The sequence below is a fragment of the Gossypium hirsutum genome, chromosome A05, assembly GCF_007990345.1.
Source record: "Gossypium hirsutum isolate 1008001.06 chromosome A05, Gossypium_hirsutum_v2.1, whole genome shotgun sequence".
Lineage (NCBI taxonomy): Eukaryota > Viridiplantae > Streptophyta > Magnoliopsida > Malvales > Malvaceae > Gossypium > Gossypium hirsutum.
Genome location: NC_053428.1, coordinates 87128172 through 87200260, shown reverse-complemented (window position 1 = coordinate 87200260; position 72089 = coordinate 87128172). Strand labels below are relative to the sequence as shown.

General features: G+C 34.6%; 1 protein-coding gene, 1 long non-coding RNA gene and 1 other non-coding gene across 8 annotated transcripts; all 3 read right to left on the bottom strand.

Annotated features, from left to right (window-relative positions):
- Positions 1–16551: 16551 nt before the first annotated feature.
- Positions 16552–19970, bottom strand: LOC107957146 (protein IQ-DOMAIN 1). 2 transcript variants are annotated; one of them, XM_041112573.1, is made up of 6 exons: positions 19661–19970; positions 19339–19420; positions 18955–19254; positions 18309–18536; positions 17684–17803; positions 16552–17543 (listed from the first exon to the last, which is right to left on the bottom strand). In XM_041112573.1, exons 2-6 carry the CDS (start codon positions 19405–19407, stop codon positions 16836–16838), a joined length of 1425 nt encoding a protein of 474 aa, XP_040968507.1. In that variant the 5' UTR covers positions 19408–19420; positions 19661–19970; the 3' UTR covers positions 16552–16835. The 2 variants fall into 2 exon arrangements, with proteins under 2 accessions (XP_040968507.1, XP_040968508.1); XM_041112574.1 differs by having other exon boundaries at positions 19339–19425; positions 19661–19917.
- Positions 19971–28968: 8998 nt separating this feature from the next.
- On the bottom strand, positions 28969–49336 carry LOC107957147 (uncharacterized). 5 transcript variants are annotated; one of them, XR_005926776.1, is made up of 7 exons: positions 49118–49321; positions 48674–48973; positions 47547–47773; positions 46608–46710; positions 46387–46467; positions 45635–45859; positions 28969–29559 (listed from the first exon to the last, which is right to left on the bottom strand). It is a non-coding gene; the product is annotated as an uncharacterized lncRNA (long non-coding RNA). The 5 variants fall into 5 exon arrangements; XR_001700377.2 differs by lacking the exon at positions 28969–29559 and having other exon boundaries at positions 45488–45859; positions 47537–47773; positions 49118–49336; XR_001700379.2 differs by lacking the exon at positions 28969–29559 and having other exon boundaries at positions 45488–45859; positions 47537–47773; positions 48674–48991.
- A 16490-nt stretch (positions 49337–65826) lies between these two features.
- Positions 65827–65933, bottom strand: LOC121229753 (small nucleolar RNA R71). The gene has a single exon (XR_005927708.1). It is a non-coding gene; the product is annotated as a small nucleolar RNA R71 (small nucleolar RNA).
- Between the last annotated feature and the right edge of the window lie 6156 nt (positions 65934–72089).

The window sequence follows — 72089 nt, the reverse complement described above, 5'->3', positions numbered from 1 at the left end:
TCATATTGAGATTGTGAATGAAAAAAATATTATATTTCATATGAATAAAAAAGGGGATTGGGTTACTAATTTATATTTATCTTTTAATCTTTGTGATATTCTTTCGTCATCATCCCTATTAAAAAGGTTGAAAGCAAAATATTTGATTGTGAAAAATTTACTTATAAGTAATAGAATATGATAATTCTATCTATCTAAAGCTTATTATGGTTGGATATACCTAAAGTTGTAAGTTTTTTAAAAAATTGTGAGTATAACTCTACAGTATTCAGAATAAATTCTTAATTAAAATTACGTGGTAAAATATTACTGATGAGAACTTGTAAGAGAGAAAACTTATGTATGAAAAGTCATTGGTTGTGTACCTGTTGTACACCTGAAGCGAATACTGTTATTAGGAAATTATATTTATTGACTTAGTGACATTATAAATTTCACATTGATTTAGACATTTCCAGTAGTAAATGTCATAATAGTACTTATATGTGGATACAAATTAAAATGAATGATAATAAAATTATCAATTTGTTACAATTTAGTACAATTGAAACACATTTTAAATTAAACTAGAAGTTTACTAATACAAATGCATTTACTACTTGGCGTGACCAGTTATACCATCATTGATCATATATGATACAAAAATTAATTGAGAATTCATAATGACATTCATTAAACAACCAGAAGATTCTTTAATTTAAAGAATTCTCATTTATTACTTATTCTCAATGAAAATTGATTTTTAGAAACTCACTAGCTAAAGTTGAGATTTAATGTCTTGCATTTCTGAAACAAATATGGGCCCATTCATCCACCATGTGGATGGTTTTGATATTATATGATTTTGATAGATGCATCTACAAAATAATCACATTTGTTATCAACTCGCAACTTGTCGTTTGCGAGATTGCTTGTTTAAATGATTAATTTCAGATTATACAATTAAAACAATTCATCTTGCTAATATTGGTGAGTTTACATCCCAAGTTTTTAATGATTATTGCATGTCAATTGGGATAAAAGTTGAACATCCTATAGCTCATATTAACACACAAAATGATTTAGCTGAATTTTTTATCAAATGCCTCCAACTAATAGCTAAATCATTACTTACAAGAACAAAACTTTCTATTTCAGCATGAAATTGTATTGATTTACATGTTGTACGTATCAAGCTGATGCGGTCGTTGAGAGCACCAAAAATATCTTATCCCTATAAAATAATAAAAATAATAGTATAAGAGAAGTAGGGTCAAATCCTCAGGGACCAAATTTGCACAATTGCTTGTTCCTTAGAATCTTGGTCAAAATTGTGCCCAAGAAAACCTGCGTACTTGGAAAAGAAATAAAAAAAATAGAATTAAAAGTTTTGATTTGGAAAAAAAATAAAAACAGAATTAAAAGTTTTGATTGGGATTTCAAAAATTAAAAATAATAGAAATAAATAAAGTTGAGGAAAAGGTGTTCTTATAGAGAGATTCCAGCCTCCGGTTGTCTCGATCCGCCTTGGGTTTTATCATCGGCTTTTAGGTGATCCTTCTCAAACAGAATAAGCTAGTTATTGTGGAAGAGGACGCCTACGACCACCAGCTCCAAGAATTTAGACTTACAATTTAGCGGAACCTGACTCTAGCCAACAATCACTTCTTTGGGATCATCTTATGCGAGATCATCACTTCTCAATGGCGAATCCCTCGCCATTTTGTCTCTTGGGCTCACCAACTTCTGACGCAGTAAGCTAACGAGCCGGCTGTGCAACCTTCCCAAAATATATAAAGCGGCCGCCTTTGCACATGTTGAAAAGATCACATTTTAAGGGATATGGACGGAAGTATCAGCCCCATAATGCGGAGAACCGATGGATATTCGTCGAGAAGGCTAAGTACGGATTCTAAGCCTCAAAAACCCTTTTTGGGGAATTTTGAAAACCTTCGACTAGATAAATTTAATGGCTCATGATTTTTGGGGAAAAACAAATAAATATAATGGGAATGAATTTTTTATTGAAAGAAAATATGGAAAGAACAAAAAGGCTAAACTTTATGAGGAGAGAGTGTTTACAGAAAAAAATAATCTGAAACTTATGTTACTTCATCCCCTATTTATAGTACTAGGAAAGATAGTTTAGTCTTACTTAAATTCCAAAAGATAAATACAAATAATTAAAGACAAATAAAGATAAATAAAAATAAATCCTAAAATTGAATCTAAATAATAATCCTTAATAATTATCCTAATATAATTGGAATTAAAATAGAGTCTTGTGATATAAAATCTCTTCTTTTGCACTTTAGCCCTTATGTCGTCCATGCTTGCATTTTTGGCATCACATTTTTCCCTATGTTGCATGTTGGCCCATTTTATCTTCAAATTTGCAATTTTTTCTCTTGAATTTCCTTTTGCCTCCAATATAGTCTCTGAAATATAAAAAACCATAAATAGCTCAAATTAGTAAGATCATACTCAAAATAAACATATAATTAATATATAAAAATATGTCATTTTAGAGTATTATCACAAGCCAATAAATTATAAATACTCCCAATTACAACTGATTTTTGGTCAAAAGCCAAATATTTCCCATCTTATAATTTTTGGATGTGCGGTATATGTTTCAACTGCTCCACCACAACACACAAAGATGGGTCATCATAAGAGATTAGGAATCTATATTTATATGAGTCTCCTTATAATATTTTTGAGCTATTAATTCGATATTTGGTTATGACATGAGTTGTCAATTTTCCCAACATTAGGGGGAGAGAATAAAAAGTTGGATTAATAAAGTACTTGAAATGAGCTATCAATGTCTAGGATCCTCATACAAAGCAATGTGAACCAGAAGTTCAACAAATTATTCATTTTACAAATCAACTTCCAAATTCATTAAATCTCATATACCAGTTGAAAATGCTCCAATACGAATTGATGTTCTAATAAGGCAAAATGTTAGTGCAAAAGAAAGTAATCCATGCTTGAAGCGTGGAAGACCGATTGGTTTCAAAGATAAAAATCCTTGTAAAAAAGGAGCAAATATTCAGGATAGTCATATAGTAGAGGCGGGGCTTCTTGAAGAGACCCATGACATAACTAATTGTAAAAATCAAGAAGAGATTCAAGTACCTAAAAGTGAAAATGGAAATGATGAAAATAAAGAGATCCTGATAAGTTATGTCAATACGAGAAAAAGATGGAACCAAAAAAAATATAGTTGTCAACAATAAATTTGTTTATAATTTTCCTATTGAAATAACAAAATAAAATGAGGATCTTGAGCGTAAATCTACTAAGAAAAGTAAAAATAGAAAAGATTGGCCAAAATAGAAAGATGCAATTCAAACAAAATTAAATTCACTTTCTAAACGTGAAGTTTTTGGACTTGTAGTCCAAACAACTAAAGGTGTAAAGCCGGTAGGATATAAATGGGTATTTGTACGAAAACGAAATGAAATTGATGAAGTCGTAAGATATAAAGCTTGCTTTGTAGCACAAGGATTTTCGCAAATGCCCGACATTGATTATGAAGAGACATATTCTCCTACGGTGGGTGCAATCACGTTTAGACATCTTATTAGTCTGGTAGTACGTGAAAAACTTGAAATGCATCTAATGAATGTTGTTACATCTTATTTATATAGTACACTTGATAGTGAAATTTATACGAAAATCCTTGAAGGATTTAAAATCCCAAAAAGATATATAATTTCTTGAGGAAATTACTCGATCAGATTAAAGAAAAGTTTATATGGAAGTGGTACAATCGTCTTAGTGAATATTTGTTAAAAGAAGGCTACAAAAACGATCCAATTTGTCCATGTGTCTTTATAAAAAGGTTTGGATAAGATTTTGTGATAATTTTTGTTTATGTTGATAATCTAAATATTATTGGAACTCCCGAAGAGCTTTAAAATACAATAAATTGTTTAAAGAAAGATATTGAGAACAAAGATCTTGGAAAAATAAAGTTTTATCTTGGCTTACAAATCGAACATTTAAAAGATGAAATTTATGTTCATTAATAAACTTATATGGACAAGATATTAAATTTTTTTATATGGATAAAGTACACCCATTAAGTACTGCTATGGTTGTACGATTGTTAGATGTGAATAAAGATCAATTTTGTCCTTGCGAGAATAATGAAGAGTTTCTTGGTCTTGAAGTACCATATCTAAGTGCCATAGGGGCATTGATGTATCTTGTAAACAACATAAGACCTGATATAGCTTTCACTGTAAACTTGTTAACAAGATTTAGTTCTTCTCCAACACGTAGACATTGGAATAGAATTAAATATGTATTTAGATATTTCAGAGGGACCATTGATATGGGGTTATTTTATTCAAATGATTCAAAATCCTTATTAGTTGGCTATGTTGATGCTGGATACTTATCAGATCCACATAAAGGTCAATCTCAAACAAGATATTTATTTACATGTGGGGAAACTGCCATATCATGGCGTTCAACAAAGCAAACATTAGCTACTGCTTCTTCATATCATGCAGAAATAATTGCAATGCATGAGTTAAGTTGAGAGTGTGTTTGGCTAAAATTATTGACCCAATATATCCAAAAGATATGTAATTTACCTTTATAGAAAAAGATGCCAACTATCTTATATGAAGATAATGCAGTATGTATAACTCAATTGAAGGGTGATTATATTAAAGGTGATAGAATGAAACATATTTCTCCAAAATTATTCTTCACCCATGATCTTGAGAAAAGAGGTGATATAAATGTTCAACAAATTCGTTCTAGTGAAAATTTAACAGATCTTTTTACTAAGGTATTACCAACTTCAACATTTGAAAGACTACTACATAAGATTGGAATGCTTTAACTAAAAGATATAATGTAATGTTGCCATTAGGGGGAGTCTAAAAACAAATTGTACTCTTTTCCTTTAACCAAGGTTTTGTCCCATTGGTTTTTCAGGGTAAAGGTTTTTAACAAGGCAGCTTGTAATAGAAGATTGTATACTCTTTTTCTGTAACACCCCGAACCCGAGACTGACACCGGAGTCGGACACGAGATGTTAACAGACTTTGAAAAAAAATTTTCCAGACACTGCCCAGTCTGAGTACTAGTCGCTTCAAAAATCATATCTTGAGTTTCACAACTCGAAAATCAGTTTTGTGATTTTTCCCTGAAACTAGACTCATGTCCCCACCTATGTATTTTTTTCTAGAATTTTTGGTCGGGCCAATTAGTACAGTTTATTAGTCAAAGTCTCCCATGTTACAGGAGTCGACTACACTGACCTTTTCCCATTACGACTTGGATATCTCTCTGCACAGAGCTTCAATACTGATGCCGTTTGTTTCTATGGAAACTAGACTCAGAGAGGAATCCATACATATATGGTATGACCCCTAATTATCTCTGGTCAATTTATAGTGAATTTCCAAAGTCGGAACAGGGAATCCAGAAACTGTTCTGGCCCTGTTCCACAAGAACCCGAATATCTCTTACTGTACTGTTCCTATGATTGTTTCGTTACTTCCATATGAAAGTAGATTCATCAAGGTTCGATTACATAATTTATTCACTATTTAATTCCACTCCTACGAATTCTTGTGATTTTTCCAATCCACACCACTGCTGCTATCAGCTTCTGTTTTCAAAGTAAACCTTACCTAATTTGGGGTTTCATGGACCAACTAGGGCCTTGTCATACATAAGCCCACATATGATCATACTTAGCCATTCCAGTGGCTGATCATTTGCTCAACACTTCCATTCCAACTATAGTTACATCATGAAACCATCTATACATTCATAAACACGAATGGTCTAATGCCATACCCCACTTCTACAAGCCATTTTCGCATGGCTGTACACTTATACATTTCATAAAGTACTCGAAAGACAACAATGGGTAGTCCTATACATGCCATATCAAAATCCAACCAAAATAGTACCCAAAAGAGCCTTTGATAGTGTGGGCGACTTCGACTTCAAGATCCCGAGTCCGATAGCTGGAGAACCAAAAATCTATAAAACAGAGGAGCAATGTAACGAGTAAGCAATTTATGCTTAGTAAGTTTGAGCAAGGAATTCCAGCATAAACAAAGAATATCACACATTTAGCTAAACGGAATATTTCATAATACGCAATTTATCGATATTAAACTTGCTTCACAACATTAACAACCCTTATGCACATACACAATAGACTAACTTAGCCGAAGGCCGATAGCTCGTTTATCAACTGAGCGAACATTTATTTGTAAGGGCTCGATTAAATTCAACACATACGTAACATATCCCCATATTGGGATGTTTTTCGAGTATTCGCTGGAATTTTACAGCAAGCTCATTCATTACCAAATCACGTACCTTCGGGATTTAACCGGATATAGCTCCTCGTTCAAATGCCTTCGGGACATAGCCCGGATTTAGTAACTCACACAATGCCTTCGGGACATAACCCGGATTTAACAATTTGCACGAATGCCTTCGGGACTTAACCCGGATTTAACAACTCGCACGAATGCCTTCGGGACTTAACCCGGATTTAACAACTCGCACGAATGCCTTCGGGACTTAACCCGGATTTAGTATCTCGCACAAAGGCCTTCGGATCTTAATCCGGATATATTCACTTAGCACAAAGCCTTCGGGACTTAGCCCGGACAGCATTCAATTAATCATGCACATTCACATTTCATTTTCATTTGCGAAACTCAAACACAAGACACATATCGTCCTTGCACATTCGGCTCAATAGCCACACATAGAGCATGATTTAATCACATTGTAATTTAAGCTCTCTTACTCAAGAACTTACCTCGGGTGTTGTCGAACGATTCCGCTAGCTATTCAACCACTTTTTCCTTCCCTTTATCGGTTTTATTTCCCCTTTGCTCTTGAGCTTAATCAAACAAATAAATTGATTTCATCATTTAGGCATCAAAAGATGAACACAAGGCACTTAGCCCATATTTATACATTAGACATTAAAGTCTCATACATGCAAAAATCATGCATCAACACAACATATTAGCTAATTTCTTTCCCCTTGGCCGAATATGCATGTCCATTTTTGGGGTCGATTTCAACACTTAATACACACATATACACACTAGTAAAGCATCCTCCCCTTTTCATCAATTTAACACATGCATTGCTCATTAACATGCAAAGTTACATTCGGCCTTAGCACACATCTTGCTAGCCGATTCTTCTCCATTTAGCAACCAATGCACATATGTGCTCACACAAAAATGCTAAAAAGGAGGTTCAAGAATCATCAAGCCATCATCACATGCATCATTAACAAGCTTCATATTTTGCATGCAATGGCATTAACACAACCTCCACCTAGGCCGAATCTTAACTCATCCTCATGCCTCATCACCACAACATCAAACATCAACCAAGAATGATGCATCCATGGTCAAGTGCCATTTCCATCACATAGCAAGATTTAGACCATGGGTTAGGTAGAACTCAAGCTAACAACTAAAACATGCATGCCTCTCATGGAACATCATCAAACATACCTTAGCCTAGCTACATGCATGGCCGAATCTCTTCACCTTTCTTCTTCTTTCCTCCTTAAAATTTTTGGCCAAGGATGAACCAAAGGATGAGAAAATTTTTTCTTTGTTTTTCTTTCTAGTTTTGGCAAGCATGAAGATGAGAAAAGGATGAACAAAATTCCCCCTTTCTCTTCTTTAGCTCACGGCAATGGGGGGACAAACACTACACACACATTTTTTTTTCTTTTGTTTTCCATTTCTTTATTACCCATACTCCTTATTTTATTCTTCCATTAACAAAACATGTTTCATGACATGTTTTGCCCATCATTCCTTGTCATGGCCGGCCACTACTCATTAGGGGGGGGAAATTTGACATGCAAGTCCCCCCTTTGTCCACATGCACTAATAGGTCCTCACACATTGACCTATCACATTTTTGAATTTTCTCACATAAGTCCTATTGACTAAATTCACATGCAATCAACCAAATCGAAGCTTGAAATTTTCACACATTCATAATTACATATTCTACACAATAAGTATCACATTCAAACATTTCGGTGACTCGGTTTAGCGGTCCCGAAACCACTTCCCGACTAGGGTCAACTTTGGGCTGTCACAACTCTCCCCCACTTAAGAAATTTTCGTCCCCGAAAATCTTACCGGTAAATAGGTTTGGGTATCGTTCTTTCATCGAGCTCTCGGTCTCCCAAGTAGCTTCCTCGATCCCGTGTTTGAGCCATAACACCTTTACTAGCGGAACTCTTTTGTTTCGCAACTCCTTCACTTCACGAGCTAGGATACGCATCGGTTCTTCTTCATAGCTCATGTCGACTTGAATTTCAACCTCCGATGAGCTAATTATGTGCGATGGATCAGATCGATAGCGTCGAAGCATCGAAACATGAAAGACGTCATGAATCTTTTCAAGCTCCGGGGGCAAAATCAATCTATACGCAACCGGACCAACTCGTTCGGAGATTTCGTACGGCCCAATGAATCTTGGGCTCAACTTGCCCTTACGGCCGAACCTGAGTATCTTTTTCCAAGGTGAAACCTTAAGGAACACTTTGTCTCCCACCTGATACTCGATGTCTTTTCGTTTCAAATCTGCGTACGATTTCTGACGATCCGTGGCTACCTTCAGACTTTCACGGATTACCTTTACTTTCTGTTCAGCATCTCTAATCAAATCAACTCCGAAAATTTTGCTTTCACCGAGCTCGGTCCAAAACAATGGTGTACGGCATTTACGACCGTACAAAGCCTCGTAAGGTGCCATCTTAATACTTGATTGAAAACTATTGTTGTAAGCGAATTCAACCAAAGGTAAATACCGTTCCCATGAACTACTGAACTCGAGGATGCAACATCTCAACATATCCTCAAGTATCTGAATTATCCTCTCGGATTGACCATCGGTTTGGGGGTGAAAAGCAGTGCTAAAATGCAGCTTGGTACCCAGAGCTTCTTGCAATTTCTTCCAAAATCGTGAGGTGAATCTCGGATCTCTATCCGACACGATAGAAACAGGTACCCCGTGTAATCTCACAATTTGATAAACGTACAATTCAGCTAGTTTATCCAATGAAAAATCCGTACGTACGGGGATGAAATGAGCCGACTTAGTCAGTCTATCAACAATAACCCATATCGCATCCTTCTTACTTGCTGACAAAGGCAGTCCGGACACAAAGTCCATTGTGACTCGATCCCATTTCCACTCGGGTATCATGATCGGCTGGAGTAATCCTGAAGGCACTTGATGTTCCGCTTTCACTTGTTGACATATTAAACATCTCGAAACAAAGTCAGAGATGTCCCGTTTCATACCATGCCACCAAAATTGATGTTTCAAATCGTTGTACATTTTCGTACTCCCCGGGTGAATTGACATTCGGCTACAATGGGCTTCGTTCAGAATCATCGAAATGAGTTCCGAATTCCTTGGAACACACAAACGATTTCTGAACCTCAAACAATCATCATCATCAATTTGAAACTCCGATTCCTCGTTCGGAAAACACTTAGCCCGTTTTGCAACCAATTCATCATCGACTTTCTGAGCTTCACGAATTTGGTGAGTCAATAATGGTTTAGCTTTTAATTCAGCTACTAACACACTGTCTGGTAGAACAGACAAATGCACGTTCATCGCTCGTAAGGCAAACAATGACTTCCGGCTTAAGGCGTCCGCAACCACGTTAGCCTTTCCCGGGTGGTAATCAATGACAAGCTCGTAATCTTTCAACAACTCAAGCCAACGTCTTTGTCGCAGATTCAAGTCTCGTTGAGTCATCAAATATTTGAGACTTTTGTGATCCGAAAATACATGGCACTTCTCACCAAACAGATAATGTCGCCATATTTTTAAAGCAAACACGATGGCAGCTAGTTCGAGATCATGGGTCGGATAATTCCTCTCGTGAGGCTTCAATTGTCTCGACGCATAGGCCACGACTCGACCTTCTTGCATCAATACGCAACCCAACCCAAGTAGGGATGCGTCACTATAAATGACAAACTCTTTACCTGATTCGGGTTGCACCAAAATTGGAGCTTCAGTCAAATGAGTTTTCAGTTGGTTGAAACTTTTCTGACATTTCTCCGTCCACTCGAACTTAACATCCTTTTGAAGTAGCTTCGTCATTGGTGTGGCTATCATCGAGAAACCTTTCACAAATCGTCGGTAATAACCGGCGAGCCCCAAAAAGCTCCGAACTTCAGTAATATTTCTCGGAGGTTTCCAGTCAAGTATGGCTGAAATTTTGTTTGGGTCAACTCGAATACCCGACGCGGATACCACATGACCCAAGAAGCTAACCTCTCTTAACCAGAACTCACACTTACTGAACTTAGCATATAACTGCTTATCCCGCAAAATTTGCAGCACTAGCCTCAGATGCTCAGCATGCTCGGTCTCATCTCTTGAATAGACCAAAATGTCATCAATGAACACAACTACGAACTGATCCAAATACGGTCTGAAGATCCGATTCATCAAATCCATAAATACCGCAGGGGCATTAGTGAGCCCAAACGGCATCACTAAGAATTCGTAGTGACCATATCTCGTTCTGAAGGCAGTTTTGGGAATATTTGGATCTCGAATTCGCAATTGATAATAGCCCGATCTCAAATCTATTTTTGAGAACACTGAGGCTCCCTTCAGTTGGTCGAACAAATCATCGATGCGCGGCAACGGATATTTGTTCTTTATCGTCACTTTATTCAGCTGACGATAGTCAATGCACAACCTCATGGTTCCGTCCTTCTTTTTCACGAACAATACTGGTGCACCCCAAGGTGAGAAACTTGGTCGAGCGAAACCTCTATCCGTCAGTTCTTGCAACTGAGCCTTCAACTCCTTTAACTCAGTTGGTGCCATACGATACGGAGCTATCGAAATCGGCGTAGTCCCAGGTACAAGCTCAATACCAAACTCTACCTCCCGAACAGGTGGTAAACCCGGTAATTCTTCCGGAAAAACATCCAGGTATTCACAAACCACCGACACAGATTCGGGTCTCTTTTCTAATTCTTTGTCACCAAGTACATACGCAAGGTATGCTTCGCACCCTTTTCTTACATATTTCTGTGCCAACATTGCTGATATTACAGCTGGCATCCCCTCCAAGTCCGCAGACTCAATTCGGACTACTTCGTTATTTGCGCATCTCAAATCAATAGTCTTGCTCTTGCAATTCACAATCGCATCATGCGCGGTCAACCAATCCAAACCAAGGATAACATCAAATTCATCAAACGGCAAAAGCATCAAGTTCGCCGGGAAACAGGAACCTCGAATTTCCAGGGGACATTTCTTGCACACTTTGTCGACAAGCACGTAACGACCCAAGGGATTTGACACCCGAATTACGAACTCAGTAGACTCAATAGGTAAAGTCTTACTGGAGGCTAAGGTTTCACATATGTAAGAATGAGTAGAACCGGGGTCAATCAAAGCAATTACATTAGTATCAAAGAGAGTGAATGTACCGGTAATAACATCAGGCGAAGAAGCATCCTCGCGGGCACGTATAGCATAAGCTCTAGCAGGCGCACGGGCTTCGGATCTGGTTATACCATCTCTAGATCCTCTCTGACCACCACCAGCATTGCCCATATTCCAGATGGTCTACCTCGAGCAGTGGTAGCACCCGGTCTCCCACTCTGATTTGCATTCTGTCCCGACAACCTCGGGCAATCTTTAATGAAGTGGTCCACTGATCCGCATTTATAACAGGAGCGGTCAGGAAATCTACAACTCCCCGAATGCCATTTACCGCAATATCGGCATTTCGTCCTGTCTCGACGTTCATTCCCAACACTGGCGACCGAAGTGCCTCGTGTACCCACAGGGGGTCGATCACGATCTCGTCCAAAAAGGCCCGAAGTGCCTCTAAACTGGCCCGCATCATCTCGAAATCTCTTCGATGTCTGTTGAAGAGACCTTCCCGAGGACCTTTTACGAAACTCTCCAGTTCCCTCATCAACTCTTTGCTTTTCTTTTCTAAGCTCTTCGGCTTTACAAGCTCGTTCAACAAGTACCACGAACTCTCGTATTTCAAGAACGCCAACGAACATTTTTATATCTTCATTCAGCCCATCCTCGAAGCGTTTACACATAATAGCTTCGGACGAAACACATTCCCGAGCGTATTTGCTAAGTCTAACAAATTTTCGCTCGTAATCAGTAACCGACATGGAGCCTTGCTTAAGCTCAAGAAATTCCTTCCGTTTTTGATCAACAAATCTCTGACTGATATACTTTTTCCGAAACTCAGTTTGGAAAAACTCCCAAGTTACTTGCTCTCGGGGCACAATAGAAGTCAGAGTACTCCACCAATAGTAGGCAGAATCACGTAGCAAGGAGATAGCACACTTTAGGCATTCATCGGGTGTACAAGATAGCTCATCGAGTACCCGGATAGTGTTGTCCAGCCAAAATTCAGCTTGCTCGGCATCATCGCTATCCATAGCCTTAAATTCAGTAGCCCCATGTTTTCGGATTCTGTCAACTGGGGGCTTATTTGACCTTATTTGGTCCGTTACCGGTGGTATTGTAGGTGCGGGGGTAGTATTTGTCGGGAATGGAGGTTGTGGAACAGCCATATTAGTTCGAATGTATTGGTTAAACCAATCATTCATCACGCTATAGAATGCTTGTCTAGCTTCATCATTCTGATTACTAGCATTAGGTTGAGAGTTTGCCGGCACTGTCCCTTGTGCGGGAGCAGGCGCTACACTCTCAAGATCATCAGCTACCTCTCGGTCACGATCGGGATCCATTACTATAAATAAACACATTTACGATGGTCAGAAATCACCACACTATCAAGTAATCACATAAAATGGCATGTATAGCAAGACCCAAAACATTACGGTAGTCCTAGAATCGACTAAACCGTAGCTCTGATACCAATAAATGTAACACCCCGAACCCGAGACTGACACCGGAGTCGGACACGAGATGTTAACAGACTTTGAAAAAAAATTTTCCAGACACTGCCCAGTCAGAGTACTAGTCGCTTCAAAAATCATATCTTGAGTTTCACAACTCGAAAATCAGTTTTGTGATTTTTCCCTGAAACTAGACTCATGTCCCCACCTATGTATTTTTTTCTAGAATTTTTGGTCGGGCCAATTAGTACAGTTTATTAGTTAAAGTCTCCCATGTTACAGGAGTCGACTACACTGACCTTTTCCCATTACGACTTGGATATCTCTCTGCACAGAGCTTCAATACTGATGCCGTTTGTTTCTATGGAAACTAGACTCAGAGAGGAATCCATAAATATATGGTATGACCCCTAATTATCTCTGGTCAATTTATAGTGAATTTCCAAAGTCGGAACAGGGAATCCAGAAACTGTTCTGGCCCTGTTCCACAAGAACCCGAATATCTCTTACTGTACTGTTCCTATGATTGTTTCGTTACTTCCATATGAAAGTAGATTCATCAAGGTTCGATTACATAATTTATTCACTATTTAATTTCACTCCTACGAATTCTTGTGATTTTTCCAATCCACACCACTGCTGCTATCAGCTTCTGTTTTCAAAGTAAACCCTACCTAATTTGGGGTTTCATGGACCAACTAGGGCCTTGTCATACATAAGCCCACATATGATCATACTTAGCCATTCCAGTGGCTGATCATTTGCTCAACACTTCCATTCCAACTATAGTTACATCATGAAACCATCTATACATTCATAAACACGAATGGTCTAATGCCATACCCCACTTCTACAAGCCATTTTCGCATGGCTGTACACTTATACATTTCATAAAGTACTCGAAAGACAACAATGGGTAGTCCTATACATGCCATATCAAAATCCAACCAAAATAGTACCCAAAAGAGCCTTTGATAGTGTGGGCGACTTCGACTTCAAGATCCCGAGTCCGATAGCTGGAGAACCAAAAATCTATAAAACAGAGGAGCAATGTAACGAGTAAGCAATTTATGCTTAGTAAGTTTGAGCAAGGAATTCCAGCATAAACAAAGAATATCACACATTTAGCTAAACGGAATATTTCATAATACGCAATTTATCGATATTAAACTTGCTTCACAACATTAACAACCCTTATGCACATACACAATAGACTAACTTAGCCGAAGGCCGATAGCTCGTTTATCAACTGAGCGAACATTTATTTGTAAGGGCTCGATTAAATTCAACACATACGTAACATATCCCCATATTGGGATGTTTTTCGAGTATTCGCTGGAATTTTACAGCAAGCTCATTCATTACCAAATCACGTACCTTCGGGATTTAACCGGATATAGCTCCTCGTTCAAATGCCTTCGGGACATAGCCCGGATTTAGTAACTCACACAATGCCTTCGGGACATAACCCGGATTTAACAATTTGCACGAATGCCTTCGGGACTTAACCCGGATTTAACAACTCGTACGAATGCCTTCGGGACTTAACCCGGATTTAACAACTCGCACGAATGCCTTCGGGACTTAACCCGGATTTAGTATCTCGCACAAAGGCCTTCGGATCTTAATCCGGATATATTCACTTAGCACAAAGCCTTCGGGACTTAGCCCGGACAGCATTCAATTAATCATGCACATTCACATTTCATTTTCATTTGCGAAACTCAAACACAAGACACATATCGTCCTTGCACATTCGGCTCAATAGCCACACATAGAGCATGATTTAATCACATTGTAATTTAAGCTCTCTTACTCAAGAACTTACCTCGGGTGTTGTCGAACGATTCCGCTAGCTATTCAACCACTTTTTCCTTCCCTTTATCGGTTTTATTTCCCCTTTGCTCTTGAGCTTAATCAAACAAATAAATTGATTTCATCATTTAGGCATCAAAAGATGAACACAAGGCACTTAGCCCATATTTATACATTAGACATTAAAGTCTCATACATGCAAAAATCATGCATCAACACAACATATTAGCTAATTTCTTTCCCCTTGGCCGAATATGCATGTCCATTTTTGGGGTCGATTTCAACACTTAATACACACATATACACACTAGTAAAGCATCCTCCCCCTTTTCATCAATTTAACACATGCATTGCTCATTAACATGCAAAGTTACATTCGGCCTTAGCACACATCTTGCTAGCCGATTCTTCTCCATTTAGCAACCAATGCACATATGTGCTCACACAAAAATGCTAAAAAGGAGGTTCAAGAATCATCAAGCCATCATCACATGCATCATTAACAAGCTTCATATTTTGCATGCAATGGCATTAACACAACCTCCACCTAGGCCGAATCTTAACTCATCCTCATGCCTCATCACCACAACATCAAACATCAACCAAGAATGATGCATCCATGGTCAAGTGCCATTTCCATCACATAGCAAGATTTAGACCATGGGTTAGGTAGAACTCAAGCTAACAACTAAAACATGCATGCCTCTCATGGAACATCATCAAACATACCTTAGCCTAGCTACATGCATGGCCGAATCTCTTCACCTTTCTTCTTCTTTCCTCCTTAAAATTTTTGGCCAAGGATGAACCAAAGGATGAGAAAATTTTTTCTTTGTTTTTCTTTCTAGTTTTGGCAAGCATGAAGATGAGAAAAGGATGAACAAAATTCCCCCTTTCTCTTCTTTAGCTCACGGCAATGGGGGGGACAAACACTACACACACATTTTTTTTTCTTTTGTTTTCCATTTCTTTATTACCCATACTCCTTATTTTATTCTTCCATTAACAAAACATGTTTCATGACATGTTTTGCCCATCATTCCTTGTCATGGCCGGCCACTACTCATTAGGGGGGGGAAATTTGACATGCAAGTCCCCCCCTTTGTCCACATGCACTAATAGGTCCTCACACATTGACCTATCACATTTTTGAATTTTCTCACATAAGTCCTATTGACTAAATTCACATGCAATCAACCAAATCGAAGCTTGAAATTTTCACACATTCATAATTACATATTCTACACAATAAGTATCACATTCAAACATTTCGGTGACTCGGTTTAGCGGTCCCGAAACCACTTCCCGACTAGGGTCAACTTTGGGCTGTCACATTTTCCTTTATTAAGTTTTTTATCCCACATGGTTTTTTCTAATAAGGTTTTGATGAGGCACATTATCTACCAGTGGACTTTCAAGGGGGAGTGTTATGAATATCTTATTAAGAGGATGTCCGTCATGACCAATATAAAGTTTTAATGCACTTTAAATTCTAATAGTTATTAGAATTAGATCTCTACTTCTTTTATATTTTTTATGCCTATAAATAGACTCTGATGAAGTTTTTATCAATAAAGTACATTCTCTATTGCTTTCATATTTTCTTTATTCTTTATTCTCTCCATCTCTCTTTATTTTATAACAATTTTTAATAGTTTTAGATAAAAAATAAATATGATAATTTAAATATCTCTTTTTAAAAAAAAATAATTTATTTTAATTTTTTAATAATATAAAAAACTTTTTTATTGCAAAGTTTATATAAAATAAATTATAAGATATCAAATTGGAGTCATTTTTTATTGTTTAAAGATAGGCAAAATATTAAATTCAAAGTAAATAAGTTAATTATAAGTATTGATTATGAGAGCAAAGTTGGACATAAATTCATTTGGGTCTACTCATAATAATTACAAATTTCATGAATTGAAACTAAACTTGAAGATTTTTAAGAATGTTTGTCAACCACAAACAATAAACTAAATCTCACCCAGAAAAAAGTAACCCTTTCATAATTAATAATCATAAAACCTAGGAAGAAAAAGATAATCACAACCACACTACAAGAACTTCAAGTTGAAATAACCCTTCCATGTTTATTCAATCTAACTTTTGTTGCACTCTTCACCAAGCCACTTGCCTTCCATTGCTTGGTGCATGCTGATTCTTTCTAGCCTCACTTATGTCCACTTTAGGAGGCTCTGAATGTCTCCTACTACTGGCTGGGGATGCTGGGAACAAAAGCCGTTTCTTTGCAGACCCTGCCACTCTCCTATCTGGTGTGCCACTTCCTAAGGGGCTTGGTATGTGGGACCTGGCCTTTGTGGACTGTGTTGGTGCCATATAACTTGGAACTGCAGGTGAGCTTGTAAGGCTCTCATCGTCTCTCATTGAGGACCCTGCAATGCTATGTCTCCTATAACGATCAGACCGGGTACTGAGTATGCTCCTTGAGTCTTCATACCCTCCCCATTGACTTCCTCTCGGACTTGGCAGTCTTGTTTTACCAGAAACCGATGAAATCGAAGGTGCCTTTGAAGGTGGAGTCGATGGAGACTGGCGGCTAGGAACTCGACTTGACTTCTGAGGTGTTGGAGATGGTTTGTTATCATTGTTAAGATCTCTTCGAGAATAAGCTCTGCTGATTTCACTTATAGATATCGAACAAGCACCCATACTCTTGACTGAGCCACGGTCATTGTTATCAGTTGTGCTTTGGACTTCCCATGGTCGGGCTGCCATCCATCGCTCTAACCAACTCCAACCCCAGTGTGAATTACTCGGATCCATAAATGTTTGATTCACTGATCTAGAACAGTTCTTCCACGATCGCTGTTAAAGGAAAAGAAAAAGAAGGGTCATTTAACTCTTATCAAATTTAGATTCATGATTCTACATTTGGATTGTAAATATGAAAAGCATTACACAGTTATTTACATTCTTGCAAACAAAAAGTCAATAGAACCTGATACCTGGTGACAGTATGCATAAGCCAATGCTCTTTCCCTTTTCATAGTAGCTCCTTGCTTATTTTGTTGTCTTGCTTCGATCTGCTCCTTCGACTGTGTACTATCGTTCCAGTCTTCTCTCATCTTCAAATTACATGTTTAAACAACAAATCCGTAGATTCAACAGCGTTCATATACATTCTGCTTAAATAGTAGAAACAGTAGGACTTATAAGTAAAATGCTTCTGAAATCAGCCTTAAAAGGTTTTCCACAAAGTCCAAATGTTGGGAAAGGTAGTCTTTCAGTATGAGACAGGTCTCATACGTAATACCAACTTCATTGTTTTCCGGAAGGTCGGATCTTTCACTAAAGGAGTTTTGAAGGTAGTGGAAAATACACCAAAACCGATCATCAAATGGAAGAAAATTACTTCAAAGAAAAACATGAGGGCTCAACTCTCTAGAAATTCAGTCTTTGTATGCAAAACTCTAGAGGACAGATTGTGTTATGAGTTTGGTAAAAGGTACAGTAAAGTCCAAATAGGGTCAAGATCCATAAAAAAATGGTCCAAGGAAAGCCGAAAAGTTGAAGAAGATTTAGGAAATCATGAGCTCAAAGCATAAAATGTGCTAAAATCGAGGCACTTACGGGAGCTCTCAACTTCTCGAGCTCTTTCTGGCATTTCTGTTGAAGCTGGCGCTGAAGAGCCTGGTTCTCTTCTGACATTCTAATCCTCCTTGCAGAAATCTCAGACTGCAGACGAGCTAGAGTCTGCATGCATCTTAACGTTGTAGTTGCTTGGCGTTTGACGGATTGCCCTCTGATCAACGATTTCAACCTTACCAACCCTCTCAAAGCTCGCAGTGCCCTCCTAGCCTGAGAACTCAAATGCCATAACTCATAGCATGAATATGATTAATCGCTCAGAAAACAAATGATTCAGGAGAAATTATGATTATGCTACACATCACCAACACTCAAGAACACCTTTCCTAATCATCATCAACATAATTAGCCACAAGTAATCATCAAGAAAGGCCGATACGAACAAAATGTCCAACGATCATTTCAAAATCAATAACAACTTTCAATTCAAGCAATAGCACCGACCGACATGGACGACAACAATGGAAAATCCAGTTAAAGTTCATACGTATATGTTTACATAAAGAACAGGCGAACACAATGTATTTTCGGATCCTTCAAAAATGTTTGAATTCATTAAGTAATAAATAAGAACATAAAACATCAAAATTAAGCAAAAAAGAAAAGAAAAGTAATGATATATATATACCAAATATCCACGAAATGCTGTTTGAATCCTGATAGCAGCTATTTCCTCCTTTGACTTCCCCAGATGGCGCGGCTGAGAAGTGAGACGGACAACTTCAGCAGCCGCCTGAGCAGCTGCCACCGCTGCCTCGGCCGCCACAGCGGTGGCAAGAGCCACAGAGTAGGCATGTTTGCTTTGTTCGTTTTCAGCTTCTTTTAGCTTTGCATCTTCAGTTATCACTTCAGTTTCTTCAGGCACAGACACAGGGCTCAAATCTTTGCTTTTTCCGAACCATTTTTTCTTTGGCTTTGGAGTTTGGTGCTGAAATTAATTAAAAACAACAAATCTAAGAAAACCCAAACCGAAAAAAGAAATCCATTAAATTATGAATTAAATCATTGAAACCTGAGATTTCTTGGATTCAGGGCTCAAAGCTTTCTTCACAATAGAAAGCCAGCCACCTTTTTTTCCCATCTGTAAATAATTCCTGTTCTTCAAGAACATGAAATTCAATGAGAATTAATATTTATAAAAGAAAAATGAATTCAATCTGAGAAATGAAGAACAACCCAGATTCCAGAAATAGAAGATCTTCACTAAAAGCAAAAAAAAAAAAATCATATCAAAGTTTCCAAATTTGAACATTTTTATTAAGACAAAAACTCAATAAATACGTTCAAAATGAAAACAAAAATGAACCCAGGAAACTACTGAAAATTTACAATACCTTGGTACATAGAAAAATTCTCACAGATCTCAGTTAAAAGATTGATAAGTCACATTCTATCTCTTAGTTGTTCTTATTGTGTATTAAAACAAAAATGCAGTAATTAAAAATCAAAGAGAGAGAAGTGGATCTAGGCAAAAAAAAAATGCTTGAAAGAGAGCAAAAATGGCGGAAAATAATAATAAAAGAACAGGTTGGCATTTGCAGAGGATAACTAAGAAAAGTTGGGACCCAGAAAGTCCCATAGACCACTTTAAAATAAATTAACCAAAACAAGCAACAAAACATAACTGCTGCGGCAACACCAAGCAAGTACACTACAAAAAGTTGTCTTACTATTATTATTGTTATTATTAGCGTTACTCGTCAAATTCCTTTTAACTTTTTTAGTCATTCCATTATTCCAAAATTCTTTAGTCATCCGTTTTTACCGACACAAATATAATTTCACAGTTTTTAAAATTTAACTGTTAATATTTATACATTAAATTAATTTAATCTTAATTTAAAAAAATATTCTTAATATTTACACATTTTATAATTATTTTTTTTGTAATTTTATTTTTATTTGAGACATTTATGGTTAATTTTAAAAGAACGAAAAGAAGATGAAAACTATTATATTGAATTTGGTGTTTTTATTTTTGATATATTTTCGATCAAAATTAGTTGATAGATTTTTTTTTTAGATTTTTAGGTGAAAGCGTCACAAACAAAAATCAAAATTGAAAAAAAAAATCACAATGTGTAGACGTTGAAGATTAATTTTTTTTAGAACCAAAATTAAATTGACTCAATGCATAAATGTCGATGGTTAAATTTGTTATTTATCAATTTTAAAAGTTGTCGAGTCATCTTCCCATTAGTCATTTAACCTTCGCTGACAAAATAAAAAATCAAATAGTTGAGTGACTAAAAAAAATATTTACCAATAGTTGAGTAACTACAAGTGTAGTTTACCCTTATTGTTGTTGTTATTCCTGTTATTATTATTTGATATTTTTTTTTGTAAATAATACTCAAATAAAAAAATAACAAGATAATATATTCTATGTAACACCCCTAACCTGTATCTGTTATCAGAATAGGGTTACAGAGCATTACCGGAGTTTAAATTTCAGAACTATAAAAAAATTTTAGTTTATGTAATTCATATCATCAATCACAGTAAAACCAATCAATAGCATACATATTGTCTCTTATAAGAGCCCTCGAGGCTCTAAAAATACATTAGAAACAAATCGAAACTAAATCAGGAACATATAGAAATTTTAGGGAAAAGATGAAAATTTACAAACTGAAGGGGTCACATGGCCAAAAGACACACCCATGTCTTAGGCTACGTAAGCATTCGAAATAGGGACACACGGTCGTGTCCCAGCCCCTGTCCGTGCCCGTGTAACTCACTGACTTGGGTCACACATACCCTTTGAAATAACCTCACACGCTTGTGTGTTAGGCCGTGTGTTAGGCCATGTAAAACCTAACTTGCAACCTTTTGAAAACTATAGGGGACACACGGTCGTGCTACCTGGCCGTGTGTCACACACGACTGAGACACATGCCCGTGTCTCTACCTGTGTGGACGAAAATAGGCTATTTTACAAGCCATTTTCTCACCCTTTTCAACATGTACCTATAATCCATTTTACACGTATAATTAAGCCCTCAAAAGGCACCAAAATCATGCATAATCGAGCCAAACACATATGGTATAATAACATCTAACCAATATGCCCAAAGGCATCTCAAATGACAACATTAAAACATGTATAACCATGTACTCAATTTGACCAAAATAACTGATTAACTTTTAACTAAGTTTGCATCATTACACAACATGTAAATCACTTACCAAAACATACCATTTGGTACCAACTATACCACATAATCATTAGTATCAAAATACATATATGCTTACTATGGCAAAACACCAATTCACAACAAGTTATATGTCATATCTAATATGCAAATTCAACTACTTTTCTATCTACCATCATTCAACCATAACAAGTCATATATCAACCATTACAAGGCTACTTATATACACCTTATAATATATATCATTTTACCAACACAAGGCCAAAATGCAAACTAACCAAATAGTCATTTCCACAACCAAAACAAATAGGCTAACATTAGTCAAAATACCTATACATGACATTCTAACCTTAACCAAGATATCAAAATCTACCGATATAATCGCTGGATAGTGTGATAAATCTCTGACGAGCTTCCAATAGTTTGAAAAGTAAAGAAAAATAACTACGTAAGCAATGAATACTTAGTAAGCTTGTATAAATTTTAATCAGATCAATCCATTTCCAATATGAAATTTATACATATCAAGAATAATCATATACCGATACCACACGATTCATGAAACCAAATTCAACAACTCACAAAATGAGTAAATCCACAGCATCACTTATACATATTATCCATAGCATAGTAGGATTTTAGACAACTTTAAACTCTTCCAAATTTCTTTATTTTCATTTTCATTTCATTACTGTCCACACCCATTCCATATGCATAACAGGCAAGTCATAAGCATATCATTCAGCCATAGCCATAAGCTAGTACATTTAAACATAGCCCTTTTAGAATTAATCGCATGATAAGTCATTTCATAATAAATTGCATAATTTGGACCTTACCACTTTTCCATGAGCACAAACATATTTTCATTTGAGCACTTACCATTTCAATGCAACTTATAAGTAAACAGAATACCATTCAACCAACAGCTTGACACTTGCCTAAGCATCAAACAACAACACATGTTAGCTTACTTGAACATATTTCATATAAATACAACATTGATAACCTTATTTTCTCAACATGTCATACTTGATTTTATTACTCGTTTCCACTTACATAATTTCCATGTATCAACATATCAAAGATATTCATATATGTACATGTCATGATACATATCATTCTCTTGCCGTTTCTTCATATATATAATCCATTTCAATATATCAATATATCATGTACCATCATTTCTGTGTATTTCATATATATATACACCTGTATTAGTTCGTATCGAACTCATATCGTCTCATAACAGAATATCTCTCGTTAAACCACTAGAATAATATCGAATACGCGGGAATCTCGCACACTACATCAATATGTGGTCGAAACAACTACTATCTCATATCTCATATCTCATATCAGTGCGCTCTTTCAAGCCATAAATGGGTCTGCTCACACAAGATGTCAGTCAAGACGTAGCTACATGGTGCTGCTTACACAAGCTGTCAAATAACCGCAACAAATGTTGGAAAATCAACCACGGGTAGGACGTACGAGACTAGCACCCAAAACACGGTAACCCCTAATGACATGTCATTTGTATCCTAAATATTCCTAAGGTTTAAACGGGACTCGATAATCGTCGTGCGTCGTTGAATTTTCCTCATCTCGTTATAGGCTAAATTGTATAATAACATATATATATCGATTCATTTTCAATAAAATTTCATATAATAACATTCAATTTAATAAAAAATATACATAGTGTAATTCATATGAACGTACCTGGCTAAATTACAAAATACCAAAGTTTAGGGGCATTTTGGTAATTTTTCATTTTCCTCGATTTTCCACCCGATCTTGATAAGCAAGGAATTTGTCTAGATGAAATTTTCAAGCTTCCATGGCTTGTTTTCTTTGCATTTTTAGTTGGAGAAGAGAAATTAAAGATGACAATTTGTTTTGTTTTATTTAATTTATCTTTTATTACTTATTTACAAAATTACCCTTACCTAACCTTAAAAATTACACTAATGCCAAGCCATGCACATTCACTATCACCTTTAATGGTCTATTTACTATAAAAGGACTTCCACTTTAAATTTCTATAGCTATTTAATACCTTTAGCTTATAGAACACAACTTTTGCACTTTACGCGATTTAGTCCTTTTTGCTTAATTAACTATCGAAACGATAAAATTTTCCAACAAAATTTTAATACCACCTTAATGACACTCCATAAATATTTATAAAAATATTTATAGCTTAGTTTACAGAAACGAGGACCTGATACCTCATTTTCTAAAACCACTTGAGCTTAATAAATCATTTATATAATAAAAATCACTATATCAAAAACCTTTTTAAAATTACAATTAACTCATAAATATTAAATATAATATTTATAAACTTACTTGTCAGATTTGGTGGCCTTGAAACCACTGTTTTCGACACCATTGAAAAACAGGTTGTTATATTCTATGAATTATTTATTGAAAGAGTATGAAATGAACAGTGTTATTTCGATTTATCATTGAATTGTCATAGATAAAAGTGATTTAATTTTATTAAACATTGGCGATTTAACCCCCAAGGTGCTAGAGAATTTTTTTCTCTACAAGTAGGGATAAAAAAATCTAAACCGTTCAATAGATTTCGAACCATTCTATTTTGATGAAGAGATTTTTTTTTTAAATGGATGCAAAACAAGTTGGATTTTCTTTTGACAATGGGTATGAAATGATTATGGTAATTAATTGGCTCATCCCGTCCCACTCCACTACACAAAATTGTTATTTTACCCTTGTATATATATAATTAGTAAAAGAGTAAAAATATAGAAATGTGATATAGAAAAATCATATGTTTTATGTTTAGACATTCTTTTTGAAGAATTATGTTTAAATATTTACTTGCCTTTTAAAAAGATTAAAAACAACTAGTAAAAATTAAATCGAATCAAGATGGTACAATGTGAGGATAGATGCATCCAGTGTCTATAGAGATGATGGTGATTTTTAATATTACACATCCATAGTACAGTGGGGCAAGTGGTGGGGCAAATGATGCCAACTATAGAATGGTAATAGATTTGACAACATCTACCCTTGTTCAACTTAATTGTCATCCCCATTAATGAGAGCCTAACCAGACCCCTTTAGATTGAGAAAAAGGGTTTCACACCCAGGGGCAAATCTAAAATTTTTTTAGGAGGCTAGAATTGAATAATAAATTTTATATTCTATTAATTTATGGTTTTATCAATTTTTTAAGGAATTAAACATCATTTTCTTCATTTTCGAGAGCCAAATTACAATTTTTCCATAAATTATCTTTTAATTTAATTATTTTATAGGGAGCTTAAATAACAATTTTTCATTTGAGGGGAAAGGGCCTTGGCACCCTTAGAGTCACATTTGTTCCCACCTGTAACGTCATATACCTAACCCAATTGTTGGGTCTGAGCTACGAGTTGTCACATCCGTTTTCAGAACAACTATAATAAATTAAATTCAAATTCCATTATTAAACACTTAGATACGAGTATTACATGCTTACAACATGATATATGATAATTTTTGGGCCATATACGTGCTTACTAAAGCTCAATACTATCCCGGGGTTGAAACAGGACTAAAATGCAATATTTTCAAAATTTCCCTAGCTTTTGTTACAACTTCACATCCTGAATGTTGCGACACTAGCCCTCCTCATTGCGACGTCCCTTGTTTGGTGGCGCGACGTTGTTCTGTTTTATTTTGAAAACTTTACAATTTGGTCATTAGGTTGGGAAGCTTATGTATTGCCTTCAATGTCGCGACCCCTGACCATGGAAGTCACGACACTAGCTAGAGAAGTTTTAAAAATGTTGCAGTTTAGTCCTAGTTTGAACTGGGATAGTATTGAGCTTTTGTAAGCTCGTATATGGCTAAAAAATGATCATATATCGTGTTTTAAACATGTAATACTTGTATCTAAGTGTTTAATAATGGAATTTGAATTTAGTTGCCAATAGTTGCTTCGAAAATGAATGTGACATCTCATAGCTCAGACCCGATGACTGGGTCGGGTATGGGGTGTTACATTTAGTGATCAAAGTTATAGGTTTAGTTGATTTTTACTAAATTGAGGCCGTAATTTAGTCTAAAAGTACATATCATATTCAAGTCGAGTTTCAGTTGGGATTTATACATTGATTATAATTTCTTCTTCTTTTTTTATAGTTGAAAATGTCTGATAAATTGATATATTGTTGGATCTAGTGCCCTAAGTGTAGTATTTTCGTCTAAGTACCCTTGTAATTTTTTGAACAGATTGGTTAATAAAACTATTCATGAATTACATTAATATATTGTATATTATCCTCACATGCCTTTTTGCACGCAAAGCAAAATGGAAGCAAACATTGCTCACTGGTTGTCTATTGTTTAACAAATATTTAGCGCTATTACGTGGCCGGATTGTAATACAAAAAGACAACTTGTATTAGTAGATGAACCTAAACATATCCTTAGTCTAATAAAAAATGAGCAAACCGATTGAAAGACTAATATGTCATCTATACAGTCCAATTGGGGAAATGCTTTGTCTTGGGCATCGGACCGGATGACTCTCAGAAGATAGAGGTATAGATGTGACTAACTGAACTGATAGTACATCGGACTAGACCCAAATAGAATAGATCTTGCATTCATTTATGGATCTATTCACTTGTGACATCCATAGTGTGGCATACCTAATTCCTTAGTGGATGGCTAACTATGTATGTGTGACTCCTACACTTTGATGTAAGTAAAAGCCTGAGTTTGAATAGATAAAGAACCGAAAGCTAGTGCATTGGGTGTACAACTTCTACAGTATGTAGTGTCATTCACAAAAGTGGAATTCATAACCCAAGACATGAGTAAATGATATCCTCTCATAAGCATTACATGGTCAATGAAAAGTAAACGTGGCAACAGGTCATTCGTCTTTGTGATGGATAACTTGATCATTATTTGATAGTGATTGACTTTTCATGAAGGAAGATGTAATAGTTATCATAAGATAAAATAGGATCATATTGGGAGAACAGATATTATCCCAAAGAGATCAATGATATAATATGAGGGTAACACACTTATGACAAGGTCATTGGACAAGCACTGAATAGTTACTTTCGTAAGGGTATGTCATTAGAGAGAGCTCAGTCATGATACTACAATGGAATGACTTTATGACTAAATGAGTTTATAATTAATAGGTGAAAATTTGAAACTAAACTATAAATCATTTGATCCTTAATTACATATGCCCAACCGGTCCCTCTACTAGCTCATTGAAACCAAAAAAGAATTGTGTCTTTGAATTGTGCCACTATGCACTTCGTGTGTCATAATGCGCTTATGCGCCAGTATGCAATTTGTGTGCCATTTTTCCTAACTTGTGTATTGGTTGAATGATCCATGTATCTGTCCTGAGCCCAATTCTAGGTAATAGAGAATATAAAATATGAACATGATAAATGTTATTTGAATTGAATCATGATATGAAATGGTGTTATTGTTTGAGTATGCCCAAAGACTAATCATGAGATGGTTGTAATTACATATCTATTTTATCTTGTTTATTAATATAAGGCAATGCCATTGTTATTTTAGTTTTTTTTATGTGTATATAAACAAACTAAAAAATAATAAAGTCTTAAGAATAATATGATTATAGTTAAAATGTTCTTAGTCAAGTATTATTGTGAGCTTGGACAATAATAATGCTTTAAGACTAATGTGTCGTTGAATGATGAAAAAGTGTTGCCATTGACATAAGGATGTCAAAATCAATACTTGAGTATGTGTCACTGACCTGCCATGAGTATGTTTCTTGGATTGTAATTGTCCCAACATCATGAGTTGTATATTTTGATATAGTCAAACATCTATCGTAACAAGTTGAGCTATAAAGACTAATGTTCGATGTACCATAATCCATTTAGTGGGAAATGATTGATCAAGATAAGATTTACCCCTCCGACATAATGGGAGTAATATCTTAGGCTACTTGATGAAGTAAGACTAGAAATGCATAACCATGCTCATATAAGTTAATATAAGATATCACACTTATTTTTTATTATAGTTTACTCAGAATATCAAGAAATATGAGATTAAACTATACAAATATGACTAAACCATGACTTGTGTCCAATCCAGATATAAAAGATAAAATGATATAATACATGAAATGTTTATCATGAAAACGTTATGTCAAATTATGACTTATTGTATCCTGGGTAGCAATGATGCATTGCTAGATGCCACTTATTTATCGTAACGTTAGAAATGTTCTAGTATTACTACCAACGTTACAAGAACCTACAGGGTCACACCTTATTGTTAAAGCGAATAGACTTCATGCGAATAGAATGAGCGTAAACCTTCTTACATACAACAATAGCGGATTTTTATAATTGGCGGATGAATACCATGAGGTGAATAGTTTCACTTGGTGGAAAATAACGCCCTACAGATAGTATAGCCCATGGAACAACATCTTCTAGCGAATAGTATCGCCTGGTGGACAGTGTTACCTAACGAGTATGATTCACAACTAGCGGATACGTTTCGCAACTTCTTTCCAGAGTTAATATTTATGAGAGTTAGTATTCTTTTGAAAAGAATATTATTTCAATATCTTCCATGATTTCTCTAAAAAGTAAAAAGGAATTATTTCATATTTAATAGACATGATATTATTAAAGGAATACAATCCCAGATTATGAAGGGGTAAGTAAGAAAATCAAACTAGTTCTAGCAGCCAAAAGTTTGGATACTCTCTGAAAAGTTCAGAAGAGTTTTTTGTTTGTACACTAGGTGGACTATGTTGTGGCTAGGATTGACATCGTGAAAAGGATATTGTCGCCTATAAAATAATGTGTGATTTGTGCAAGTAGACACGTCGTATTAAGTAATAAAGTGATGAGTGAGTATCATTCCCATGAGTATCGGGTTGAGGCACAAAAGTGGCCAAGTTATTATAATCTGGTTAATGATCTGGCAAGACTAATGAATAAGATGCTATGGCAAAAGTGAAGCAGAAATGTAATGGCAATAACAAGAGTGATTATCTAAATAGAATGTAAACAAAGAAATAAGCAACTAATATGTTGTGAAAAAGATACTACGACAAAGACTAATGATAGAGTAATGTTGCTTCGAAAGGTCAGGATTTCCCAGAATTGACCCTTACTATTAATAATGCCTTGGTAAATTGTATTTATTTTACTACACAAAAGAGTTCTAGAATGGTTTGCCTCTCACGAGGACAAAACATCAAGTTACCTTGCCCGTGTCTATTGGCTTTTTAGATATCTTGCATGGGTTCCTTATGTATGATCGTGACTCTATGTCTAGAGTTGACTACAAGTTTTTATCGAATACTTGCTTATTTCATTCAATTTTAATCCAACAAATCCAACACTTTAGGAATTAGAATCAGTTTATAACATGTGAACAACCTTCTATGTCTAGAGATCATTGCATTTTAATTAAGAAATAAGAACAATAAAATGAAACAGTAAAATAAATTAGATATATACTGCATCCATAAAAATAGCTAAGGTTTCATCGAAAGTAATCCCAACCCTATGAGATTTAGCTTATGGGCTGGGAAATAAAATTCCAAACCAAAATATTATCTGACATTGTGTTCAACTACTTCAATTCAGTCTTTCGAGGGAATACTAATAGAAATAACTGAAGAACTTCAGGAAACAGCTTTCATTTGCCTAGTCTACACTTTGACAGCACAATGTCCTATGATGGCTAAGAAGGATTGCCTTCGACTTCCTGTCCTTTGGGTAGCCGAACCCTTATTCACACTTAAGGATCTCTCCCACTTTTTTCCTCCCTATTGTGAAGTCCTCTTCATCAATTTTTATAGATAGATTAGGCTAGGGTTGGCTAACAGCTCGTGATTATATTCTCCTCTTTTAGGGGGATTTATCTGATACCAGTTTGAATATGAATTTGAACTGGGACTGTTGCGCAGAAAATATTGACTTGGTCTTCCCAGCATTGCCACGGCATCCGTGCTAGCAAACTGTCTGTACTTTTCTATGACAAAACTTCACACCTTTATTTCCTCATTCCAAAACATGTTCCTGCCACACAAAAAGCTCCACCTCAAGTGATTAAAAGCACTTAATTCCAACAAATTCCAAGTCTTAATGCAATATTAAAAATGCTAACTAAAATGCCCTAAAATTCAACAAAATGTAGTTAAGTACAAGCAATTGGCTAGGTCTAAAAGCATGAAATATAACTCTTTTCAGGAGTTCTCAGATATCAACCAACAACATTATTTCCAATTTTAATTTTTAAAAGGTATATCTTCAACCCTATTTTAATCCGATTCGTTCCTTGTACATGAATCTATTTTTATTTTTTTTGCTGGACTATGTTCCACGTGTGAATGCCTAAGGAATTACATTCATGTAGTAATTAGATGGAAATCCATGTTCTTACTAGTTGATTATGATTACTCTATGGTAGCTTGATTTAATGTGTATGGGAATTATCGTTGCAATGACTTAGAAATGTTTTTCAAGGTTAAATGTAAAATGCATGCATCATTTTAATGCGTATCGTAATGTTGCAAATGTTTTTATCAAATATTTTCTTATACAAAGATATTAAGAGATGAATATTTTATATTTAGTTCGAAAATGGCACCTACTTTCTTATTGAATATGCTCACTAAAAATAAATTGAATGGATATAACTATAAGGAATGGAAAAGGAACCTAATAATTGTCCTAAGTTGTGAGAAACTTAAAATAGTTCTTGATACTAAGTGCCCTCCGACCACTCAAGTTGAGGCTAGAAGATGCTGTGAAGATTCTAATGAGATAGCTCATTGCTATATACTGGCAAACGTGACCAACATTTTGCATAAGCAACTTGAGAGCTGTAAGATTGCTAAATAAATTCTAGATAAGCTAGAAGACATATTCGAAGGCCAAATTACCTTAGCTCGATAATCTGCAATAACTAGCTTGATAAATGCCCAGCAAAAGCCTAACACTCCGGTCAAAGACGATCACTCTTATGGGTTAATTTGTCGAGGTCGTGGACAATGAGAATAATTTGGACCAGAACACCCAAATAAAGATTGTGCTCAAAAGCTTGTCCAAGAATTTTACTGGTTTTTAGGCTACTTATAACCTTGGAAATAAGAATCTGACTCTTACACAACTCATGAAAGAACTACAATCCTATGAGTTGATGTTGAATAGTGGTTAGCCATTCCGAAAAGCAGAAGCAAATATAACTATTGCTTGTTCCTCAAAAGGGAAGATAAAAAGTGCTAAGCAAGACAAAGGTAAGGTCTCTAGGCTACCACAAGCGGAAAGGAAGAGAACCAATAAGCCTAAAGATTTATCTAAGTCCAAATGCTTCTTTTGTAGTAAGAAATGACACTGCAATGTGAACTGCAAAGAGTGGAAAGAATACCTAGCTACCAAAGGCAAAGTTGTGCAACTCTTTATGATAGAAGCTTGTTTAGTGGAGGATTCAATAGGCCACTGGGTCTTTGATTGGGGAGCCACTAATCATATTTGTGTTTCTCTCAAGGGTTAGAAGAGACAAAATATCTTAGAGATAAGAGCTTATCAGTGCGAACAGGGAACGAGACAAGCGTCTCTAATGAAGCAGTAGGATGTACATCTTTATTTTGATAATTTTAGGAAGATTATTTTAAGAGATGTTTTCTATGTACCAAGTTTCAAAAGAAACTTAATTTCTGTTGCATGTTTATATAAAGACGACTTGATCGTGAGTTTTAATAATGGAATCGAAATATTTAGAAATTGCAATCTTATCTATAATGGATGGATGTCAAATAATCTCTATTTTATTAAACCAAAGATGTACACACTAATTGAGACTAAAATATTGAATAAAAGACTTAAAACTTCTCACTCTAATGAGGCGTACCTTCGGTATTTGAAACTTGGTCATATTAGCCAAGAAAGAATCACTAGACTTGTGAAAGAAGAGATTTTAAGGTCACTTAAAGAAGTTGATCTTCCATAATAGGAATCTTGCTTGGAAGGTTAAATGACTAAGAAATATTTTAATACAAAAGGAACGAGGGCCAAAAAACCCATAGAACTTGTGCATATTGACGTATGTGGCCCCATGAGCGTTTGTGAAAGAGGTGGTTACAAGTATTATGGAACTTTCATTGATGACTATTCCATATATGAGTATATATACACTGCAAGAGTGAAACTTTTGATAAATTCAAACAGTTTTGTGCGGAAGTGGAGAAACAACTAAGTTTACCCATAAAGGCACTTCGGTCTGATCGAGATGAGGAATATTTATCTAATGAGTTCTTAGGGTACATCATAGAGAATGTGATGGCGTGGTAGAAAGAAGAAACTAAATATTGTTAGATATGGTACGTTTGATGTTAAGTAATTCAAAGCTTCTAACATCTTTTTGGGGATATGTTGTTCGAATAACTTGCTATATTCTGAATGGTGTGTCAACTGAGGCAGCATCGAAAACCCATATGAATTGTTGCATCACAGGTGTAAACTCGAAATTTTATAAATTTTTAATATATTTTTACCACCTTTTTACTTAATAAATATGTTAATCTTGAGTAATTGTTATTAAAATAAATGAATTTTAGTTAATCATTAATATTGGACATGAATTTATAATGTATGTGAAATTATTCTTAATTGCATGATTTTTGTACATATTTTATATTATTTCATGTTAATTTATTAATATGTGATTTTTTTCACTATGTAGGTGGACCATTGAAGATGTGATTAATATGAATGAAACACGGACATGCACAAATAATTTCATGTGGACGGCAATACCATGCAAATTGGGTCATGAGGTTGATAATTTGACCCAGTAAAAGATGGACACGTCTGGTTAATTATTAGACTAGGAAACCGTCCAACAAGGGGGAATTAAAGCCCAGTTTTGGCACAAGTAGATGGCTGTCTAAAAGTAAGCTTTGGGGTATCTAATTGAAGGTCCCTACAGTTGGAAAATAATAAAAGATCAACCCAGTGACTTTGCTGTTAAAACCATCTACCTTATGGCTATTAATAGCCTTGGTTTGAATTCAAAATGAGGAGACTAAGTCATCCTCTTTTCCATGAATTGTGGCCGGCCATATGTGAGAGAAAAGGAAGGAATTTAAATTCTTTTTTTAGCAAACTCTACCCCTTACCTTCACCTATAAATACCATACAAACCCCACTTCTCAAATCATCCCTCAACACTCATCTCTCACTCATTCTCTCATTCATCATTCTCTTTCATTTCCCTTTTCATTTCTTTTGCATAGCCACCATCTCCCTTTCCATCTTTTAGCCAACATAAGCTTTGTCAAAAGCATTCTTTGGTCAGCCACCTTGAAACCCTTAGCAAAGAAGCATCAATCAGAACAGAGGAGCTCATTAGTCAGAATAGATCCAAAAGCCTATTGAACTAAATAGATTTTACTCTTTCCTCTTGTTATTTATTTTAATTATGTGTGCTTTGAGTTTATTGTTTTTCACATCATATATGGTATTTTAAATCCTATTTGCTAGAATGATTATGTTAATTCAATAAGATTTATTTTATTCATGTTTAATATGTTTGGGCCTCAGTCGATCATATTTTCATTTAATATCATGATGCATTTCATTCATACGTCATTGGGTGCATTCAGATTAACTGAGCGATCCTAACCAGAAGAAGGCTAGTAGACACATAATTGAAAAGTTCAATGCTCTATTTAGATCATTAAACCCAACTAAGTTGAGGTTCATAATATCTTTAGTTAGCTTTATTATCTTGTATAGTTTTTAGGTTTATGTGATTAAACTGTTGCAAATGTAAATGTCCCTGCAACCTCGCATAAATGCTAAGAAACCCTTAGTCTAATATGATCAGTAAAATGCACATTTTACTAAGTAAAAGATCCGAGAGGATTTAATTTGGTTTCCAAACTCATGAAAGATCGAATTGCCATAGAAGTATTTGTGAACATTATTAAGCATGATAAAGTAAATTGAATTGATTAATATAATTATCCTAGCCCATTTAATGTTGATTGTTTTTGTTGCTAAAGGCATTCATTAATACATTTAGGTAAATTGCATCTAGATTAAAATTGCATTAGGGATCACTCTTTGCATCAAGTTAATTTCACTTAGTCTAAACATCATCATTCAAATTATTGTGTTTTTATACCAAATTTTGAGTTTATAATTTTACAAATAATTGATTAACATACATAGTCCCTGTGGAGACGATAACTCATTTTACTTACTACTTGAATGACTATGTACACTTGCACGTAAACCACATTACAAGAAGAAGTCAAATGTTAATCATTTTAAGATTTGGGAATTCCCGACCTACATATTGGAAAAAGATGTGAGGGCTTGGACTTACAGACAGAATTGTGCATGTTCGTATGATATCTAAAGGGAATAAATGGTAGCTTGTTTTATAAATCGAAAGAACAAGCTGCTACAGTGTCAACTCATGCTACTTTCCTTGAAGAAAGTTATATGAATGACCTTAAACCTTGGAGTAAAGAAATACACGAGGAAATTTTGGGAAAAATACAAAAACCTACTGAAATGGTTCCAGAACCAACTCCTAATAGTAGGACTGCAAACGACCAGCAACATATGGTGCTTTATTGCAATGGGAGGGTCTATTGTAGGCCTGAGTTCTTCCAATATGCCGGAAGTGTTTTTAACACTGAGTTTGCTGAATAGGAAGATGATGACCCCACTCATATATAATGAAGCAATGCAGAGTGATGATTCTAATGTTTGAGAAATGTCTATAAAAGCTGAGATGGACTCTATGTTTTCCAACTCAGTGTAGGAACTTGTAGACTTGCCAGAAGGATAAAACTCGTAAGGTGTAATTGTTGGAAAAAACCTAGTTTCAAAACGATTTTCTTGCACAATATAAAATTAAAATTTTTGAAAATTGACTTGGTTTGTGATATTTATATCAATAAACTTTCACCGAATTCGTACCTATATTTTGGATAAGCAGATCCTTGATGTTTTCTGACTTTCAACCAAACAATCTTATTTGTTATTCTCATACCATAAACTCCTTTGAGTATGGGCTCATACCAATTGAATCAAAATAAATAACTAGAAAAAGTATTCCTTTTGGGATGAAAACTGAAATTCTCTCATCTTTAATAGAAATAGATAAAATTGTTATTTTGAAAAATATGTTTAAAAGTTAAAAGTAAATTCTCTCTATTTTTCAGAAGAATAACAATCTCTCAAAATTTGTGTAAATAGCTCTATCGATGTCATTTATTTATAGGAAGGTAAGGTAAAACCCTTGTAGAGTTGTAGAAGTTTATTTTAAATAGAAAAACAACATCCTACTTAGACTAGGAGAGGGGTGAATGACTCACCCTTGTATTTCTACTAGGGTTGTCGCCTACTTCATGTTATATGAGGGGTTTTGAGTCTCTCTCATATTGGGTTCAATTACGAGTATTTCCTGAGCCATTTTGACCTAGTACTCTGTAATGTGATCCAATCCAATTAAGTTTTTCTATTTCCCAAAATAAACTTTAATAATTATATTTAAAATAATTTTCTCACCCTTACTGTACCCCTGTTAAAATTTTAGGAAAATTCATTCAATATTTCGCAACTCAATATGTTCACTATGACCGAAAGGTTTACTTTCATTTTTGAGCTTCAAAACAATCTAAAAACATAAATTCATTCTTCCATCATTTTTAAGTAACCTTATATAGGATTGCAAGTTTCCATTTCCATTTCCATTTTCATTTTTATTTCCATTTATATTTTTGGAAACCTACATTTATTTTCAAATGATTCCATTTCCCCATTTAAGAGAAAATCATAATCATTCCTGAATGTTTTCCATTTTCTCTTATTCTATTCATTCCATTCATTTCTATTCAAGCACGCAATTCATTCTTGGTTTCATTGAGTTAGCGGAGGGACCGGCTGGACATATTTGGTTAAGGCTCAAATGATTTATAATTAACTTCTGGCTTTTCACCTATTAATTATAAATTCATTTAGTCATGAAATCATTCCACAATAGTATCGTGACTGAGCTCTCCTCAACGACATACCATTACGAAAGCAACTACTCAATGTTCATCTAATGACTTCGTCATAAGTGTATTACCCTCATAGGATATCCTTGATCTTTTGGGGATAATATTCGTTCTCCCAATATGATCTTATTTTATCCCATGGTAACCATCACATTTTCCTTCATTAAAAGCCAATTACTACCAAATAGTGATCAAGTCATCCATCACAAAGACGGACAACCCGTGGCCACGTTTACTTTTCATCAACCATGTAATGCCAATGAGAGGATATTATTTACCCATGTTTTGAGCTATTAATTCCACTGTTATGAATGACTCTACATACTACAAATGTCATACACCTAACGCACCGGCTTTCGGTTCTTTATCTATTCGAACTTAGGCTTTTACTTACATCAAAATGTACGAGTCAACATGCATAGTTCACCATCCACATAGTATTTAGGTAAGTCACACTATAAGCATCACAAGTGAATAAATCCATAAAAAATTCAAGATCTATTATGCTTGGGTCTTGTCTGATGTATTGTCAGTTCAGTCAGTCACATTTATGTCTCTATCTTCTAGAAGTCATCTGCTCTGATGCCAAAAACAATGCATCTCACCAATTGGACTTGATAGACGACATATTAGTCTTTCAATCAGTTTGCTCATTTCTAATTATACTAAGGACATGTTTAGGTTTGTATACTAATACAAGTTGTCTTTCTGTACTACAACCCGGCCACATAATACTGCTTAGTATTAGTTAAACATTTAGACAACTAATTAGCAACATGCTTCTATTTTGCTTTGCGTGCAAAAACCATTTGAGGATAGTCATACAAAGTATGTTAATTTAATTCATGATTAATTTTATTAATCAATCTTTTCAAAAAATTTACAAATGTACTTAGATGAAAATACTACACTTAGGGCATTATTTTCCTAAATGTAGAAACTTTGCATTATTTTCCTCAAATGATTTTTGCACTCAAAGAAAAATGGAAGGTAATGTTATTCATTGGTTGTCTAATATTTAACTATTACTAAGCAGTATTAAGTAAGGGTGTTCAAATTTTGGTTAAAACCGAATTAACCAATCGAACCAAACTAGTTCGGTTATTCGATTAGTTAACTGAGCTAATTCGGCCAGAGATCGGTTAATGGTTTTTTAAAAGTTCAATTATCGGTCAATTTAATTCAAAATCGGGTAATTAACCGAATTAATTGAACATTAAAAAAACCAATATTATATATTACCAATTTGGTTAATTTTGGTTAATTTTAATTTGATTAATTCGGTTAAATGAACATTACCAATTTATTTTTTAATATGTTTTAAACTTGTTTTAACAAAAAAATAAAAACATAAAAATTTTGGTTAATTCAGTTAATTGACAGAATTAACCGAAATAATTCGGTTCGGTTAATTTGTTTTGAAAAAGTTTTGGGTCAATTAACGATTAAGGGTTCAAAAAATTTGGTTAATGCTAGTTCGATTCAGTTAACTGACTGAACACCCTTAGTATTACGTGGTCGAATCATAATACGAAAAGACAAATTGTATTAGTAAATGAACCTAAACATGTCTTTAGTCTAATCAAAAATGAGCAAATCGGTTAAAAGACTGATATGTCGTCCATCAAATCCAATTGGGGAGATACCTTGTCTTGGTCATTGGAGCGGATGACTTCCAGAAGATAGAGACGTAAATGTGACTGACTAGAATGATAATACATTGGGCATTACCCAAGTAGAATAGATCCTGAATCCTTTTATAGATTTATTCACTTGAAATGTTAATAGTTTGACATACCTAAATCCTGAGTGACTGATGAACTATGTATGTGTGACTCATGCATTTTGACGTAAGTAAAAGCCTGAGCTCGAATAGATAAAGAATCGAAAGCTGGTGCGTTCGGTGTAAAGCTTTTGCAGTATGTAGCGTCATTCAAAATAGTAGAATTTATGGCCTGAGACATGGGTAAATGATATCCTCTCATTTACATTACATGGTTGATGACAAGTAAACATGATAAAGGGTCATTTATCTTTGTGATGAATGACTTATTTACTATTCGATAGTAACTGACTTTTCATGAAAATGTAGTGACTACCATGAGATAAAATAGGATCATACTAGGAGAACAGATTTTATCCCAAAGAAACCAATGATATCCTAATCGGGTAACACACTTATGATAAGGTCAATGGACGAGCATTGAGTAGTTGCTTTCATAATGGTATGTTGTTGGAGGAGAGCTCAATCACGATACTATAATGGAATGGCTTTTGACTACCTATAAACGAGTTATTATTTATAAAAAAATATGACACCAAAAATATATAAATTAAAAATGGCAGTGTTTGCAAGTGCATGGGTCAAATTGTAATAATATTTAGTATAACGAAATATTTTGGCAGTATTCTGAGGATCGTACCAAAGGGAGGATGGAATAAGTTTTCACTTTGTCGATATAATTTAGTATAACGAAATACATCGTCGTTTAACTTTCAACGAAAAAACCATAACTATTTACTTAAAAACCATGTGATTATTAAAGAAAATATCCTATTGGTTAGCTACAACCCATACATGAACTCATCATTTTAATTCAAAACCAAAACTTGAAACTTTACGAGACCAAAACTCGAAACCCATACCATAGTTCATATAACTTAATTACAGCCTGGTTTCAAATAATTTATTAAAACTTATGAAAGTCTTTATAAAACCAAACCAAAATGTGTTACTCCGAGACCCTCAGCTTGTAGAGTTCAACACCTAATCACGTGGGTTACTTGAAAAGGTAAAAACTAAAGGGATAAGCTACAAAAGCTCAATGCGAGTCTTAAAAAAAAAGTAATCAAGTAGAGTCGTATAAAAACAATGTAACCAAAGCAGTACCCACAGTTGCTAAAAAATACCATAGCCGAGATCAAAACATAATCAAATATCACATCAGGGTAGAGCACCAAAATGCTTTAACATTAATAGATATGCAAATCTTATTCCAATGCAAAATGACACAAGACCCCACCTATCCAACTGCTACACACTAACTTCCTTATCCATCACATACCATTAAGGGTATACTTGACCCTTTCCAACCTCTAGCACCATTATTTGGGTTATGGTGGAACCATCCAACCAAATCGCACCTTAAAGTGGTCGTGTGCCACTTGAAAGTTATGCAATCAAGTTGCTAACATAATTGTAGTTTTGCTGCTAAAATATAATAATAATGTAGTTAAACTGTCAAATCAAACTTCCTTCACTTCAAACTCAAACCCCTAACCATAATACAAAGTGCATATGGAAAACTCTTAGTACATAAGAATATAAATTGAATTAGACTTACTCATATTCAAATTCCAATATTCCACACTGTAATAGTCCGGTTTAGACCCTAGTAGGAATAGTGGGTTCTGGACCACAAATCCGAGTCAGAAAAATATTATTAATAATATGTGAATTAGCATGTGTGAAAGTTTCATATGAAAATTTTATCATTTGTGTGCTTAAATTGATAAAATGACCTAATCGCGTAAAATGTAAAAGTGGCATTCCAATTGTTAAAGTGCCTATTTGCTATGTCTTTTTAAATGAGATGTCCATATGTTGATATTTGACCATTAGAAGTATGAGTGGACATTAATGGCCTTAATTAATATGAGTTATGTGTTTAATTATAAAGGGTAAATAAGTAAATGATGAAATAAATCTAGTATAATTAAAATAAAGTATGAAATTAGGCCATTTTATGTTGTGTTTGCCGAAAATCAAAGGAAATAGAAAATATAAAAGCTTGCTAGGGTTCAACTAAGATTTTTCTTGATTGAGGTATGTGTTTCGATCGGTTTTTGATAATTTCTACATTTTTGTGATCGTTGCTTAGTAATTTATGAAGCCCATGTCTCAATTTCTGATTTTGTTGATGATTTTAAGTTATGCCATTATTGATAATGTGAGATTTATGAAGTTTGATGGTAGTAAATGAAAGATATGTGTTAGATTACTAAGTTTTTTCTTTGAATTTTTATGAATTTGAGTAATTTGGGGCTAAATTGTGAAATTTATAAATTGAGGGACTAAAATGTGAAATAAATGAAATATGTGTACTTGTATGAGTACTATGAATATTCGGCTAAGCATAAGTATAAAGAAATTTTGTGTATTTTGTGATTTTATGAATTAGGGACGAAATTGTTAAAATGTAAAAATGTGAGGGCTAATTTGTCAAATGCCCTAAATTTGTGTTTATTGATTGAATTGAATGATTTGGTGAATAAAAGAGTTGAATTTGAATTGATTTAGATCAAGAACCAGAGAAAACAAAATTAGATCGAGGGAAAACGAAAGTCATTGAATAGTTGCACGTTTCCGTTCATTTCCATATGAGGTAAGTCGATTTACAAATAAATGTATTTTGAATTGAATTACTATGGATTATATGCTTTTGAAAAATGTTGAATGATTATATGTGTGGAGAATGGGATATCTGAGAAAGTATCGACAAAGTTCCGACACCCGAAAAGCCTCGTACGTACCTTAGGAATAGTTAGGATACATATGTCATGACATAGGATCCGATATGTGTTATTGTGTAAGACCATGTCTGGGACGTTGGCATCGTCTTGTGATTTACCAGTAAGACCATGTCTGGGACATCAGCATCGTAATTGATTTCGTGTAAGACCACGTCTGGGACAGTGGCATCGATATATGGTTACATGTAAGACCACGTCTGGGACGTTGGCATTGTATGAGCTTTCTGAGTTATCCGTATATCCTTATGATTTCGAATAGTTCAACGGGCATTCCGAGAAAAGAATGAATATATGAAATGTGTATCCGATTCAGGTACGTTTCAAATGTAATTCAATGTTTGAGAATAAAAGGTAAGTACATGAGCAAATGATGATATGTGATATAAGTATGAGAAAGTATGCTATATGTTCAAATAAATAGAGTATATGAATTATGTGGTTTGTGATAGTATTTGGCAATGGAGTATATGTAATTAGATGATGCTTATATGCTTTAATTGATAAGTTTATTTGTATATGGCTTACTAAGCTTTTGAAAGCTTACTTCGCGTGTTTTTTCAACTGTTTTATAGATACCGTAGCTATCGGAGCTCGGGGATCATCCAGGATCATCAGCACACTATCGAACCTTACCTTGGTACCTTTTGAAAATGTATATATTGAAGTATGGTATGTATAGACTAGAAGTACTTAGATTATGTTTTGTGATATGTATATATTTAGCCATGTGATATGGCTTGGTCTTTAGTTGTGGATATGGATGAATTATGATTATAAGCTATGTGATGTAATATGATCAATATGATATGTTTATGAATGGCCAAAAGAATTGGTCAATTTTGGTAAGTTCTGATATGTGCCTATTATAGAATTTGGTAAGGATTTGGCATGAGATTTAATTGAGTGATTTGAGATTATGAAACCTATGTTTTGGTATGATTTTGGGTTAGGGATTGGTATGTTTTGGTTTGTATATTGAGTATATAATTGATGAATAATGTTATGGCATGAAAGATGTATGTTTTGGTTGTGAAATGATTGAGAATTTGGTATAAAATGTCTTTGGTTTTATGCTTGTAGGGAGGACCCTTAATGGGTGGCAATTTGGCCTTGCAAATGGCCCATTTTTGCCCACACGGGTAGGGACACAGGTGTGTGTCTTAGTCGTGTTGCTCGAGGGCCAATTCGAAATGAGCTTGGACAGACCACACAGTCGCACACACAGGCGTGTGCTAGGCCGTGTGGCCAAGTCAGTTTCGACCACGAGCTAGACACACGTGCGTGTGGTTAGCTGTGTGACCCCAGTCAGTAGCCTCCCTAATTTTCACACGGTCTGGCACACGGGTGTGTCTTATGGCCGTGTGGACAAGTCAGTATGTATGCCTTGTTTTGACATGGCCTAGACACACGGGCGTGTCAAAGCCAAGTGAGGCACACGGTCGTGTGACCTGTACAACTTTGAAAAATGTTTAAGTTTTGAAAAATTTTGTAGGAGCTCGATTTAGTCCCGACCCTTTTCTAAAGCATGTTTAAGGTCTCGTAGATCTATGTAAGGAACTCTGTGTTGATGTTTGATGATGATTGTGGATGATGTGTATGAATTGTTTGTAAAATGTTTTGATTCTCCGATAACGCCTATAACCCTAGTCCGACAACGGATACGGGTTAGGGGTATTACACACACATATTCATAATCAATTACAAAATTTTAAATTAATAAAACACACAATTTTCATTAATCACATCCAGACATTTCATATAAATAACTTATGTAAATATCAAAATAAGATATTATAAGTACATGTATATAAAAAAATATTCAAGCAAAAGTACGCCCCCTTATGGACTTTCTACAAGCAGTAATGAAGTCCCAAACAATCCTACAAAGGCTTAAAAATGTGACAGATCTCTAAAGGACTAAAATGTATCAAATAGTGAAACAAAAGTAAAAACTATAAAAATAGAACCACACAGCCATGTGGTAAGGTTTAGATTGTGTGACAAGGATACATGCCCTTGTGGTTGATGGACATGCCTTTGGCTAAAATACATGATCGTGTTGCTAAAACACATGCCCGTGTGATTGAGGTACATGGTCGTGTGACCAGAATGTGTAACTGTCTAACCCTGTGTGACAAAATTCACAATAATGATGCAAGGGAAACTCGATCGTGTCTAAGCGCGTGTGAAATCTCCCCAAGCCATGTGCAATCGATAAAAGGTCACATGATTGTGTGGCCAAGTCGTGTTTCCCCCTCCCATGTAACAGCCCATTTTCGGTGAGGTCGAAACAGTGGTTTCGAGACCACAAATCCAAGCCAAAAATAAAAAAATTATTTTATTTTATTTTATGGTTGGCATCATGATTGGAAGGTTACATAAAAATTTTGGTACGAAAATTTTACCGATTGTGTGTTTAATTAAGGAAAAGACTAAATTGCATAAAATGCAAAAGTTGGGTTCTAGTCACTATAGGTATCAAATAGCTATGGAATTCAAAATTTAAGGTCCTTATATGGTAATTAGACCATTGAAGAGTATTTAGTAGATATTTTAATGACTCATCCATGGAAAAATTAGAAAAGGGTAGGGAGTAAATTGGAAATCAATAAAATTAATAGATGGCAATTAATTAAAAAGAAAAAAATCATCTAATTTCATATCATCTTCTCCAATTTTTCTATGGAAACCCTAAGAGAGAGGAAAAAAACTTTTCAAGCTCAATAAGGTATGAAATCAAGTCTTGTTTTTAGTAATTTCTATATTTTTGGAATCGAGATAGCCTAATCTTCTATTTAGGAGATTTATTTGAAAAGTTATCAAGGTATGAAATTTGAGTCATGGATGAATATGCTGAAAATTTGAAATTTATGGTAGAAAATGAAAAGTTATTCATAGAAAAACAACTTTTACAAAGCAATTTTTTATGAAAACTTGATTTAGAGACTAAAATGAAAAAGTGATAAAACCCATGGAAAATTCTAAAATTTGTGAAATGTATGTGCTATAAATGTAGTATATAATTTTCAACTAGGCTTGGAAAGAGGGTTAAATTTCATGAATTTTATTTTTTGGGCCAAAGGACGAAATTGAAATTTTTGAAAAGGATAGAGGCAAAATGGAAATTTTGCCTAGGATGTAATAGAATGCAAATGTATATGAATTGTGATAGATTAATAGTTAAATTTGCCCATATATATCCGAAAAGACCAACCACGGAACTAGATCGAGGAAAGCAAAAAGTTTCGGATTAGTTGAAATTCAAATACAAACCATTTTCAAGGTAAGTTCGTGTATCTTAAATATGTATGTTAATATGCTTGAATTGAATTGTATGATTGTGTTGATATGTATGATATGTTATACATAATGAAATAGTCATAAGTTGTGAAAAATGGACAAATTGTCATGTTCCGGTTGAATGCTGAATTTCGATGGGTTAAGAATAATGGTGCATATGTTGCAGATAGAATTTAGCCTGGACGGGTAATTCTAATGTAAGCCCTCTTGAGCTTAGGTTATAAATTGGATTTAACCCGGACGGGTAATCCATATTAAGCTCTCTAGAGAATATGTTACAGATAGGATTTAGCCTGGACTGGTAATCCTACTGTAAAATGTACGACTCAAGAGTGTGCCTTCTTATTTTGTACTCTAATGGGTACTTTTGCACATGTGTATATTACCCGAACATCCGACAAGATTTCAATAGTCCAACGGAAATGACTCTTGAAGTGTGGAAAGGTGAAATTAATGGAAGCTTGTAATGTGATGAGCTCATCTATGTTTACTTGATATTCATATAAGATTATGTGACTAACTTGTTGAATAAGTGTATGTGTTTAGGTAACTTACCCAAAATCGATGGAATGTAAATTTATGTATGCTTGTATTAATAAATATGACCGGTAAGTTTATTTTCTGTTATAAAGTGCTTACACCGTTTAATTTTCCCTGTTTTATAGTGCTCAAAGCTCGCAAAGGTTGGAAGTTGGTCGGAGTAGTCATCACACTATCCACTATCTTATTTTGGTATAAATAGAAATCTCGTTTTGGTATAATGGCATGTATAAGCTTATTTGGCCAATGATGGCTTGTAATTGTTATTTTGTAATCTAACTAGTGGTGGTCTAAGTTTGGCTATTTTTTAAGTAATATTTTGGTAATCACATAAGTGTTTATTATGTGTTAGTTTGTTGGAATTATGTTAGAATATAAGTTTATTATAAGAGTAAGTTTGTATCCTTTGATACATCAGATAATACCATATGATTAATGAATAAATTTATGTGAACATGATACTGGATTGGTGGATATATGCTTGTGAGTTTTGGTGTAGGAAAATAGTAAGTTTTGGGTGACAAATGAGGCTAGAAAATGGCTTTATTTTATCCATACGGGTAGACACACGGGCATGTGTCTTGCCTGTGTGTGACACACAGCCTTGAACACGGGCGTGTTACACGGTCGTATGAAAAGTGCACCTAAATTTCAAAAATAAAATTCGCCAGACGGCCTAGCACACGGGCTTGTGACTTGGCCATGTGACTTCAATTTCTTCATGCCTTAAAAGAAAGAATTATATGGTTAGGGACACGGGCGTGTGTAGTACACGGCCTGACCACACGAGCGTGTCCCTAGACCACACGGGTGTGTAAGCCCTGCAATCTTGGAAAATTTTTGAAATGTTGCGAAAAATTTTATGAGTTTTCAATTAAGTCCCGACTTGATTATAATGCTCGTATTAGGCCTCGAGGGTCTAATTAAAGGACGTTTTGAATTATCTGAGTAGATGAATAGTAATTTACAGGAATTGTCTGAAAAATGTTCTGAATGTTCCAGTAATACTCTGAAACCCTATTTCAACGACAGATACGGGTTAGGGGTGTTACACCCTAGGCCATGTGACCACTAGAGGAGAACAGACCTTTAGCGGCGTTTTTAAGCGTCGTTAATACTTTTAGAAAGCACCACAAAAAACGTCGCTATATGTAACGCCGCTAAAGATCATGACCTTTAGCGGCGCTTTTTTTGCAAATGCCGTTAAAGGCCATGACCTTTAGCGGCGCTTTTTTCGCAAACGTCGTTAAAGGCTATGGCCTTTAACGGCGCTTTTTGAGCAAACGCCGCTAAAGGCCATGGCTTTTAGCGGCACTTTTTCTAAAAACGCCACTATATAATAGACCTTTAGCGACGCTTTTTTCACAAACGCCGCTAAAGAATATAAACTTTAAAAAAATATATTTTGATTAAATAATATTTATTTTCTATGATAAATATTATATTATGTTTTATTTTTGAAATTTGAAATTTAAACTATACACAATTTTTAAAAAATCATTTATATGTAACAAAAGAAAAATGATTTACACAAATAAATAGAAGACAAGAGAAAATGAAGGTTCTAATGAGCAAACTATTTTATAAGCAATCAGAAAGAATAGTACAGGAAATTCTTAGTATCCTACTTGAAGAAAGCATAGGAAAATATAAAGAGGATGAGGATGAGTAAAGAATAGTACAGGAAATTCTTAGTATCCTACCTGAAGAAAGCATCGGAAAATATAAAGAGGATGAGAATGAGTACAAGGAAGCATCTTTAAGTTGAACAATTCTTGATGTCAGGTTCCTTGCCTGTCTTAGGGAAAAAACACTTGCACACAAAGGACATGATGCCCCTTTCTCCATTTGACTTAATCACCCATATTCTCTCATACCCTTTCTGCCAACAGCAATTGTTCAAGTTCTTCTCTTCTTCTCTCCAATTCCTGCATATAAATGTCCATGAGATTATGGTATTTGATGAGAAAATTAGTTCACAACTGTGATACTTTCACAATATTGGCCTGAAATACAATACAAATCAATACCATATTGCAAAATCTTCAATATTCTTATCATGTTAAGGTGTTTATTGATAAATTTCTTAAGAGAAATGTTAACCAATGCCGTGTAATTAATGCATCACCTTTTTCTTGAATTTAGTTAAAGTAAGCAATGTATTAAATGTTAGAAAATATCCTTAAAATAAACTGTTCAAAACTCCAGAAAGGTTGTGGGTTCAATAACTTAACAACAATCACTTGTAACGCACGACAAGAATGGGTTCTTACAGTTCATTTGTCAACTTAAGAACACTTGATTATAATGTGGTAGGAGAGGTTTGAATATAAAAAAGAAGCATTCAGAGTATGACTAGACCTCCAATTGATCAAACAAAAGAATACAAAAATAAGAAATCATCAAGGCAAGATGTAGACCAAAAGGCCAGCTTTGAACAACTCTCATAGCTTACCTCCAGATCTTGAACTGCTTGTTCCCTTGTAATTACCTTTTGTTGGCGAGAATGTTTGAGAAAGCCAATGCATAAGATTCCCTGACAAATTATTATCAGTACAATCAAGGAGTAAACATAAACTCAACTCAAAATCACAGTTCTGAAGCCTTTGCTCAATTCCACCCCAAACTATATTTTATCAAGAAATGAAAGTGAATGATAAACCTCAAACATCTCACTCTTTATTTTTCTTGAAGTAAACATATCCAGCATCACATTAGACACATTTTCATATTTTGCCCTGGCAAGTTCAAATTTTCCCTCTTTGAAGAGTCAGTTGCCCTGCAGACAAATGGTTAAATATTAAAGTTAATAGTCTTACAGCACAACAAAACAAAAGACTAAACAATTAATGTGCATCACCACAACAGCTTGCAAGCATACACATGGAGACTGGTCTAATAACGTTTTTCGGATTGATGTCTCAGTTAGTTTTCAATCTAAACCGTTTCAAACAATATTGGCTAAAATAAAATTTTTATTATTGTATTAATGCAAAAATCTTACCATTTTTAAGATATTAAACTTTTCCATTAGAAAAGTTGGATTTGAAATCATAATTTTTTATTTCTAAAAAATGTACACTCAACAGGATAAATGCAAACCGATAGTAATGGATCTATATGATTTTCGGAACATAATCAATTAATAAAAGTAACATTTTAATAATAATAATAACCATAATTAAAATCAATTTAATAAACTGCCATACAAGTAAAAATTCATATGCAAGGAATCAAAATATCAGTCACTAAGCCAATAATTTAATTACAACTTTAAGATAATTTAAAACGTAACAATTACAAACTAAATTTTTAGATGTTCATTGTTTAAAACGTAAGGACCACCGTTGAAAGCCATGCAAAAATCTACAATTTTATATCTATATGTATGTATATATATATATACACGTGAACACTATAAATAATGCCAACCATTAACAAAGCCATGCAAATATTTATATTTATATATTTCATATATTTATACATTCACAGCACATAACTAAATACGACATCATGCAAATATATTTATGTACAGAATATTGATATATTATCTCATTAATTTTAAAAATAAACAACACCAAAAGACCAAGCTTTACACTACTCACACGAACTAACATTGGTTTCACGAATCCTCAAAGCACTATTCCCTCTGGACTTTCTACTATTTAACAGTAACCTGCAGCCTGCTTTGTCTTTATTTGGTTGTGGCTTCCATGCAGATTAGACGAGAGGCTTCAATGGATGGTATAAAAGAGATGATGATAGAGCACACACACCCAGGCCACCACTCTGTCAACTAAGTTGTTTAAGGGCTAATTCCAATATTTGTCCCCAATTAATTGCTGAAGTTTCAATTTAATCCATAAATCAAAATCAAAATTCAATTAGTCTTAAAATTAAACTAAAAAAATAAAATAAGTTCATAATACACAAAAATCACTAAAAATGTATGGGAAGAGTTTAAGTCAAAAAGATAAAAGTGACAAGAATTTGAAGTGAATAATGAAGGTTATGCACATGCTCAGAGGAAAAGTTATGAGCACTTGATGGTGATGAGTCAAGATAAGATAGCCAATTAAAGGTACAAAAGTTAACCCAAGTTGAGTGACAAGTCAAGTTCATTGAAATTGCTAAGGTCAGTTATAACTATCAAGTGAAAATGATTGATGTGGTACATTAAAATGATATGTTAGTGACATATATGGTATGGAAGACATTAGAAGATGAGAAACTTAAGATTCGTGCTAAGGTTAAGAATAGTAGAAGGAAGTTTATAGATATTTGATGAATCAAAGTTACATATGAAGTCGTGAAGAAAAGGATATCTTGTGCAATGTGAAAGATAAAGAGGGAAATTGAATTAAGGTTCAACATTTAAGTGAAGCAAATTAGGGATATAATAACAAATCCTGCTTCGAGAGTTAGAAAAGATGTCCAGTGATTTCTGTGTTTTTTTTTAATGAGATAAGAGGTATTCATCGAAATGTATGTGCAAGAAAATGAAGAATTTGGAAACAAGTGAACTCTTTCAATAGAAGAATTTTAGGAACATTATCGACTATATAATGATTTCTATAGCCATTTTATATAATCAATAATAAAAAATTTCAGGACAATTTTTTTCTCAATCCCATATTATATAAGCTAACAAACATTACTCTTAACACCATAAATAGATCCAATCAGCAGGTTATTAGTAAATAATGAACACTATTAACAGCAAAAATAATGGAGAAAAATACCTGCACTTGTTAACGAAAATAGCAAGGCCACTAGTTCCAATTCCAAACCCATCGCAGCAAACGAGAACAAGTTCCTTAAACCCTAAAAATGTTCTCCAACACGTTCTCTAGAACCTGGTCCGAGTACGTCGACTGGAACTCCGGGTGACCCGAGCCAGATCCCATGGCGTTATAGTTCCGTGCCTTGTTGGAAATGAACTCAAGATCCGACGGCAGAGATTGCTGCCTCTCGTCGTCCTTAGACATTTGCTCCGTCCAGTTGTCTCACACGACAAACAACGAAAGGAAGACAATGGAAGCCTAGAATTAAAAGAAACCCTTACAGAGAAGAAGTAAAAGGGAAAAAGAAATAACTACAAACTTTTATTTTGGAAAAAGAAATCCAATATATATGAAACGGAAACAAGAAAGGAGGAGATGAGATCGAGCCAGATTTGGGAATACCTTCAACGCCGCCGTCTGGTTCACTGCCATCTCTTCTATCTCAGAGTCTAACTGGAAACCAAATCAAGACTGCTGCTGGAGAGTTTCTTGATTGAAAAGAGCAACGGAGGGGTGAGATTGGGGGTGTTTTGAGGATACCGATTTTAGAGGAAAAATTAGGGGTTTCAGAGGGGGAAATTTTGGGGATAAAACCACGCTATTCAAGTGAAATGATTTTTTTGTGGCGTTTTATACAAAAACGCCATAAAAATCATTTTAATTTAAGTAAAAAAACGTCGTTTTATTTTGTTAAAAGTTTTTTATTTTATCAGTTAAAAAATATTAGTTAAATAATTTTATAAAATATTTATTATTATTTTTTATAAATTAGTTTTTATAAATAAAAAAATCAAGTACTCTGAAAATAGGTATCATGTATTTTAATAAGAAAATAAATAATTAAATGGCTGTAATTAATTATTAAGTTAAAATTATCCAATGTAAGCAATCAATCTCTCACATATCAAATTTCTATTAAAGATTGAGACGTTAATCATGATTTTATATTATTTTTTTCGATCTAATCTCCATTTCATTAGAGATATTTCTTCCTAACTAAAATATAACTATTTTGCTAGAATTTGATGTGGAATGATTTTAGTTTTTGTATTTCATTTTTATTTGTTATAATCTGGTCCTATCCAAAATAGATAGTTACCTATCCATATCAATCTGTTACTTCTTTTTATTTGTTTATCAATGTTTTTTTTTAAATCTAATATTTAAATATATCAAATGGTTTAGATTAAATATTTTTAAATATAAAAGTATTAATTGATTGTAAAAATTTTATCATTTAACAAATCTTAAGTAAACCTTAAATTCTAAACCATTTAATATATATAAAGTTTATCTATTATCTCTTAAATAATTTAAACTATAATCATAATTTTAATATATTTAAATTAATATTATATTCCTTACAATTATATAAGAAATTATTTAATATATAAATTAAAAAATACTAATTAATCTAAACCCTAAATCCCTAACCCCTAACCCCTAAACCTTAAACAATAAAACATAAACCCTTAACACTTAACCCTTAACACATAAACCTTAAACCCCAACCCTCTAAAACTTAAACCCTAACCATTAATCCATAAACCATAAACCATAATCCCTAAACCCATAATCCATAAACCTTAAAATAGTAATTCATAAACATTAAACCCTTAACCATATATCATAAACCCTAAACTATAATGATAATTAATTCAATATTTTAAAATTAATACTATCTCTTTTACAATTATATAAGAAAATATATAACATATAAATTAAAAAACAATTAGTCATATAACAAAAATCTTTAAAATTATTTTAAATAATAGTATTTAATTTTTTCATTTTTTGTAGCGTTTTTTAAAAAAGCGCCGCTAAAGGTGTACATATAGAGGCATTTTTTAAAAAACGCCGCTAATACTTGATCTTTAGTGGCGTTTTTAAAAAGCGCCGCTAAAGCCACTAAAGGCTCAATATAAAGCGAAGGCGTTGTGTTAATTTTTTTGCTGCGTTTTTCTAAAAACACCGCTAAAGATCTAGAATTAGCGACATTTTCTAAAAAGCACCGCTAAAGGTGTACATATAGCGGCGCTTTTAAAAAAGCACCGCTAATACTCAATCTTTAGTGGCATTTTTGAAAAGTGCTGCTAATGCTCGTTCTTTAGTGGCATTTTTCATTCAAACGCCGCTAAAAACTTATTTTGCTGTAGTGGACAAGGAAATTAACCTAATTTCTAAAGCGGCACAGGGCAGTGTGGACCGCCCGTGTATGGCATATGCTCGTGTGGTTCAAAAACCACCTTAAACCTACTACAAATCATGAAAAATAACGCCAAAATCACCACTAAGTACTCATGTTTGAAAAACACACCTGAAAACGTAATTCTGAAGCCCTAAAAATCGAACACTTCTTTTCTACTAAAAGAATCCAAACCTTAATTTCACAAATACACCACAACCTATGAGAAAAATCGATCATAATGGATAAAATAAAAAGAAAGAATAAAAAAAGATGGATTAAAACTCAACAGCAATACTTACACTTTTCCTACTTCAAATCTTAGTTAAGCGAAGGAACGAAAGAACAAATGAATCTCGAAAGAGTTAGAAATTGAACATGGTATTTAAACAACGAAGGCAGCACAATGTTACTAGACTTTGGAGCATCCCAATCACAATACAAAAGACAAACTAAGGAGTTCGAATTGACGAAAGAGAAAAAATGGTGCAAAAAAGAACACAATAGCCAAAAGGAGAAAAAAATTAAAATTAGGGAAAAATGAAAGGACAAGAAAATTGAGGAGAGTGGAGGAACGTGAGAGGGGTTTTAAGGATTCCCTTTTTCAAAAATTAAAAATAAAATAATATTAACAAAACCTATCATTTTTTTAGAGTTGGAACCAAAAATTAACCTCCTCTAAGCACCCATGGGGACTCAAACACGAGACCTAAGGGTAAGCTAACTCCTTACCACTGAACCAGCAGGCTCATTCTGTTCCTAAAATGAAAAAACTAACTTAAAGGTCTAGCTAAACTGCTGACCCAAGTAATAGACTTTAATACTTCTAACCCCAATTTCAGGGTGTGACAACTCAACCTTCCTTAAAGAAATTTTGTCCCTAAATTTCCCACTAACTACACAAGCACTAACTCGCACGATTCGCTACCACACTTCTACTGCACACTCTAATCCCAATGCACTACCAAATAACACGTACCGTTACAATCTTTTACAAATAGTCTTAAAGATCTAATTTACTAACATGCAAATGCCACAACTAATCAATCAACCAGTCAAATTGAATCCTAACAGTACAATACACATATTAAAGTAACCTACAACAATACATGTCTCGGCATTAGTTCTAGCTCCCTGATTTTGAGCCTTTTTTTGGCTTGCCTCTGACTAGGTGGTCAACAAGGGCAATCCTTAACCTGATACTCCGTGGACCCACATTTGAAACACGCTTTTGACCTCTTCCAAAACTCGCCCAGATGGCACTTATTACAAAACCTTCATACAAAATGTTCGTGCCACTGCTAGAACCACTCGCATTATTTTAACAACATGATGATAATACCTAGCCCGCTTCATAGATCGTAGCTCTAAGATAGAAGGACTAGGGCCTCTTTTATTTCGAACCTTACCTTCACACTCAATACACTTACTCATATTTACCTCTTTAGTACTCTCTAACATAGTCTCGAAGACTTTCTCCAAGACTCCCAACACCAACTGGGTCAACGAATCAACATTAGTCACCGAATTACTGCCACTAGTAGCTGGCGTAACCACAACAATCTCCGTCTCCTGAGCAGACACACGTTCCAGAGAAACTGAGGACTCATCTAAAGTCCTACTAGGCTTATCCTCACAATTTATCTTATCTCCAAATTCCATAGCACTCCTTGCATCTAAAATCTTAAGATATCTACAATTCCATAACAGAATAATCAAAGATAATAATCTAAAACCCTAAAATTCTAATCTTATTGTTTTAAAGTTCAATATGGACTAGCACTAGAGTCTCAGACACTTTGTTTAAAAAGAAACAATTTCAAAACACTGTGATTAAAAGCCTTTTTAAATTCATGCATACAAATATGTTAAAAAAATAGTTTGATTTTTTACAAACCTGGCTCTAATACCACTAAATGTACCACCTTAAAACCCAACCCAAAAGTTTCGACCAGATTCTGGAGGTCACATTGGCCACCAGAATGGCCCAAATAAAACACCGTTCAAATCTGTTAAACTGATCTAAAAATCATCTTTTACTAGCATTTTACTGAAACCGATAGTGAACTTTATTTATGTTTTGCAAACATTAAATTTAATTATCACTTAAAACAATTTGATACCAAATTCACTTCTCATGTTTTAATTTTAGGACCAAAATAGATTGGTAGTTTTTCCTAACTAAAGTTTCAAACCAAAATACGCAATGTACAATTATAACCTTTTACCTTGATTTAAAACCATAAACAATTACCTCAAAACCATGTGATTATTAAAGAAAGTAGCCAATCAGTTAGCTACAACCCATGCATGAACTCACCATGTTAATTCAAACCCAAAACCTGAGACTTTACGAGACCAAAACTCGAAATCCACACAACAATTCATATAACTTCATTGAAACCTGACTGAAAATAATTTATTAAAACTTATGACAGTCTTTATAGAACCAAGCCAAAACGTGTCACTTCGAGACCTTCGGCTTGTTGAGTCCAAAACCTAATCATATAGGTTACCTGAAAGGGTAAAAACTAAGTGCTATAAAGCTCAGTGTGAGTCTTAAAACAAAAGTAATCAAACAGAGTCGTACAGAAAAAAATAATGTAACCAAAGCAGTAACCACAGTTGCTAATAAATACCATAGCCGAGATCAAAACATAATCAGATATCACATCAGGGTAGAGTATCGAAATGCTTTAACATTAACAAATATGCAAATCTTATTCCAATGCAAAATGGCATAAGCCCCCACCTATCTAACTGCTACACACCAACTCCATTATCTATCACACACCATTGAGGGTATACTTAACCCTCTCCAACCTCTACGTACCATTATTTGGGTTATGGTGGATTCATCCAACCAAATCACACCTTAAAGTGGTTGTGTGCCACTTGTAAGTTATGCAGTCAAGCTGCTAACATAATTGCGGTTTTGCTGCTAAAATATAATAATAATGTAGTTAAACTGCCAAATCAATCTTCCTTCACTTCAAACTCAAACCCCCAACCATAATACAAAGAGCATATGAAAAACTCTTAGTACATACTAATATAAATCAAATTAGATTTACTCATATTCAGATTTCAGTATTTCACACATACTCATAATCAATTAGAAATTTTTGAATTAATAAAATGCACAATTTCCGTTAATCACATCCAAACATTTCATATAAACAACTTATGTAAATAGAAAAATCACATATTATAAGTACATGTATATAAAAAAAATCCAAGCAAAAGTACACCCCTTAAGGACTTTCTACAAGCAGTAACGGAGTCTCGAAGACTCCTACAGAGGCTTAAACATGCAACGGATCTCTAAAGTACTAAAACAAATCAGATAGCAAAATAAAAGTAAAAACTGTAAAAATAGAACCACATGGTCGTGTGGGAAGGTTCAGACTATGTGATAAGAGTACACGGCCATATGGATAAGGGACACGCCGGTGCGGTTGAAATACACAGACATGTGGCTGAAACATACGCTCGTGTGAATGAGGTACACTGTCGTGTAACTAAACCATGTAACTCTCAGACTCTGTGTGACACGGTTGTGTCTCAAGCCATGTGACATCTCACTAGGCCATGTACGATCAATAAAATCCCTAACAGAGGTCACACAGCCATATAGCCAGCCTGTGTCTCCCACTCAGCCAGTGTGACAAGGAAATTAATCTGATTTCTAAAATGGTATACGGCCGTGTGGACCTCCCATCTGCGGCACATGCCCATGTAGTTCAAAAACCACCCTAAATACTACTGCAAATCACGAAAAAAAAAACAAAAGCACCCTTAATTACTAGTGTTTGAGAAACAAACTTGAAAACGTGATTCTGAAGCTCTAACAATTGACCGCTTCCTTTCTACTAAAAGAATCCAAACCTAAATTTCAAAAATACACTATAGTCAATGAGAAAAATCGATCATAACAGAATAAAATAAAAAAATAGAATTGAAGCAGATGGATTAAAACTCAACAGCAATACTTACACTTTTCCTACTTCTAACCCTAGTTAAGCAAAGGAGTAAAAGAACAAACGAACCCCCAAAGAGTCAAAAATCGACAATGGTATTTAAACAATGAAGGCAGCGCGGTGTTTCTAGACTTTGGAGTATCCCAAAAAAAGTACGAATGACAAACTAAGGAGTTAAAAAAGAATAAAAAAAGAAAAAGTGGTGTGAAAGAGAACACAGTAGCCAAAAGGAGCAAAAATCTAAATTTGGGAAAATATGAAAAAACAAGCTAACGTGAGGAGAGTGGAGGAACGTGAAAGAAGTTTTAGGGATTTTCCTTTTCAAACATTAAAAATAAAATAAAATATTAACAAAATCCTGTTAGTTTTTTTTTTAGATTTGGAACCAAAAATTAACCTCCTCTAAGCACACACGTGGACTTGAACACAAGACCTAAAGGCAAGCTAACACTTTATTATTGAACCAGCAGGTTCATTCTGTTCCTAAAATGCAAAAAACACTAACTTAAAGGTCCATCTAAACCATTGACCCAACCAACAGACTTTAATACTTCTAACCCCAATTTCGGGGTGTGGCATATCTCCCGACCTCATCTAGCCTATGATAACTTCCTAGGGTTGTCAAGCCTAATGGTTTAAGCACATATAATTCATACCAAATAATTCCTCTTGAGAAACCCTAAATACTCCGTTAATCACATCCCATCCACCCATTAATCTCCCCTAAGGGATTTAGCCACTCATGTTATTAATAATCTCAATTTCGATTAAATAAATCATATGAAGAATACAATTGATTCAGAAGAGAAAACAGATTTTAGTAATCGTGGATGTAATATCGAATAGGGAACAAAGTAGCAAATCTCTCAATTGGAGTAAAGAAATAAATCGAATGCAATAGAAAATATAAACTAAAATACTTGAATAATACAAATAAAGGAAAAAAAAAGAGTTATGAAAAGTCAAAAAGAAAATAAACTAAATCTACTCCTAAACTACAAAGGTTTTTGAAGGCGTCTAGGACGACATAATTACATCAATCCCCTAACGTCTTATTTATAAAGGTCTTGGCAGGCCAAATTAGGTCTTCGACATGACCTAGGTCTTTATATAAGTTTGATTGTTCGGACGAAAATAACTCCATATTACTTGGGCAAGATGTCGACATGTGTTGTACCACACCCCTTGCGTGGTGCAGCACAACACCTAATTCCAGGCTTAGTTGGTTGCTTTGTGCTTTGACATCCCGGGAAGCTTGTGCAGCACTCGTATCTTCCTTCCACGTCAATTGGGCCTATATATATATATCTTCATCTTACGCACTCACTTGAACATATTAGCACAACCTAAGGCCTGTGTCAGCTTATTGGGTCACAACATTTGTAAAATCTATTAAAAAACACTTATTTTATTAATATTCTATCCTAAGGCCTAATTACTGAAAACAAAATATAAAATCCTAAATTGCCTAGAAAACAACCTCATTAAGTGCAGAATTATCCGAATTGACTATTAAATTTGACGACAGGTAAACTTCATGACTAAATGAGTTTGTAATTAATAGGTGAAAAGTTGGAACTTTATTCGAAATCATTTGAACCCTAATTACATATGTTCAATTGATCATTCCACTAGCTCATTGAAACCAGAAATGAATTGTGAGTTTGAATAGAAATGAACAGAATGGATAGGAAAAGAGAAATGGAAAACATTCAGGAATGGTTATGATTTTTTTAGAAATGGAAAAATCAAATCATTTGGAAATGAATGTAGGTTTCTAAGAATGAAAATGGAAATGATTCATTTACAATTCTATATGGATTATTTAAAAATGATCGGAAGAATTAGTTTATATTTTTGAGCAATTTTGAAGCCCAAAAATGAAAATAAATCATTTGGTCACAATGAACATGTTGAGTTATGAAATATTGAACATATTTGATCGAATTTTACCAGGGGTGAAATTGTCAAAATTTTAATAAGGGTAAAATAGGGATGAGAAGATTGTTTAATACATAAAATTAAAGTTTATTTTGGGAAATAGAAAAACCGAATCGGGTGGGTCAAAAGGCCTAGGAAGTACTCTTAATTGGATTTGATGTGAGAGAGACCAAAATCCCCTCATATAACATAAATGGAGTGACAACCCTAATAGGATTACTAGGGTGTGTCATCCACCACACTTCTACTCTAACTAGGAAGTTGTTTTTCTATTTGAAAAAAACCTCTACAACCCAACAAGGGTTTTACCTTCTTTTCCTATAAATAGATGGCACTAGTAGAGTTATTTACACAACTTTGAGAGATTGCTACTCTACCAAAAAATAGAGAGAATTTATTCTTATTTATCAAATATATATTTCAAGAATAAAAATTCTACCGTTTTTATTAAAGAAGAGAGAATTTTTGTTTTCACCCAAAATTAAAGAAAGAAAAGTTTTTCTAGTTCTGTGTTTCAATTCAATTGGTTTGATTCTACACTCGAAATAGTTCGCGATACGAGAATAGCGGAGAAAATCATTTGGTTGAAAGCTGAAAACAATGAATGCCCACTAAGCTGAAAAAACATATATGAATTTAGTTAGATTTTATTGCTAAAAATATCACAAATCTGGTCGATTTTTAAAATTTAAATTTTTTACTGTGTAAGAAAATCATTTTCAAACCGGTTTTTTCCAACAAAGAGAGCTTAGATGGTATCTTTTAGTTTAGGATGAGACAGAGAGGGGATTCCTAGCTAGGAGTAGCAAACATTGTAATAATCATAGGTTAATTAGCTTAGTTAGTAATCCATGAATCATTCAACCATCATTTCAATCCATTTGCATTATTTCTAATAAAAAGGAAGAAATTTTAGTATTTTTATTTGTTAATTTAGGTATAGCTCAAATCATATTTTATTTGGACTTACAATAATAATTTTCCACTCAATTAGATTACTAATGCTTAACTTGTAATTAACTTGATAAAACACATTTACCCTATTTGGAAATCCTTTGGGTTCGACCCTTGGGATACTCGGGTGTTTCATTGCCACTAGAATTATTACAACTGATACTGTACGCTAGTAGTTAAAATCACATTTTTAAATTGTTTTATAAAATTGTTTATTTTTTACGCATGTGCGTATGCGGTCAAGTTGTTAAGGCTATTTCTGGGGATTGTAATGGTGTAAATGTGTAGTCAAGTTAGTTACATTTGAGACAATCTTAGTCGAAAGAGAAGGAAATTAGATAGTACTTTTTATTTTGTTGTATAGTGTTTTACTTTTTTGTGTTTTCATTTTAATTTGCCTTATTGAAGATTTAGCGTAATCATGTTTAATAACAAGGATATAGGTGGTCGGAGACAAATACAGATACAATGATAAAATGTGTTCAATGAATAGAGATTCAACGAGCCATTGGAGTTATGATGGCAATTATGGAAGGAAAGAGTATCCATATGGTGATTATGGCAATTAAAGGTCGTCAGATAATTACCCGAAATATGATTCGTATTCTTTATATTACTATCTGAAAAGTAATATAGATAATGCTGAGTATATTAAAGATCCATCCCTTGCTACATGGGTTGGAACGTTGGAGGAGAGCATGTATTCATTACAATTTACTGTGTCCACCATGTCCAAGATGGTGGAGCAAATATTCAAAGTCATCTAACATTGAGCCGTAATGAACATTATGATGGAAGAGGTCAAACATGATACCCCCGAGCTCAAGGATAAGGGCCACTCCACTATTATTGAGCATAATGAGTTGAACGTAGGTGTTCAACAAGAGTTTGGCGTTGAAGATCATGACGAGATTGTGAGTAGCAAAGATGGTGTCTTCACTCCGATTTACATAGAAATGGGAGTAGGAGTAGAATTACATGTAGAGGAAGAGTGTAAACCAGAATTAAGTGAAAGTATGGAGGAGCTGACACATTTTTTTGACTATTTTTGTGAATGAGTCATCTGAAGTACTTCACGAGCACATGTATCATTCTTTTGATGCGGGAACTACGGTTCAAGGTGACACAACTCTATATCACATTAAGTTCATGTTGACTGAAGTTATAGTACCCCAGAATGAATTCTAGAGTTGGTTAGGCTTTGGAAAAAAGTGACTCATGATGTGGCTGTTTAAAAGGTAAAAAATAAGACATTGAAAATATGCTCAAATGCCAAGAGGGTCATTATTCTAGTCAGGAAGAACAACCGACGATTCAAGATGTTAAGGACCTATTGGAAGTTCATTTATGTAGGGGATACGGATCACCTGAAACTTGATAAGCTTTCTTTTTTCTAGTTATTTTTTTGTTATTGCATTTTTTTTGGTGTGTTCGTTTTTCTATGTAGGTTGACCACTCGGGAGCTACACAACATTAAGAGCTTTAATGAAGTTTGAGGACTACTCCAACATTTTTTTGCACTTACATTTGATAAGGGGAGTCTGTAATACCCCTAACCCGTATCCGTCACCGGAATAGGGTTATGAGGCATTACTAGATAACACAACTCAGTCACATACATTTATACACTCAAACTCAAAACCCATTCAAAACATTCACAATGTCCTTTGTAAGGCTGTACAAGACCTTAAAACATGCTTATAAGTGGTTTAGGACTAAATCGATAACATATTAAAATTTTAGAAACTTAGAAAAATTTCAACATTTTAAGGGTCACACGCCAGTGTGAACAGGCCGTGTACCTTACGGCTACCAAACATGCTCGTGCCGCAGGTCGTGTCAAAACAGGGCATACATACTAACTTGCACAACACGGCCGAAGACACGTCCGTATGCCATGACCGTGGGAAAATTAGTGAGGTTACTGACTTGGCCACATGACTGGCCACACGCCCATGTGTCAGCCCATGTGCCACACACGGCCAATAGTCAAGCCTGTGTGTCTAGGCCATGCCAAACCTGTAGGGTATATTGCCTTAATTCAAAAGGGTATCCCAGTGGACACACGAACGTGCAGCATGACCGTGTGTTGCACATGATTGAGACACATGCCCGTGTGGACAAAAATAGGTCATTTGTAAAACCAATTTTCCACCCTTTTCTTATGCACATAAAGAAACCAAAATATACCATTTCAATGCATATATAAGTAGCCAAAACATGCCAATTCATACACATATTATGCCATGTATCCTCAACCATTTCAACTACTCAATTCCACTTTCAAAACATACCAAATCATTATGCCAAAATCACCAACCTCACATAACTTCTAAATGTATTTTCATCACCTTACCATCAAATAAATCATGCCTCTCAAACATATAAATTATTCATCTATAAATCAATCATACCATACATACCATTTCTTAAACCACATTATTACCACATTTGCATTCCAAGCCAAAACACATATACATAACATAGGCCAAATACACATTTTATACCAGCCATGCCAAAACATAAGGTCACCTTATAACCATCAACCAAAAATCATTAATAAGCCATTTCAAATGACCATATACATTTCCAACAACCATATCAAAGAGGCCATAGCCTATACATGCCATATAACCAAGCCACAAATTGTAAAAATACAGAAAATCAATAGCCGGATAGTGTGATACGATCTCCATTGACTTCCAACACGAGCGAACGTCTGAAACACTACAAAACATAGAAAAATAACACAAAGTAAGATACACAACTTGGTAAGTTCGTACATGATCCTAAAATGATCACAACATTCATATAGAAATTTAAAATAGATAAATCATTAACATTTAAAGCATCAATTCATGAGCTAACATTAAATTATTCATGTCCTCATTCGCAAGTTCTCAACTTCATATAACTCAATACTTGAGTAGTTTTCCGTACATGCCTGTACTGATACCTTTCTATTTATTACCCATACTCTTATCAAACCTCTCTGGTTTCTAAGTGCTTATGATACAAATTCATCGATTTTCCGATGCCATAATCCAACTATGGTCTTACACTACATTGCCAAGGCCCAGCCGTGGTCTTTCTTTCACATGCCATAACCCGGTTATGGTCTTATTAGTCGATTGCCACATGTATATTTAGTTTAAACAACTATTATTCATATCGTGCATAACATTCAATATATATACTTCATTATAGACAAATAAACACCTTTTGACATAAAACATACTTATACTCAATTCTTTCTTATTTAATATACATAATACAATATGAACTTACAATTTACTTTTATTCGATTCTCACATAAATTCTGTACGTACCTGTATTACTTATTCCAACCATACTTTAATTCTCGTCTTGACTATGCCCGTTGAATCATTCGATATTTCTCACACTAAGTGCCATATTTGATGTCCAACACACAGTGTTGTACATAGCTGAAGCTATCTCAAATCCCACACTAAGTGCCAAATTTAGCCGAAGCTATACTGAACCGCACACTAAGTGCCAAATTTAGCCGAAGCTATACTGAACCGCACACTAAGTGCCATATTTAGCTGATATGTCATCAAACATAACAATAGTCACATATACACAATTTATACGATATCAAAGCATTTAAAGCATAAATATAAAAATGCTTATTGCATACGAACTTACCACGCTCGTTAAAACGACAAAACGGATCAACTAGTCCAATATTTTGTTTTCTCCCGTTCTAGATCCGAATCTCATTTTTCTCAATCTATATAATAACAAAATTTACTTATTTAACCATTAATTCATTCAATTTAACACAATTTACACATTTTGGAAAAATTACACTTTTCCCCTATTATTCTACATTTTTGCAATTTAGTCCTTACCACATAAAATCACAATTTCATGAAATTAAACACAAACCCAAGCTAGCCTAATTTTCCATATATTACTCTCAACCCATATTTTCAATTTATTACACATTTAAATCCCTCAATTTACACTTTTCACAATTTAATCCTTATTTGACATTTTTACCAAAAATCACTTAAAAAAACATATTAATCTATCAACAATTATTCATTTTTCATCATCAACACTCAAAAATATCAATATATCATCAAAGGTAACTCAAAAATTTATCAAAAAAATCAAAAATTAGGTACGGGCTAGCTAGAACACGAAGCAACGATCACAAAAACATAAAAATCATCAAAAACCGAGTTCGAAACATACCTCAATTAAAAACAAGGGTCGAACCCTCAAATTCTTTCATGGATAATTATTTTCTCTATATTTAGTGGAAGATGAAGGAATATAACATGATTTTGGCTTTTATTTTATTTATTATTAACTTTAATTACCTATTCACCTTTTTACCCTTTAAAAATATTAATAAATACACCAAATGTCACTCCACTAACATCCAATATCTCATAAATGGGCTATTTAACACATAAGAACCTCCACTTTTAAGTTCTATAGCTATTTGACACCTTTAGCTTATAGAACATAACTTTTACACTTTACGCGATTTAGTCCTTTTTACCGAATTAACCACTTAAACGATAAAATTTCTTTACGAAAATTTCACACAACTCTAATATCATGCTGTAAAAATTAAAATAATAATAAAAATAAATTTTTCGATGTCGAATTGTGGTCCCGATACCATTGTTCCGATTAACCCTAAAAACGGGCTATTACAACTCTCCTCCCTTAGGGATTTTTGTCCCCGAAAATCTTATTAAAGAATAGATTAGTGATTTGCTTTCACTAGTCTCATCAATTTCTCACGTAGCCTCAGATTTTTCAACTTGTAATCTCACAGGCTAAGATTTTTGATCTGTTTTTTGCTATACATTATATCAAATTGAGTTTCTACTTCTGAAAGAGATATTATAGGTAAAGTATCTATATGTATCATCACATCATATATATAAGAAATACATTACGGGTCTTCTCAAGTTCTGATAATAATCTTATACAGTCCGATGAATCACGAACTCAACTTCTTTTTATAGCTAAATTGAGAACAGTTCCGAAAACACTCGATAATTAGCTTTAACCATCAGACATTTGGATACAGAGTTAAAAGTATCACTTTTCATACTCATTCACCAATACAACTGTCTTAGATTATTGTATATCTTAGTACTCCCTGAATGGACAGATAATTACCACTATGCTAGATGTCAAAATTGTTGTAAAATCTCTGGATTTCTCGGTACATGAACTCTATCTCGACACAACGAACAATTTTCGGTTCCAATCTGAAATTATGAATCAGAAATCAATTTACGTTGTACCCTTTTTAACATGTAATACACTGACACCCTTCTTAACCTCACAAATTCGTTGATTAAACATCAGTTTAATTTCTTGCTCAGCCAATATCTACTAATCATCTGATAGGATCAATCGCATGTTTATTGGTCATAAAACACACAAATATTTTTGGATTAGAACATCTGAGACTATAATCATTTGCCCAGAGTGATAATTAATCACTGACTCATAATCTTTCAACAGTTTAAGCCATCTTTATTGTCTCAAATTCAGATCTTTCAGAAACATCAAATATTTTAAACTCTTGCAGTCTTCAAAAGGTTACATTACTCACCAAAAAATTAATGTCGCTAACTATTCAACACAAATACAATGTCAACCATCTCTAATTCTTGAGTCAAATAACTCTTTACCTGATGCAGGCTGAACCAGAACTGATGCTTCAGTTAACAATATCTTCAACTATTTACCACTTTGTTAATAAATATCATATCATACAGACTTCACAAGCGCAATCTACAAGAACATTTCTCAATAAAATCCTTCTGATGGATAGAATTCTGTATCATGGCTTTTAGAAGATGAATCCTGCATTCAAAATATTCATCTATTTACCCATGAACATTCAAAGTTTATTTCCACCCTGTGGATAGATTCAGATACAAGTAACTCGGTTAATTGATAAACCGTAATATATACATATTTTTTACCCCATGCTTGGCATTTTTATGAATGATTTTTCCTTGGTTTTACTGAATTTGATGCTCCTAATCCTTTAATTTCATGTTTTATTCTCAAGAGAGCTTAGGATAGCAAAAAGTGAGAGAAACGGGCCAAAACGGATAAATTGGGCCTAATTAGTGTTTCACACGGCCTAGGCACTTCCACATGGGTGATCCACACGCCCGTGTGTGACACACAGGTAGATCACACGCCTATGTTTCATGGCTGTGTCGACACTAAACCAAGTCAGAATTGCACACGGCCTGAGCATCTTCACACGGGTGTGGCACACAACCGTGTCCCTGTCGAGCCCAAGTGTAATTCTACTCGAAAAAGGCTAATTTGGGGCTAATTTTTTCATTCCGAAGTCTATTTAAAGACCCTAGAAGAGGATTAAAGGGACACGGAGAAGAGAAGGTAAAAAATACTCAAGAACAGCCATCAGGATCAGCTCAGAAGGAGGATCTACATCAAGATTGAAGATTTCTATCCAATTTCCTAGAAGTTCTTTGGGTTTATTTATGTTTTGTTGTTTTCCAATTTTTGAGATGTTTTCCATTATTATGAACTAAACTCCCTAAATACCTAAGGGAGATGAAACCTAAGACGAATTTTATTACTAATTGAGTTATATGACAAATATTTGTTCTTATTCTTAATTGTGAGTTTAACCCTTGTTTTAATATTCTAGAATATTAATTCAGGTTTTTGATGTGCTTATTCAGTGGAGGAAAAGTCCCTGTTTAAGAGTAGATCATTCATAATTAAGTAGAGTTGTATGCAATCCTAGAGATAGGACGACATAAATCTACCGGATTAGAGTCAAATCTAATAAAGGAATCCATAGATCGAGTTACTATGACAATAGGGGTTTTAATTAAAAATAGATTTTGTTTAATCAACCTAGAGTCAGTTGTTTTTAGTCTCGAGAGAGATATTAACATAAATTAGGGTTTTCTACTGATTAAGTCAAGTGAATAAATCGTCTAATTCAAAGGTAATAAGTGAAGTCTAGGTGGATTCTTCGTGGGGTATTGTCTTCTCCATCAGTTTTCCAAAAGTATTTTTCAACTTTAATCTCTGTCGCAATCTTAATTAATTAGAGAATTAGTGTTAGTTTAAAAACAACAATCTTAGTTAATCAGAGAATTAGTGTTAGTTTAAAAACATTCTCTTAATTGTTAGGCTAGATAATAAAAAAGATAGTAATTACTAGTACTTTTAGTCCTTGTGGATACGATATTTTCGGTCTCACCATAACTATACTACTGTTCGATAGGTGCGATTGCCTTAGTCGAATTTTCAGTTAGTTTTACGACCATCAAGTTTTTGGTGCTGTTGTCGGGGACTAAGATATTAGGAACACTTAATCTTTATTACTTTACCCATTTTTATTTTCATTTGCAATTTAATTTTGTTTTTATTTACTAAATTTTCTTTTCTTTACTTCTGGCAGGTTTTTATAGTTTATGACTAGAAGAAACCCGTCAGGACCTCTACTTTTTAATAGCAAAATCGAAAGCACAGCTTACGAAAACCGAAGAGAAATAAGGCTAAGCCTACAATACATAGAGGAAGAACGAGAGGCCGATATTCATACCACAACCGAGGAGATGTGTGATAATCAGAATAATCCATTATCTCCTGTGGTTGCTGCAAATCTAATAAATCAGAATCCTACTCCTCGTACTATGTATGATTATGCTAAACCTACTTTAACAGGAGCTGAATCGAGTATAGTTAGACCTGCTGTTGTTGCAAATAATTTTGAACTGAAACCTAACACGATTCAAATGATACAATAGTTTGTTCAGTTTGATGGTTTGCAGGACGAGGATCCAAACACTCATTTAGAAAATTTTTTAAAATTCTGCGACACCTTTAAGATCAATGGCGTTTCTAATGATTCTATTCGCCTTCAGTTGTTTCCATTCTCATTAAGGAATAAGGCTAAAGAGTGGTTGAACTCGTTACTGTGAGGGTCAATCACCACCTGGGAACAAATGATAGAAAAAATTTTGCTTAAATATTTTTCGCCTGCTAAAACAGCTAAATTAAAGAATGATATCTCTTCTTTTGTGCAGATGGATTTAGAAACACTTTGTGATGCATGGGAGAGATATAAAGATCTATTGAGAAGGTGCCCTCACCATGGATTACCTCTTTGGCTACAAGTTCAAACTTTCCACAATGGTTTGAATCCCTCGACTAGACAAATGATTGGCGCAGCCGCTGGTGGAACTATCAATAATAAGACACCTGAAGAGGCTTATGAGTTCATAGAAGAGATGTAACTGAATAATTATCACTGGCAAGTTATAAGGACAAAGCTAACGAAAGCAGTCGGTGTTTTTAACGTCGACTCAGTTACTTTTCTCTCCAATCAAGTAGAACTTTTGAATAGAAAAATTGATGGTTTACTTGGTTCTACACAAGTTCACCCAATAATGCAGTGCGATGCAACTGGAGGTGGAATGAGCAAGTTAGAATATCAATCCTATGGCCCTAACATAAAGAACGAGAAAATGAATTATATGGGTAATAATCCTCGGCCTCAAAATAATCCTTATAGTAACACTTACAATGCAAGTTGGAGGAACCACCCAAATTTCTCATGGGGAGGCCAAGGAAATCAAAGACCACCACCCCCTCCAGGCTTTCAACAACAACCGTACCAGCAAGAGAAAAAATCGAACCTTGAGGAGATGATGACAAAATTTATTTCAGTAGCAGAGACTCATTTTCAGAACACTGAAATCGCACTAAAAAATCAATAAGCATCAATTCAAGGGCTCAAGAATCAAATAGGACAGCTTGCTAAGATGATTTCAAAAAGACCACCAGGGAGTCTACCTAGTAACACCGAACCCAATCCAAAAGAGTATGTGAAAGCAGTTACATTAAGAAGTGAGAAAGTGTTAGCTGAATTTGAAAAGAAGCTGTCACCAGAAGCTGATAGAAAATAAGATGAGGAGGAAAAACCCAAAAACAATGAAAAATCGGTGTTGAGGGAATATAAACCACCAATCCCATACCTAGCAAAGTTGAAGAAAGATCGCATGGATGCACAATTCAGTAAATTTCTTGAACTTTTTAAACAATTACATATTAACTTACCTTTTGTTGAAGCTATCTCATAGATGCCTACATATGCAAAATTTTTGAAGGAGCTTTTAACAAATAAAAGGAAGTTTGAAGAATTATCTACAGTGAAACTCAACGAGGAGTGCTCGGCCATACTCCAAAATAAACTGCCAACCACACTGATAGATCCATGAAGTTTTACTATTCCCTGCTTAATTGGTAGTTTAAATGTTGAGAAGGCGCTAGCTGATTTAGGTGCTAGCATTAATCTGATAACCTACAAAATGTTCAAGCAACTTGGCCTTGGGAAGCCAAAACCTACTAGGATGAGTATTCAACTAGCTGATAGATCTGTTAAATATCCTAGGGGTATTATAGAGGATGTACTCATAAAAGTAGATAAATTTATATTCCCTGTTGATTTTGTTGTACTTGACATGGATGAAGATGTTGAGGTGCCTTTAATTTTAGGTCGTCCATTTTTAGTCACTGCTAGGGCTGTTATGGATGTGGGTGATGGTAAACTTGTGCTTAGGGTAGGTGACGAAGAGATTTTTTTTTAGAATTTATGATGCCATGAGATTTCCTAGGGAACAGGATGACTCATGTTATTTTATTGACTCTATTGATCATGCTACTCAAGATTCTTTACAAGAAATCGTACATAAGGACACGTTGGAACTGTGTCTTGCCCAAGGAGAGGAGGTAAATGATGATGATTTTACGATAAGTAAGATAAAAGCTGAACTAAATTCCAATGAGCCTTTACTGAGACAAAAGAACTACGAGGGTATTGAGGTAAAACAATGAATTAAAATTAAAGCCCTCTGTTGAAGAACCGCCTAAGTTGGAATTAAAGCAACTACCAGATCACTTAGAATATGCGTTTCTTGGAAATAATTCCACATTACCAGTGATTATTGCTTCAGATTTACAGCCAACTGAAAAAGACGAATTACTCCAAGTATTAAATGAGCACAAAAGAGCAATAGCTTGGAAAATTTCTGACATAAGAGGGATCAACCCTTCTTTTTACACACACAAAATTTCAGTGGAAGATGAATACAAACCTTGTGTACAAGCTCAAAGACGATTGAATCCTAACATGAAAGAAGTCGTAAAAGCTGAGGTAATTAAACTTATAGAAGCTGAAATTATTTTTCCTATTTCTAACAGTTCTTGGGTGAGTCCTGTGCAGGTTGTTCCTAAGAAAGGAGGTATGACTGTTGTGGCCAATGAGAAGAACGAATTAATTCCAACACGAACAGTCACGGGATGGAGAGTTTGCATTGACTATGGGAAATTGAATGATGCTATCACTTTCCCTTACCATTCATTGATCAAATGTTGGAAAGATTATCAGGACATATGTATTATTGTTTCCTATATGGACTCTCTGGTTATTTCCAAATCCCAATAGCTCCCGAGGTGTAACACCCCGAACCCGAAACCGACACCGGAGTCGAACACGAGGTGTTAACTGACTTTAACCCCTTATAAAATTTATTTTCCAGACACTGCCCAATCTGTGTACTAGTCGTTTTAAAAATCATATCTTGAGTTTCGTAACTCAAAATCAGTTTCGTAATTTTTCCCAGAAACTAGACTCATGTGCCCCTCTATGTATTTTTTTCTAGAATTTTTGGTTGGGCCAATTAGTACAGTTTATTAGTCAAAGTCTCCCATGTTGCAGGGGTCGACTACACTGACCTTTGCCCATTACGACTTGGATATCTCCCTGCACGGGGCTTCAATACTGATGGCGTTTGTTTCTATGAAAACTACACTCAGAGAGGAATCTGTACATATATGGTACGACCCCTAATTATCTCTGGTTAATTTATAATGAATTTCCAAAGTCGGAGCAGGGAATCCAGAAACCGTTCTGGCCCTGTCGCACAAAAATCTGATTATCTCTTAATATACTGCCTATATGATCTTTTCGTTACTTCCTCATGAAAACAGACTCATCGAGCTTCGATTACATAATTTATTCATCAATTAATTCCACTCTTACTATTTTTAGTGATTTTTCAATCTCATGACACTGCTGCTGCCAGCATCTGTTACGAAAGTAACTAGGTCCATTTCATGCCTACCCTTGATCCAACTCAATCGAACATTCGTGCCATTTTCGCATGGCTTAAAGTTTACATGCCAAAGTTCAAACACAACGTAATAGCTTATACATGCCAAAATGTTCTTCTAGCCAACTAAGAAGAAAGTACCAAAACTTGCTATCCGGTGTGATGACTTCGATGACGGCCTGACCCCGCAAAAATAGATGAGTCCAAGCAACCTATAATGGGTGACAAGGAAACACCGAGTGAGTTTATAACTCAGTAAGTCATAAGCAATGCACTACCATCCATCAATAACATTATCACAAGAGGAAACAAAATGGAACGAGACAATTTACTCCATCCATACCGAACCATACCATAGTTCCTCCAACCTATCGATTCAGTTTCATATCAATTCATGCATTCACATTCCATATACTCATCAATAGGACATTGAAGCATTTTCATAAATCAATTTATTTTCGTTACAATCAAACGACTAAACGGCCTTTCACCCATCCTACGATAAATTTTATGTACGTGACTTTAAGTATATTTGTCACATAGGTTCAAACTTACCGAGCTCAACACCAAGTATAAGCATAGCACCTATTAGCCATGTACTCAAGACACTTACCCGATCCGCTGTCCGCGATCGACTCAATAGTGTCGCACACATAGTGTCCATAATGATTCACGAATGTATATTGAGTCCGCACACTCAGTGCTATATAATCAACTCGCACACTTAGTGCTACGTAATCAAATCGCACACTTAGTGCTACATAGTCAAACTCGCACACTTAGTGCCGCATGGTCAATTCGCACACTTAGTGCATCATATCCATTTCGCACACTTAGTGCAACATAGTCAAATCGCACACTTAGTGCTGTACAATTTAATCCCGCGCACTTAGCGCCAATCTCATGGTCATAAATGGTTATACCCGCACGTTTAGTGCCGAGATCAACAACTCAGTACATCTTACCTCTTTTCTTTTCATTCAACAATTTCATCATCACATACGTACATGCATATATATATATGTATATTTATTCATTCCATTCAGCATCAATACATAAACATTATGACCATTTGAAATAATACCAACTACATGCTTAATGACTTACCTTGTGTTGGGAAAGACGGTTCCAACTCGGCTACTCAGTGATCTTTTCTTTGCCTTTGCTTGATTCTCCTCCTTTAGCTCCTTGAGCTTAATCAATAATTCACTAGTTTAACCATCTTGTTAAACATTCATAATTCAATTACACATGCTTATGTATGTTTGTATATTCGGCAACCATCCTCACTAATTACTCATGTTGATGGCCGAATGGATGTATGTGTGTACAATGTCAACTATAACATCATGTAATTCCACATATGACTACATTTCTTAAGTTCCACATCTTAATGCCCATTATACATAATCAAATTTAACATCATATATTTATTTACTCATGTGGCCGAATATACATACTCCCATATAATATCAAGTACTCACTTTAAGTATATTGCCGAATATACTTAATCATACACACACCTAACCAAAATAATTTCTAAAATCTTTATATCATTTATAATACATCTAATTATCCTTTTTCACATTATCAACTCAAATCACATACATTATTTACTATAACATCTTTACATTCGGCATTGGTGTCAACCATAGTAGCCGATTCTTCCTACTTTGTACCCATGCATCTATTAATCCTTAGTTGGTTCAAACACTTCACACACTAGGATTCATCAAATTTTTAACAAGAAATAAAATCTCTAATCCTCAAACTACCATGGCCGAACCTTCATGGAGTTGCTAAGACTCCTCATTTCTACTTCTCACACACTCTCACATCCAAACCCTTTTATTAAACACCCAAAGTCAACCATCTCCTTACCTCATCACCAAAGACATCAAAATACCAACCAAGAACGTAACATTCATGGCCGAATGTCATCTCCATCATTTAACAAAGTTTGAACCATGGCTAGGTAGATTTTGAACTTACAACTTAAAATATACATGAATCTCAAAGAATAACATTAAACATACCTCAATCTAGTTACATGCATGGCCAAACTTCCTCCTAATCCTCTTCCTTAGGATTTTCGGTCAAAAGAGGTTGAAAAAGGATGAACAAAACCTTTCTTTTCCTTCCTTTAGCTCACGGCAATGGGGTGTATGCATGAGACCATTATTATTTTTTTTTCTTTTTTTTTCATCACCCTTCCTTTCATTATTTAATTATCATGCTTATTATTTTATTTTCCTTACCATACATCACTAACACAACATGTTGGTGACATGTTTCCACCCATAGCATGGCCGGCCACTACATATTAGGGAGGGGGAATTTGACATGCAAGTCCCCTTTTTCTTCCACATGCACTAATAGGTCCTCATGCATTGACCTATCACATTTTAAAATTTTCTCATATAAGTCCTATTGACTAAATTCACATGCAATCGACTAAATCGAAGCTTGAAATTTTCACACATTCATGATTACATATTCTAGACAATAAACATCACATTCAAACCTTTCAGTGACTCGGTTTAGCGGTCCCGAAACCACTTCCCGACTAGGGTCAATTTTGGGCTGTCACAACTCTCCCTCACTTAAGAAATTTTCGTCCTCGAAAATCTTACCGGTAAATAGGTTTGGATATCGTTCTTTCATCGAGCTCTCGGGTTCCCAGGTTGCTTCCTCGATCCCGTGTTTGAGCCACAACACCTTAACCAACGGAACCCTTTTATTTCGCAACTCTTTCACTTCACGAGCTAGGATACAAATCGGTTCTTCTTCATAGCTCAAGTCAGATTGAATTTCAACTTCTGAGGGATTAATCACATGTGACGGATTGGATCTATAACGTCGAAGCATTGAAACATGGAAGACATCGTGCATCCTTTCAAGTTCAGGGGGCAAAATCAATCTATATGCAACCGGCCCCACTCGTTCGGAAATTTCGTACGGCCCAATGAATCTCGGGCTCAACTTGCCTTTACGGCCAAATCTGAGTACCTTCTTCCAAGGTGACACTTTAAGAAACACTTTATCTCCCACCTGATATTCAATGTCCTTTCGTTTTAAATCCGCATACGATTTTTGACGATCTGTGGCTACCTTCAGACTTTCGCGGATTACCTTTACTTTTT

What these genes read in the sequence shown, in the direction of transcription:
- LOC107957146 (XM_041112573.1), bottom strand. Translation starts at nt 19,407, where the DNA reads ATGGGAAAAAAAGGTGGCTGGCTTTCTATTGTGAAGAAAGCTTTGAGC. An exon ending in TCGAGAAGTTGAGAGCTCCC is followed by an intron (nt 17,804 to 18,308) that starts GTAAGTGCCTCG and finishes TGTAATTTGAAG; the next exon opens with ATGAGAGAAGACTGGAACGA. An exon ending in CTTATGCATACTGTCACCAG is followed by an intron (nt 17,544 to 17,683) that starts GTATCAGGTTCT and finishes TTCCTTTAACAG; the next exon opens with CGATCGTGGAAGAACTGTTC.